This window comes from Cupressus sempervirens, chromosome 4 (assembly GCF_028749045.1).
Source record: "Cupressus sempervirens isolate cs-2001-9-10 chromosome 4, ASM2874904v1, whole genome shotgun sequence".
NCBI lineage: Eukaryota > Viridiplantae > Streptophyta > Pinopsida > Cupressales > Cupressaceae > Cupressus > Cupressus sempervirens.
The window spans coordinates 571,876,373-571,948,461 of record NC_143121.1 but is presented as its reverse complement, the minus strand read 5'-3'; the positions used below and the strand labels follow the sequence as shown (position 1 = coordinate 571,948,461).

General features: G+C 35.5%; 1 protein-coding gene across 1 annotated transcript; it reads right to left on the bottom strand.

The window, feature by feature from the left end:
* Window positions 1-47,501: 47,501 nt before the first annotated feature.
* LOC149562486 (putative nicotianamine synthase 4) lies at window positions 47,502-48,588 on the bottom strand. The gene has a single exon (XM_089825973.1). The coding sequence runs from the start codon at window positions 48,514-48,516 to the stop codon at window positions 47,680-47,682; it is 837 nt and encodes a 278-aa protein (XP_089682099.1). The 5' UTR covers window positions 48,517-48,588; the 3' UTR covers window positions 47,502-47,679.
* Window positions 48,589-72,089: the final 23,501 nt, after the last annotated feature.

Sequence of the window (72,089 nt, the reverse complement as noted above, 5' to 3'; positions counted from 1 at the left end):
CTTAATGTCAACAAATTTAGTAGTTGTGCTTGATTTAGTCTTACTTAGATCAGATTCTTTAGGGGACTCAACAACTGGATCTAGTTTTTTCCTGATTTCAACTTTCTTTGTTGACTTTTCTTAAATAAGATATCAAAGACCTAACTTGTCATATGAAGGCCTTTGGTGAGATATTTTTTCAACAATTTTTTCACTACTAGAATTTTTTTTTCTAATTTCTACTTATCTTATGTGAATTAACCTTTCAAAGTGGTATTGTATTTTTCTAATTCTACATGCTCAATCTTGATAGAATTATTACTTGACTTAACTAGGATCTAAGGTCTACATTTTTAGATTTCAAACCAAGTTTGTTCTTGTTGTCATCTTTCTTATGACTCAACTTAAGTTCAAAAATTTTCAACTCATGGTTTAAAATATTTTCTTTCTTCAAAACTCCTACTTCATCATTGTTACCAGTCTACACATTTGATTCCTTACTAGATTTTAGATCATCAATCTTGTCATTTAGTTTACTAATGTAAAATTTTGAATCCTCATACCTATCTTTCAAGTTGTCTCTTTCTTTTGTAAGAAGATCAATTTGTTCAAAAGCTTCTTCAAGATTTTTCTTTAAGTGTTCCATATCTATAGGGATCTTACTCAAGTTGTTAAGCCTCTTATAAGTAACTATGCTCTAATACTAATTGTTAGAAATCGATAATACTGAGAGGGGCAAGTGAATCAGTATTCTACAAAATTTTGCTCACAACTAAATATTGTTAATTACTTTATAACTTTCATATGAATGTAAACCAATAATGCTAAATAGTAAATATAACCATGCACAAAGAGAACTCATAGCACCAGTATTTTTTAACTAGGGAAACCTTAGCCAAGAAAAAACCCCGGTGGTGATGGTACCCACAAGATGATTCACTAAAAAAAGGAATCATGTTAAGGATATTGACCCTATTAGGAGTCTATGAAATACTTATAGTGTCTTGAGTCCTTTTAGAGGACTAGGTTTTTTTTTAAATCCTCAACCCTATTAGGAGTTTCTTCAATCTTGTTAGATGTTGGTGGATCAAATACAATGTATGCAAGAAGATCTCACTACCCTAACATGCAATATACATTCAAGTTTCTTCACAATAGTAGATATATATACAATATTGTCATACCATTGTATCATGTACTTTCTCTGATCATACATTATATTTCACATCACATAAGGCTCGCATATCATTTAAACTTTCTTCTTAATCATTTGCATCACATTCATGCTCCACATCATCTGTGCAAGATATGATCTTTACTTATATCTCACAAATTAATAATTCTCTGCTCACTCGGCCTTAATGCTTTCACACGTTTGACCAAATATAAAAAATGACTTAGGGTAAATATCTATGAATCTATTATGTTAGCCCATCATGACTTAGTAATTATTTTTTCACCAAAATAATTCCTTAATTCATACAATCCAATTCTCTGATATGCTCAGTTATGTTCTATTAAATACCTAAACTAGTATCTTGACTCTAACTTGTGCCATATCATCCGTACAGGTCTACACATTGCCATACATCATTATCATCATGATGTCATCTAACAATTCTTAACTACAAATGTCCTAACATGAACTTAGTCATCCATACATGTTGTATATGTCTTTATACAACTGCAATCTTGTTAACACTTAGACAATTTTCTAATTGTGATTGCATAAATGAAATATTGAATACATGTTTCCATAAATGACAATACTTTAGCCATCTAACTAGCCATATTTCTAATAATGTCCATTGTAACTTCCTTTCCATAACTCAACCTTTCCTCTAGGTGATATTGTTATGAGAAATTTCTCAAATCCTCTTCATCAATCAAATAGGTATGACATTTAGATTAGGCAACAATATGTCTTATTAGTAGATTTAACATCAATGACAAAACAAAAATTGTTCCAATTGTAAATTTTCAACAATCTCCCTCTTTGGCATTGATGAAAACATCTCAATATCTCACCCTCAATGTATCTAACTTTGTTACCATACAGTCCAAAATATTTCACTATCATGAGTGATTAGTATCCTTAGTTTTATTATAATTCCCTTTACATATTTTCTTCCTCCAAGGTAATAGATATCCCTCTTGGATACACATGTCCTTTAGTAATAAATCTCCTACTTTTATATATCTCTTTGTCTTTGACAACAATGCCAAAGAAACATAGCTTTCTTAGCTTTGATCACTTCATACATCAGATTTATGTAGATATTTGCATATCTGACTAATTTCTTTCATCTATCTATGACTAATCTTCTATGTTATACTCAACTATCAACCTTAGGCATTTCCCAAAGTAGATTTTTTTTGCATCAATGTGTAAGTTATTTTGGTTAGCACATTTGATGCAATGCACCTTTTCTCCTTAAGTTTCTTTGTCTAGGAGAATCATCCTTAATTTACCTCTATGATATTCATGACCATATTTAGGTACGGCTTTAGTAAATATGTCAACAATTTGTTCTTCGATGTTCACATATTCTAATTTCACTTCTTTATCTTGAACTAGTTCCCTTAAGGAGTGATACATGATAGAAATGTGCTTGGTCTTAGTATGCATCACTAGATTCTTTAAAATGTTAATAACACTTGTATAGTCACAATAGATAACTATTGGATCTGTAATTTCTTCTTTTATACCTTTGAGTAATTTCTTTATCCACTTAATGTTTCAACAATTCAATGTAGTTACTACATACTCGACTTAAATTGTAGATTGGGAAATACAATTTTGTTTCTTGCTTGTCCATGACACCAATCTCTTTCCTAGAAAGAATGCACCTCCACTAGTGCTTTTTCTATCATCAATATTTTTGGCTCAATTATAGTCAATGAATACCTTCAATTAAAATCTATCACTTCTCTTGTAATACAATTTATAGTAGATTATATAACTTTCAGATATCTGATTATCCTTTTCACTTCCATCATGTGATTTTCCTTAGGATTTTTTTGAAAATCTAGAAACTATCGCAACTGCTAATGCAATATCAGGTCTACTATGAATAAGATATTGTAATTTTCCAATCATAGATCTATATAATGTTTGGTTAACATCAATATATTCATCATTCTTTGATAACTTATGTCTTATAGACATAGGTGTGCTCAATGGTCTTGAATCTTCCATTCCAAAAGTCTTTAGTATCTCCTTGATGTATTTGGATTGAGCAATGAAAATACCAAACTTCATTTGACATACTTGTAATCCAACAAAGAAATTGATTTCACCAAACATAGACATTTCAAATTCCTTCTTCATTTCATTAGAAAATGATTTGCACAATGCTTCTCTTCCTCCAAATATAATGTCATCAACAAATATTTTAGATTGGAGTACGTAATTTTTCTTACCATTCTTCAAATATAGATTATTGTTATTATTTTTCCTTTCAAAACCAATCTTTACAAATATTTGTGTAGTCTTGTATACCATGCTCTTGGGGCTTGTTTCAATCCATAAAGAGCTTTGTTCGGTTTACATATCATATTCTTCTTGTTTGGATCTACAAATCCTTGAGGTTGTTAAACGTCAATGTCTTCCTCAAGTGTACCATTAAAAAATGTAGATTTTACATCCATTTGATATACCTTGAAATTCTTGCAAGCTAAATATGCAAGCATAATTCTAACTCCTTCAAGTCTTGCCACATGAGAAAATGTTTCTTCATAATCAACTCCTTCTTGAGAAAATACTTTGCCTACTAGTCTTGCTTTTTTTCTTGTTACTTCACCATTTTCATTGAGTTTGTTTCTAAAAACCCATTTTTTTCCAATAATTTATTTGTCTTTAAGTCTTGGCACTAGGGTCTGATTACTTTTCTTCTTAGTTTGATGAATTTCCTCATTCATTGTTTGAATCAAATCTTCATTGTATAAAGAATCTTTCACTAATTTGGGATCAAATTCACAAGGTAAGAATGTATCATCTTTGAGTCTTTTCATTTACATAACACTTGATTCAACATCACCAATGATTTGTTTAGGTTTGTGATGTCTTCTTAAAAAAATTGTTAGCACAGGTGGTTTCCTTCTCTATTCTCCTATGGTTTCATCTTGGAAAATAATCTCAAGCTCGTTTTCTCTTTCTTGTTCAGGTTCTAGTCTAGTTTTTGCATACTCAAATTTCTCTATCCAATCATCGAAATTGCCTGTCTATGACTCAATATCTTTAATCTATTGCTCAACACCTACTATCTACTACTCGATAGTTTTTTTTGCACTACATCATTTCCTATCTACTTGGAAACTGTAGCTTGATTTTCTTATTCATTTGAAGTGTTGGGAGCACCATCATCCATATAAATGAATGTACTATAATCTTCAGGATCTTTATTACATGAAATTTCACTTCTTTTTATAAACTCATCAACTTTCACTTTTTCACTTTCCATTACTTTGTTAGTGTTAGAGTTCAAACACTTGTAAGCTTTACTCTTGGTGGAATATCTTAGGAATATACCTTAATCACTCTTTGCATCAAGTTTTACATTCCTATTATCTTTAAGTATATAGCATTTACTTCAAAATATTTTGAGATATTTCACATTAGAAGTATATCCATACCATAGTTCAAAAGGTGTAGCATTTATACTTTTCTTGACTTGTACTCTATTTAAGGTATAGACAATAGTACTAACAATTTCTCTCCAATACTTCTTTGATACACTCTTCTCCATCATCAATATTCTTTCAAATTCCATTATTGATTTGTTTCACCTTTCAGCCATCCCATTCTAAGGAGGGGTCCTTGGTGCTAACATCTATCTTTTAATTCTTCTATCATTGTAGAATGTATTGAATTCATTTGAAATGAATTCACCGCCTCTATCAAATCTCAAGCACTTTAGATTCTTCCCTGTTTCTTTTTCAACTCTAGCTAAATAACACTTGAATAACTAAAAAGCATTAGATTTAGCTTAAGAAACATCATAGTCATCATCCTAGAGTAGTCATCAAAAAATTGATTGAAAACTTATCTCCATAATAGCTTTGAATATCAATAGGTCCACATAGGTTAGTATAAACCAATTCCAAAATATCACTAGAAGTGTATTTTTTTCTCTTGAAATTAGACTTGGTCATTTTCCCAATAGACATTGTTTACACATAACATTGTCAGACTTCTTCAGTTTAGGAAACCCTCTTACTTTCTTCATTTTACTGATATTTACCAAATTGATAGAATTCACATGACATAACCTCTTGTGCCATAACCAAACATCTTTTTGTTGTGTAAACAAAGATGTCTCATTAGATAAATCTAGATAGAACAAGTTACCTCCTGTTTGATCACCGCTTCCAATCATCTTACCATGAACATCATATATCTTGTCCTTCCTATTACGAAATTCAAATTTTTAACCTATTTTTTTCAAATTTAAAAAAATCAATAGATTACAATTAAGTCCTTCAACCTAGTAAGAATTGTCACATTTTATCTTGTCAGTTAGTTGAATAGTACCTTTACCTTTTACAACACTGGGGATATCATTACCAAATTTAACACATCCACCTTTGTATGGACCAATATCCTCAAATTTATCTTTATCACTAGTCATATCATTGGAGCATCCACTATCAATTATCCATCTGTCACTTTTGTTTGCATATGAGATTAATGCAATTTTCTCATCTTAATCAGAATCTTCTTTCATAGCAACATAGATAACTTCATCACCATTACTTTCATATTCATTGTCAGTTTCTTCTTCTACAATATAACAATATTTCTTACCTTTATCATCTTTTTTTTCTCTTGTAGCCTATATCATCTCTTCTTCCTTTGTACTTGCTTTCCTTCCTTTCATTATTATCCTCTTTGTTAGGACACCTAGAAGAAATATGCCCAATTTTGTTGCATGAGAAACAAATAATAGGTAGTCTTTATTTATTTATCTCTTCCTCTTCCAAATATTTTGCAATAAGGGCCTCAAGTTCATCAAGCTCATCATTAGAACTCTAGTTGTCACTCTTCACATATTTTCCTTTCATTTTGCTAAGAACTAGTTGTGACTTAAAAGAAGATTCAATAGTACTAGGTGTCTAGTTGTCAAAGTTAGACATCTCAAAAGTAGCATGTCTACCAATTACACCATCTAAGGTCAAAGTGTTACCTAGTTTGCATCTTATTTCTTGAATTGCAGACACTCTAATGGCATATATATGAAGTAGAAACCTTAATACCTTTCTTATTACTATTTCATCTTTGATTTCTCCATTTGCACCATGAATAACATTAAAAAATTCTTTAACTCTTGTGCAATATTGTAATATGTTCTCACCTTCTATCATTATCATGTCATCAAATTTACCCCTCAGGTTCTCTGATTTGACTTTCAAGACATTGTTATTACCTCCATATATGGTTCTCAATTTGTCTGACATCTTCTTTTCACTATCACATTCTTTTAAATCGTCAAAGACATTATCCAAAAAAATTATAGCAACACCACTGATATAGGATATATGTAACCTCATCAAGGTTTTCCATGCAAGAAACTTCTCCTTGTTCAACTTTGATACCTCTCTTTTGTGAGTAAAAATCTTTAGCTTTAAGCACCTTCAAAATTTTCTTTGTAGGCACTTAGCTTTAATACCAATTTTTATAAATGTTTAGAATAACTGAGATGGAGGGGGGGAGGTGAATCACTTACTCAAGGTCTAGCATAAGTACCGTTTGACCAATTAAACATAAAATATTCACCATTCTTCTTATCTTATTGTTGTTCAGTCTCTACTATACTAATAAAATTACTGTCCCAAACATAACATACTTTTCCCAATGTAAACTTTATCAACTGTAAAGCATATAAAGAATTTAACACAAGTGTGAAACTTGGATTTTTATGTGGAAACCAAATTTTAAAAAAATCACTAGCAAAATGTCACCACTTTTTCACTCTTTCAAACTGAGCTATGTTAGGAGCTAACCCTATTAAAGGTGTTAAATGTGACTTGGTAAGAGGACTTAATTAGCTTGTTAGGAGTGGCCTTGTCAGGGGACTTTGATCATTCCACTTAGAATGTCACCTTGTTAAAGGATTTACATAGACTATTAATTCCTACAAATTACTATGAGGTCAACCTCTATTAAAAGGATTTCAATACCAACTATTTGCAATGATTAGAGATAAAATTGTAGGATTTTGATCTGTATGATTACAACTTACTTTGCAAGTTTAGACCACTATTTGGTTCAAGTTTTGATTCACTGATAAGCTCCCCATTTTCATCTCTATTCTTGATTTTTTTGGCAACCATTCAAGAAATAACATCTTCTCCTTTAAACAAAACTTAAGCCAACTGCTCATATTCACTTGTCAATATCAACAACATATGTCCAAGCTATCTCCTTTTGCTTCACTTTCACTCTCACACATTTGTGGTCACCCTTGTGTTTCTTTGATCCACTTTTCTCTGTGTTCCTCTCTCTAAGTTTGGCTCTATACCTCTTTAAATAAGTAGTTCTTGCTTTGTCATTTTCTATGATCACCGTAGATCTTAGGGTTTATGATCGGGTTGATCGAGTTCATTATATGTGTTCATCTTCCTTCTTTTCTAGAATTTTCTCATCAATTGAATTAGATCATAGGTTTCATACCTAATCCTCGCCTTGAATTTAATGATCCAAATCATCAATCTTATCTTCAAAATGGTTTATGTCTCCCAAGAAATCAATTGAGTTAGCTAGAAATCAAAATTTCCTCAAATTCATTTTCAACACTATTATGTGGCAATCACTAAGTTCTGGCACTTTCTCATCACATAATCACTTGGTCCTTGTAAAAATTCTAGCTCGGCATCAACTATCTTTCTCGGTTAATATTGATGCTCGATAAATACTAGATTTGGGTATGTGCAAGATTATGGTCAACCAAACTATGGCCTTAAGTGGCAGTAAAAAACCAACAAATCAAGCTTATGTTAACTTGACACATAACTTTAAAGTAGTTATGGGATTTATATAAAAAGTTGTAAGAAAATAATATGTAGGAAATTGAATGTATTTCCTAAACTACTAGGCCTTGTCTGGAGAAAAAATTATTTGATTGGTCAAAATTTTGGATTAAATGTAGTACTACAAAAAATTTAGGGCAAAAATAAAAAGTAGGTGTATGTTTCAACACCTTAATCATATCAAATGATAATATTTTTAAATATAATTAGAGACATAAAAAGTAGACTTTTGCTCAGATGTGATGCATATTTTTGGGTATTTTTATTCTAGATAAATAATTAAATATGAATTTTCTACTATGACTTTTTAGAGTAAAAAATATTGTGTTTGACCACCTTAACTAATTGAAAATTTTACAATTTTTTTATTTTTCTTATACTACGAAAAGCATAGACTGTGACACAACTTTTGGATTAAAAAAATGTTATACCATTTGAAAGTTATAGCTATTTTTCAATCAGTAGTTTACAGACATCTTCAGTTGAAATTAATTAGTAAATACTTATCAAACTCATAATTTGGTAGCAATTATATTGATGGAATCTTGAATGTTCTCAAAAAATGCTTTTTGTTTCATTGAATTTGGATGATTTTTTTTTCTATCAGATGGCCACTCAAAGTCTGAATGTTAGGGAAACATGTCTCAAACACATTTTTTGAGTTGACCAAAGAGGTTAGATGAATATGAAGCCTAATAGGGTACTTGTTCCAAAATTAGGTACCCAAAATGTGGTGGAAAGACACAAAATTTCAAAAATTGAGGTGGGAACTAAATGTACATTGTAAACAAAAAAGCTAACAAACATATTTAAATATGTTTTCACATTTAAGATATCATGATATATATGATATTAAATATGATTAGATAGTATATTAGGATCATACTACTATATATTATTTTGTAGTATTATGTATTATCTATAATATTAAAAATATTATCTCTATTATTAGTATAAAGTTAAATATATATTATTACATATACTACTATAATATATATTTGAACATAGTATTAGAGATTATTACATAGCATTATATAGTTTATTAAATTACAATATGTCCTTAGGGTCCTAGGGACACATCTCACGATGCAATATGTCAAATGGGGTTGTAGATCTACGATCCTATTTGACCCATATGATCAATTACCATATACATCCCTAGGGGTCCTAGGAATCTTAGGGACACATATCATAATACAATGGGTCGAATGGGGTTGTACGTTAGCCTACAACCCCATTTGACCCATATTATCAATTACCATATGTCCCTAGGGGTCCTAGGACCCCTAGGGACTCATGCTATGATGCAATGTATCAAATGGAATCATACATTTTCCTACAACCCCATTTGACCCATATGATCAATTGCCATGGACACATGTCGCAATGCAATGGGTTGAATGGGGTTTTCATTTCATCTATGGCCCCATTCAACCCATACAATCAATTAGCATATGTCCCTAGGGGTCCTAGGACCCCTAATGACACATGTCATGATATAATATGTTGAATGGGGTCATAGGTTCACCTATGACTCCATTCGGCCCATATATTTGATTACCAAATGTCCCTAGTGGGCGTAGGACCCCTAGGGACACATGTCATAGTGAAATGGGTTGAATGGGGTTATAGGTTCACCTACAACCCCATTTGACCCATATGATCAATTATAATATGTCCGTAGGGGTCCTAGGACCCCTAAGAGTTAGAAAAAAGAGTCCACCAAGATAACTAAGAGGGGGGTGAATTAGTTATCCAAAAATTAACATATTTATCTTCATTAAACATACTTAACCATTCAACCAAAGTAAATAGGAACCATAATAAAATGCACATAGACAATTACACCAGATATGTTCACTAGGGACACAACCCAAGAACAAGATGGACACAACAGAAAAGGGAAATTATATTAACTAAGAAAATAAGCTAGTACAAATAATACAAAGAAAATAAACTTCAGAACATGCCCTAAGGGCTTACAATAGCATAAATCTAGAGAATATTTCTCCTTTTAGCACCTCCTCTCAAACTCCACTCCGAACTGCCTTTTACAATGCCAGAAATCTCCTTAAATAGACCTCGAAGAGTTAAGGACTAGGATTACATTATAGAAAGTGCTAATAGGCATTCATCAACGAAATAGAAGGTTCCGAAAGCTGCGTTAGAAGTCGGTGCAAATCTAGAAGAATCCAAAAACGGTAACCGAACTTCTGGGAGGCATAACTTTTGAACCGTAGCTCCGATTGACGAACCGTTTACATTTTTGAAAAGCTCTCGAAGAGCTCTATATCCCTATGCACCAGCTTTGCTCATCCCCCATTTTTTTGACCCTTTTTGAGGTCATTTAATGCCCCAAACCTGACTTTGAAGCATTCTTAGGAGGTCTCCAAAACTTGAAAAACTGCAATAACTTTCAAATCGTGGGGCCTATTGACTTGATTCTTCTTTTGGAATGCTCTAAATCATGATTACATTCATCTGGCCAATTCACACCTTCTAGTTTATCGAAATGATGGCCCAAATACATGCTCCTATTTTTTTGGGATTTTCAAACGCACTGATAGTTGAACTATGAGAGTTGGAACCTTTATTTGAGCCAAATGGGTATCCAAAAATGTTAAGACATGAAACAGAAACTAAGTCTAAGTACATTTTTTTGGGTGACACGGGATTGCCCTTATACCTCTGGATGCTCCTGCATCAGACACCCAGGGTAGATTGAAAAGTGACCCTGTCACTTTATGGATGGTAGAGGAAATCCCAAATGGGAAACCTCAACTGCTGAAATCCAAGTTGAGTCCTCGATCGGCCGTCCTTTCCATTTGACCAAATACTCTTCATACTACTTGTTTCTGGTACTCCTACCCACATGATGATCTAGAATGTCTTCTATCTCCTCCTTGTTAGAAGCAAGAATTGGACATGGCTCTAAAACCAGCTCCTCATCTGCACCATCATCATGATACTCTGTTAAATCTGCAATGTTGAAAATGGGAGAAATGTGAATACCATCTGGCAGCTCCACCTCATATGCATTTCCTGAGTTATGTTTCTTCAAAACTTTGCAGGGGCCAAATTTCTTCCTTTTCATCTTGTTGTAAGTACCAACTGGAAATCTTTCTTTTCGTAAGTGCACCATGACTAGATCCCCTACTTGGAATTCCTTATGTCTTCTCCTTTGATCAACCCTAGCTTTATACTCTCGATTCATCTTGATAATGTGTGCTTGAACCTCCTCATGTAGACGCTTGATGTGTTCAGCAAATTCCTCAGCTTCAGCACTTGTCCTCTCCCCTTGTTCTATCTTCCTCAATTCTGGTGCAGTCCTTGGGCTATTCCCATATACAATTTGAAATGGTGATTTTCCAGTACTCCTATTTACAAAGTTATTATAAGAAAACTCTGCCTGTGGTAGAATCAAATCCCATCCCTTGGGCTTATCTCTAACTAAACATCTCAAGAAATTGCCCAGACTTCTATTTACCACTTCTGTTTGGCCATCAGTCTGTGGGTGATGCGTGGAACTGAATTTCAATTCTGTTCTCAACTTCTTCCACAATGTCCTCCAGAAATACCCCACAAATTTAGTATCTCTGTCAGAAATTATACTCCTTGGAAGACCATGTAGTCTTACCACCTCTTTGAAAAACAAGTCTGCAATATGGACAACATCATGAGTTTTGTGGCATGGAATGAAATGTGCCATTTTGGAGAACCTATCAACCACCACAAATACTGAGTCATTACCCCTTTGTGTTCTTGGCAATCCAAGAACAAAATCCATACTTATGTCCTCCCATGGCCTTGATGGAATAGGCAATGGTTGATATAGGCCAGTATTTTGACTAAACCCCTTGGCAACTTGACAAACCTGGCAACTCTGTACAAACTTCTTCACATCCTGTGTAATTTGAGGCCAAAAATAATGTTCTTTAAGAATGGAAATGGTCTTATCCCGACCAAAATGTCCTGCCATCCCTCCATTGTGTTTCTTATTAATCAGATTTTCCCTCATGGAACTCCTTGGAATGCACAATTGACTACCTTTGAACAACATGCCATCCTGAATCAAATAGTCTAACCACTTGGTTCTATCTACAGCAACAGGTTCTTTACAAGCTTTCCATGCTTCAGCAAAATCAGGATCCTCGAGGTACAAATTCTTGAGTTCATCAAACCCAACTACTTCAACCTGCATTATTGTAAGCAACAACTGTCTCCTACTTAGTGCATCTGCAACCCTGTTAGATTTTCCACTTCTATGCTTCAACACAAATGTATAACTCTGCAAGAATTCTACCCACTTCATATGCCTCTGATTCAATTTACCTTGGCTATTTAGGTACTGTAATGTCTGATGATCAGTATACAAAAAAAATTCCTTTGGCAATAAATAATGCCTCCATTTATTTAAGGCCTGAACTATTGCATAGAACTCTTGATCATAAACAAAATACTTCTTCTTTGCATCATTCAATTTTTCACTAAAATATGCAATAGGCTTACCTTCTTGGCTTAATATAGCCCCAATAGCACTACCACTAGCATCACAATCCACCTAGAATACTTTTCTAAAATCTGGAAGTGCCAATACAGGCTGTTCAGTCACCTTCTTCTTCAGCAATTCAAAACTTCTCGCAGCTGCTGCAGTCTATTTTAACTCTTTTCTATCCCCTCTTATTGTATCAGTTAGGGGTGCACATATGCCACTGAAATTCTTAATAAACTTCCTGTAAAAACTAACCAGATCATGAAATGATCTTACCTCAGTAGCAGACCTTGGAGTAGGCCATTCCAAGATGGCTTTTACCTTCTTTGGATCCATTTTGAGACCTTCAGGTGATATAACAAATCCCAAATAGACTAACTCCCTTTTTGCAAAGACACACTTCTTTAGATTAATTAACAGTTTCTCTTCCCTTAGCCTTTCAAGGACACTACGAATATGCAGTAAATGTTCTTCCAAAGTCTTGCTGAAAATTAAAATATCATCCAAATAGACAATAACAAATTTTCCCAAGAACTTCTTAAGTACCTCATTCATGAGCCGCATGAAGGTGCTTGGGGCGTTTGTCAATCCAAAGGGCATGACTAACCACTCATAAAGACCCTCCTTGGTCTTGAAGGCTATTTTCCACTCATCTCCTTCTCGAATCCATATCTGATGATAGCCACTCTTCAAATCTATCTTTGTGAAGTACTGAGCTCCACTCAAGCAGTCCATAAGATCATCCATCCTTGGTAAAGGAAACCGGTACTTGATGGTTATCCTATTTATAGCTCGAGAATCTGTACACATCCTCCACTCTCCATCCTCCTTTGGTGCAAGTACTGCAGGTACTGCACATGGACTCAGGCTCTCTCAAATCAAGCCCTTCCTCAGCAACTCCTAAACCAGTCTATTTAGATCCTCTATTTCAGTAGGAGTCATCCTGTGAGCAGCCTTGTTAGGCAAACTAGCTCCTGGAATCAGATCTATCTGATGACTGATTTGCCTTACTGGTGGCAATCCATCTGGAACATTATCAGAGATAATATCTCCAAATTCCCCTAGTAAATCTAAAACTTCAAATGGTACTTCACTACTACCTTCTTTATCTTTCCTAGGAATCAAAGCATAGCACATATGTTGATGTTTCATGCCATCTAAAAACTTCCTTCCATCAACAAGACAAATCCTAGCACTGCTACATACCTTTTCACCTTCCTTTTTCATGGGCTTCAATTTGTGGCGAACTCCGTCCTTTGTCAGAGAGTATGCGTTTGCATGTCCATCATGTATTGCATGTCTATCAAACTGCCATGGTCTACCCAACAATAGATGGCAAACATCCATCAAAATAACATCACAGAGAACTTCATCATGGTAACTCCCAATTTTGAATTTTACTAAACATTGTTCACTTACCAGGACCTTATGATCATCTTTTACCCAAGAAATCTGATAGGGTTGGGGATGTTTCTCCCTCTTGAGCTTTAGCTTAGAGACCATCTCTTCTGATACCAGGTTATCAGTGCTACCACCATCAATGATCACGTCACAACATTTATCCTCACACTTGCATCTGGTATGAAACAAACTCCTTCATTGTCCTGGTTCATTCTCACCACTTAGTAGGACTCTTTCATTTACCAAGGTCTCTCCTCTTTCTACATCCTCTGAATGTGATGATTGTGCATCCTCATCCACATGAGCAACCCTAGCTTGGCCCTTAGCTCTCCTATCTGTCCTTCCTTGTCATTGAGGGCATTCAAAGGCACGATGACCTTCTTCATTGCAATGGAAACAGGTACCACGGAAGCCTCCTCTTCCTTGTCCATGTCCTCTACCTCTTCCTCTTTGATTTCCAAAGTCTTGATCATGGGAGCGATTGAAACCCTCATTCCTCTGGTTTCTGCTAGTACCCACATCTTCATTTTTATTTTGGGTTTCATTGCGGCCTCCAGATGATCTACCACTTCCCCTTCCTCCTTGACTGCACCCTCTTTGTCTTCCTTCAAACCTTTTATTCAGCTTCTCTTCAACTCGTAGGGAAAATTGGTATGCCTCTTCAACGCTGGTCATTCTTACCAGACTTAATTCCTCCTGGATGCTAGGTCGCAACCCACTGATATAACGAGCAACCTTCTCCTTATTTGCTTCTGCATGCCCCGCTCTAATCAAGAGTCAATAAAACTCCTCTGTATATTCTTGGACTGATCTTCCTGCTTTTTTTAACCCATGCATCTTCTTAAACAGATCAAGCTCATAGTCTACAGGAATGAATTGCTTCTTCAATTTGTCCACCATGCGATCCCATCTTGTGATCTTCTCCTTTCCTCTTCTAAGTCTTTCCAATTGAACCTCTTGCCACCAGATTTTGGCATGGCCTTTTAGTTTGGCCTTTGCGAACTTAACCCTATCTGGGTCCCTTATATCCTCATACTCAAAGTATTCTTCTAGTTCATTGATCCAATCGATCAACTCATCTGGTTTTAGATTTCCTGAAAATATACCCACTTCAATTATAGGTCTTTTACCAAACTTAGTAATGGCCCTAAAAAGCCTTTCCTCTACAAGATTTAGAACTTCCCCGTCAACTTCCTCTTCTGGTCCCATTACTTCCTCTTCATTGTCATCCTCACTATTGTCACCTGCGGCAACATTTGCTCCTCTATGAAGCTCCTCTTGCAATGCTTGTACCTGCCTCTGAAGGGCTCTAACCTCCTCAGGATCAATAGCTCTGGCCCTTCTGCCACACGCTCTTTGTGGAGGCATCTTCTAACTCGAACCCACAACCACACAGTCCTGGTGCAAACTACCTCACAGTCGGCGCTCTGTCTACACACTCAAGAAAACCCGCTCTGATACCACTTGATGGGGACACAACCCAAGAACAGGATGGACACAAAAAAAAAGGGAAATTATATTAACTAAGAAAATAAGCTTGTACAAATAGTACAGAGAAAATAAACTTCAGAACAGGCCCTAAGGGCTTACAATAGCATAAATCTGGAGAATATTTCTCCTTTTAGCACCTCCTCTCAAACTCCACTTCGAACTGCCTTTTACAATGCCATAAATCTCCTTAAATAGACCCCAGAGGGTTAATGACTAGGAGTACATTCTAGAAAGTTCTAATAGGCATCCACCGACAAAATAGAAGGTTTCGGAAGCTGCGTTAGAAGTCGGTGCAAATCTAGAAGAATCTAGAAACGGTAACCGAACTTTTGGGAGGCATAACTTTTGAACCGTAGCTCCGATTGATGAATCATTTACATTTTCAAAAAGCTCTCGAAGCGCTCTATAGCCCTATGGATAGCTTCACTCATCCCCCATTTTTTGACCCTTTTTGAGGTCATTTAATGCCCCAAACCTGACTTTGAAGCATTCTTAGGAGGTCTCCAAAACCCAAAAAACTGTAATAACTTACAAACCGTGGGGCCTATTGACCTGATTCTTTTTTTGGAATGCTCTAAATCATGATTACATTCATCTAGCCAATTCACACCTTCTAGTTTATCGAAATGATGGCCCAAATACATGCTCCTATTTTTTTAGGATTTTCAAATGCACTGATAGTTGAACTATGAGAGTTGGAACCTTTATTTGAGCCAAATGGGTATCCAAAAATGTAAAGACATGAAACAAAAACTAAGTCTAAGTACATTTTTTTGGGTGACACAGGATTGCCCTTATACCTCTAGATGCTCCTACATCAGTTGAATGGGGTTTTCATTTCATCTATGGCCCCATTCAACCCATACAATCAATTAGCATATGTCCCTAGGGGTTCCTAGGACCCCTAATGACACATGTCATGATATAATATGTTGAATGGGGTCATAGGTTCACCTATGACTCCATTCAGCCCATATATTTGATTACCAAATGTCCCTAGTGGGTGTAGGACCCCTAGGGACACATGTCATAGTGAAATGGGTTGAATGGGGTTATAGGTTCACCTACAACCCCATTTGACCCATATGATCAATTATAATATGTTCGTAGGGGTCCTAGGACCCCTAAGAGTTAGAAACAAGAGTCCACCAAGATAACTAAGAGGGGGGTGAATCAGTTATCCAACAGTTAACATATTTATCTTCATTAAACATACTTAACCATTCAACCAAAGTAAATAGGAACCATAATAAAATGCACATAAACAATTACACCAGATATGTTCACTAGGGAAACCCTTGAAAAGAGGGAAAACCCCGATGGGAATGATGTCCAAAAGATGATGTACTAATATAAATATTCCTTGTTAGAGGATGGACCCTGTTAGGAGTTTATTGGAATATTTAGTATAATGAGTCCCTGTTAGGAGTTGTGGTATAATGCATGCAAGAAGATCACATTGCCCAAACATGCAATTTCAAGTACAAGAAGAGCTCATTGCTCAAACAAGTAATTTACTGTTATCTTTTTCTTTCCTCTATCCTATCAACTAGACCAATCAATTTCAGGCCTTTTATGCTAGGTTACAAACCTCAAATCCAAATATCAAACTGTGAATTACTTAGCAAGACCTGGACAATGAAGTTTCCTTCACTTCTATACAGATCTACTCAACTTTGCATTCTACACTCTCTGATGCTTATCATCGATCATAAAGTCATACCATCACATACCATGATAAGGAAAAATGTTCTTCCTTATACTGAATCCATAAAACAATTCCCTAAGTCAGTTGTTAGTCCTTCTCAATTAATTATTATTGGACCACACTAAGAATACATTACACTTAGCGATAACCTTAATCTTTTGCCTTGCAACTTGAATAACTTTCCATATACATAATATTATGATGAGAAAGCTTAGCCACATCATCCTCAACATGTATTCTTCATGTCCTCAACCTTAATCCTCAAGCTATCAACTCTACTAAGAGATATAACAAGTTTACCAGAGCATGCCTTTGTAAACTCTATTTTAGAACATACATCACCAAAACTTATCCTTTCTACTTCCAATGTTAACTACATATACTAGATACTCAAAAGTAGCTTTGATAAACTTGGGTGGTTATATTGCTCAACTAGTCATCTGTACCAACTTGATCTTTCTGTTATTCTTCTATTAGATACCATAGAAAACTTGCTATGTTGACATCAATGACAAACTCAGTCATGAATATAACATATCATCATAGTAGTCCTCCCCTATAGGGATATCATTAGCATTCAAGATTTCAACAATCTTCCCAATCTTCCAACAATCTCACCCTTTGGCATTGATGGAAACATGGATGAAAAACATCTAGTTCCAAAAACACCAAAATAAGATTGTTCATCTTTGAATCCTCTTCATCAATCATTCTCACCCATTGATATAACTCAATGTGCTCTATCTCAAATTGTTATTCTACATATTGTGCTTATTCTAAACATCTTCCGTAGTATATTGTATTTCATGCCAAACTTCTCCCCTCTAGCATAATGTTTTTCATGTCAAGCTTCTCCCCCAGTGACATCAATGTCAAAGGTTTCTGCAATCAACATCTCTACATCAAACTCAACAACAACATACTAGCTTGAGTGTTAAAAGAAACTATTCAAAACAACATCAAAAAGAGTCCTAGATGACTTTGTCTAACACAAATACTCCCACATATAGGAAGCATCAGCATTTAATCCAGACAAATAATGGTGCTCTATTACCCTAGACTAATGCACACTTGCATCTTCTTACTCTAATGTAGGAAGAGGCATAACCCCAAGCATACCTCATAAATACTCTAAAGTCTCTTTGGGAAGAGGCTTAGTGAATATATCTACAATCTACTATTTAGTGCTCACATACTCCAATCTGATTTCTTTTTCTATAACTTTTTCTCTCAACATATGATCTACTTAATAGAAATGTGCTTAGTCCTTGAATGCAATACTAGATTCTTAGACATATTTACCATGCTTGTGTTGTCACACTATATAACAACAGGTTCATTGATTTCTATCCTTATATCCTTTAGCATCTACTTCATCCAATTGACTTGATTGCAGTTAATTGTAACAGATTTCCACAATCCATGCTATTCTTATTTATGCTTCTAGTGAGATTGTGTGTAATTTTATTAGCATCTACTATATAAGTTTGTGTGTAAGTTTGATTGCAATTATTTGCTGTTGCAACATACTTTTCTTCTATTGTACTTTGAGATGCACAATCCTGCTTCTTGCTTAACCAAGAAACCAATCTTCCTCCAAGAAAGAAAGCTCCTCCACTAGTGCTCTTTCTATCATCCATATTTCTTGCCTGATCTACATTAGTATAAGCACTCAAAGTAAATTTATTAGATCTGTCATACCATAATCCAAACTCATATGTTCCCTTTAGATATCTAAATATCCTTTTCATTGTTGCATAATTTGCTTCTCTGGGATTAGCCTGGAATCTTGCAACAATTCCAACTGTATTTTCTATATCCGACCTTGTGTGAGTTAGATATTACAAACCTTCAATCATAGTTCTATACTTCTTGTACTCAACAATAGGTGTCTCATCCTTTGTAGTTGAATGTGTGTCCAGTTACCATAGGTTTTCCAATGGGTTTGCATGTTTCCAAACCAAACCTTTTTAGTAAATCCTTCAAGTCCTTAGTTTGAGAAATAAAGATTCCTTCTTTATTTTGTATAATATACAATCCTAGGAAATATTTCATCTCTCCTATTATACTCATTTCAAATTCTTTCTTCATCTCTTCAGCAAACTTCTTACTTTCTTCATCATTTCCTCCAAATATAATGTCATCACCAAATATTACCAAAATCATCAAACAATCATCAGTTTCTTTGTAATACAGATTACCATCTACCATACCTTTGTTATATCCAAGATTTGTCAAAGGCTTGTCCAACCTTGCATACTAGGTTCTAGGTGCTTGCTTCAATCCATATAATGCTTTCCTTAGTTTACATACTATATCCTTGTCATCTATCAAAGGACATCCTTCAGGCTACTCAATGTATATATCTTCTTCAAGTTCTCCATTCAGAAATGTTGACTTGACATCCATCTAATATACTTTGAATTTATTTTGTGCTGCATAGGCTAAGAATAATCTTATTGCTTCTATTCTAGCCACTGGAGCATAAGTCTCTTAATATTCTATTCCTTCTTGCTATGAGTAACATTTACATACCAATCTTGCTTTGTTTCTTACAACTTCTCCTTGCTCATTCATCTTGTTCCTGAATACCCATTTAGTTCCTATCACATTCTTGTCTACTAGTCTGAGGACCAATTGCCATGTCTCATTCTTTTCTATCTGATCCAATTCCTCTTTCATAGCTTGTTTCCAATAGTCATTTTTGCATTCTTCATCTGCATTTTTAGGCTCAACTTGAGATATCAAGCATAGTTTTTCATTTATTCTGCTTCTTGTCATCACACTTTTGTCTTTTCTTTCGATGATCTATTTGGATGGGTGATTCTTTATCATGTTCCTTCCTTAAGTAGGAGTTTCTATCTTAACTCTTGGCTCTATTGAAAGTTTTGAGCTTTGTTCCTACCTTGGCTCTCCTTCATTTTGAAAATCATTGTTAGTCTCAAGAAATACCTCATCATTCCTTGGTTTAGTAACAACATCATCATTTAAATTGTAATCAACTATTCTCTCTTGTATTGTGAATTTCTCATCAATTCTCACATTTGCACTTTCCATAATAGTCTTAGTTCTCTAATTATAAAATCTATAAGCCTTTCTTTTCAATGAATAACCAAGAAACATACCTTCACCACTTCTAGCATCAAACTTACGAATGTAATCATCTCTCTTTATGTAACACTCGACTATAGGTGAGTGACCAAATCATAGTTCATAAGGTGTCTTGTTTGTGTCCTTCCTAACTTGCACTCTGTTCATAGTGTAGATTTTTGTATTCACAACTTCTCTCCAAAATGTCTTGGATGCATCATTCTCTACTAACATAGGTCTTGCAACTTTTGTAACTAACTTGTTTCTTCTCTCTACAACTAATAGTTGTCTTTTAATTCCATTTTCCTCACAAAACATGTTAAACTCATTTGAAGTAAATTCTTCTCCTCTCTCTGATCTTAAACATTTAATCTTTACACCAGATTCATTTTCAACTCTATTCTTAAATATCTTGAGCTTGTCAAATGTCTCAGATTTCTCTTTAAGAAATGCAACCCACATCATTCTAGAAAAATCATCAACTAGAATCATAAAATACCTTTTACCATAGAATCCTTTAGTCTTTGTAGGACCATAAAGATCTGTGTGTACAATCTCCAACTTTTTTGTAGTAGTAAACTTCTTGCTAGGAAAAGAAGTTCTGTTATGCTTTGCCAAAACACATTCCTTGCAAATTGTGTTAGTAGGTTTTACAATCTTTGGCAAATCTCTAACTACAAACATTCTACTAGTCCTTACAATACTTTCAAATTTTATATGAAAAAATCTCTTATGCATAACCAACTATCATCTACCTTTGCAATCAAACATGTCATTTCAATAGGATTCAACTAAAATACATTACCTCTAGATCTAGTTCTTGTTCCAATCAACTTTCCATCTTTTTCTTTGATCATTCATGTCTTTTTTGTAAACTAAAAATGATAAACTTTGTCTACTAGTTGTCCAACACTCAAAATATTGTACTTTAAACCATCAACAAAGCATACATCCTCATTATTAGTTTTACCATCAAGAGTTATAGATCTAATACCTTTTACTTGGCATGTTTCATTGTTTCCAACTCTTGCAATTCCTCCATCCTGACTCTTGAAGTCAACAAACTTGTTCATATCACTAGTCATATGATGTGAACAACCACTGTCAATTATCCAATTAGATTTCTTCTTAGCTCGTGATACCAAAGCTACCTTCTCTAGACTTTTTCTTTAATTGCCACAAATCCAATTTCATCATCACTAGAACTTGATGCTTGTTCATCGGAATCATTATCTTCATTTGCATAAAAACATTCTCTATCTTTTTTAGGCTTATTATGTCCCTTATACTTTTTCTCCCTTTTAGGAAACTTACTTGAAAAATGACCAAACTCTTTACATGTCCAATAAACAAAAAATTTCATGCCTTTAGGTTCTCTCTTTGTAAGTAGATCAATACCTTCCTCTATCTTTATGTCATTTTCTATTCTGGATTCATCTTTGCTTGAACTTTTGTTCTTCTATATATAATAGAAGGATTCTAGATCTAAAAACTCAATACTCTACTCTTTACACAAATCTGATAGCTCACCAAGAATTCCCATCACTCGGGTGTCAAAGTTTCTTCTATTAGATGTAGGACTATCTTCTCTAAATATATTCTCCATGGATCTCTCGAAACTATTAAATTTTTTCTTCAAGGACCTAAAACTCTAATACCAATTTTTAGAAACAAGAGTCCACCAAGGTAACTGAGAGGGGGGAGGGTGAATTGATTATCCAACAATTATAACATTTGTCTTCATTAAACAAACTTAAACATTCAACCAAATTAAAAAACAACTATAATAAAATTGTTGGAATACCTTATTGGAAAGAATGATTTTGAGAGGGGTGGGGGTGTGAATCAGAAGTACTAGCTTCCCATCTTTATTTCTTAAATCCTTAATAACATATCTTTGAAATGAACATGCATGCATATAAACATTAAGCAATCATGATAAACAAATATGCATCACCACATAACACTTGATATTTTGGTAACTCAGAAACCCTCTAGAAATAAGAAGGTAAAACTAGGGTGGGGATGATACCCACAAAATCACTGTAGTAATAATGTTTGACCACTTCTGATGGTTTGCCCTATTAAAGGCTTTACACTGTATCAATAGTGACCTGGTTAAAGGATTTACAAACACTTTACATGAAGTGTTACGCTGTCAAAGGATTTAGTCACCTAGTTAAAGGATCTACAAAATAGTTGTTAAGCTAACCTATCATCTAGGATTTCCTTTCTAATACAATGGGTAAAGAGTATTAGGTATAATAAACCTAATAGCTTACAATCTTTGATTGTTGAATACAATCACTTGATCTGCTTTCTTCTAACCTTGATCCTCTGAGATCTGATACTCGTTTGTGTCCCCTACTTTGTTATGATTAACTGAATATTCTCCTACTGATCTCTTCCTCTAAGTCTTTATATACTTCACTTTGTAAATAGTTTTCCTTCCACACATTCGTCCCTGTCTATACAATGAGACTTAGTCTTCCTTATAAAGACATTTAAAGACTTAGGGTTAGACATGGATCTACGATCCATATTTAATCTCTGATTTTTGCTTATTCCTTGCACTTTTATCATTGGTTGCATGCCTTCTCCATTTTTCTTATTGGCTGCATGAAGATTGCATAGGAAATATAAATGATTTGATCTTATCACTTAAATCCTTCAATACTCATCATATGTCAGCCATAAAAATGATTTACATCTGAGTTTGTGAGGTTACAAACTCATATGTTGATTCTAAGTTACTCGGCACTTACTACTTCCTGATGCTTGACACCTTCTATAACTTGGTTCCTATATATGCTCGGCATCCTTTATGTTACTCGGCTCTTGTATATTGCTAGGCATCCTTTCTGTAACTCGGCACTTGTATATTGCTCAGTATCCTTTATGTAACTCGGCACTTGTCTATTGCTCGACATCCTTTATGTAACTCGGCACTTATATATTGCTCGGCATCCTTTATGTAACTCGGCACTTGTATATTGCTCGACATCCTTTATGTAACTCGACACTTGATGGATTTCCTAACTCGGCACACACTGTGGCTCGACATACATAGTGTACTCGACTTTAATGTAGAAATTGGTTAAGTGTGTTGGCACTCAAGTGTCAAAACCATTTTTAGACTAATAAAAATGCACATAGAAAATTACACCAGATATGTTGACTAGGGAAACCCTTGATCAGAGGGAAAACCTCTATGGGAATGATGCCCATAGGATGATGTACTAATATAAATATTCCTTGTTAGAGGATGGACCCTGTTAGAAGTCTATTACAAAATTTACTATAATGAGTCCCTATTAGGAGACTTTGAATCCTTATTAGGAGATTCCAACCCTATTAAGAGTTGTGCAAACCCTATGAGGAGTTGTGGTATAATGTATGCAAGAAGAGCCCACTTCCAAAAAATGTAATTTCAACTATAAGAAGAGCTCACTGCTCAAACAAGTAATTTACTATTATCTTCTTCTTTCCTCTTCTCTTTCCATTTTCTTGTCAATTGGACCAATCACTTTCAGAACTTGTAGACTAGGTCATGAACCCTAGATCCAAATACCAAACATCAGATCACTCAATAAGACCTCGACAATGAAGTTTCCTTCACTTCCACACTACTCTACTCAACTTCACCTTCCACACACTTTGCTACTTATCATCAATCATAAAGTCATACCATCACATACCATGATAAAGGAAAATGTCCTTCCTTTATACCAAGTCCATAAAATAATTCCCTGAGTCAGCTATTAGTCCTTCTCAATTAATTATTATAGGACCACATTAAGAACATGTTACACTTAGAGATAACCTTAATCTTCTGCCTTGCAACTTGAATAACTTTCCATACATTCAGTATTATGATAAACAATCTTAGCCACATCATCTTCAATATGTCTTCTTCATTTCCTCAACTTTGATCCTAATGATTTCAACTCTACTAAGAGATATAACAAGTTTATACTAGATACTTAGACGTATCTCCATAACCTCGAGTGATTATAATGCTCAATTAGCCATCTATACCAACTTGATCCTTCCATTTTTCTTCTATCAAATACCACAAAAAACTTGCTTGTCATGAATGTAACATATCATCATAGTAGTACCCCCATAGGGATATCATCAGCATTCAAGCTTCCAACAATCTTCCCAATCTTCCAACATTATGGACTCATGTCATGATGTAATGGGTTGACTGGGGCCATAGGTTTGCCTACAACCCCATTTGACCCATATAATTGATTACCATATGTCTAAGGGGGTCCCAAGACCCCTAGGGGCAATGTCATGATGCAATGTATCGAATGGGGTCGTAGGTTTGCCTACAACCCCCATTTGACCCATATGATCAATTACCATATGTCTCTAGGAGTCCTAGGAACCCTAGGGACACATGTTGCAATGCAATGTGTTGAATGGGGTTTTAGGTTTACCGATGACCTCATTTGACCCATACGATCGATTACTATATGTACCTAGGGATCCTAGGACCCCTAGGGACACATGGCATGATGCAATGTATCGAATGGGGTCATAGGTTTTCCTATGACCCCAATCAAACCATATGATCAATTACCATATGTCCCTAGGGGTTCTAAGACCCCTAGGGAGACATGTCATGATGTAATATGTTGAATGGGATCGTAGATTCACCTATGACCCCATCTGACCCATATGAACGATTACCATATGTCCCTAGGGGTCCTATAACCCCTAGGGACACATGTTGCAATGAAATGTGTCGAATGTGGTCGTGGGTTTCCCTATGACCCCATTTGACCCATATGATCAATTTCAATATGTCCCTAAGGGTCATAGGGCCCCTAGGGATACATATCGTGATTCATATGGTCATAGGTTTGCTTACAACCCCATTTGACCCATATGATTGATTACCATATGTATGTTGCAATGCAATGTGTCGAATGGGGTCATAGTTTCACCTACAACCCCATTTGACCTATATGATTGATTACCATATGTCCCTAGGGTTCCTAAGACTCCCAGGGACACATGTTGTGACATAATGTGTCAAATTGGGTTGTAGGTTCACCTACAACCCCATTTGACTCATATGATCGATTACCATATGTTTTTAGGGGTCTTAGGACCCCTGTGGATAATTGTCATGATGTAATGTGTTGAATAGGGTTGTAGGTTTTCCTATGACCCCATTCAACACATATGATTGATTACCATATGTTGCTAGGGGTCCTAGGATGGCTAGGGGCATATTTCATGATGCAGTGTGTCAAATAGGGTCGTAGGTTCACCTACGACTCGATGCAACCCATATGATTGAATAACATATGTCACTAGGGATCGTAGGACCCCTAGGGACACATGTCATAATGCAATGGGTCTAATGGGGTCATAGGTTCATCTACAACCCTATTCGAACCATATGTCCCTAGGGGTCTAAGGACCCCTAGGATCACATGTCATGATGCAATGTGTCGAATGGGGCTATAGGTTAGCCTATGACCCCATTGGACCCATATTATCAATTACCATTTGTCCCGAGGGGTCATAGGACCCCTAGAGACACATGTCATGATGTAATTTTTTGAATGGACCTACAACCCCATTCAACCCATATAATTGTTTTCCATTTGTCCCTATGGGTCCTAGGACCCCTAGGGACACATGTCATAATGCAACATGTCGAATGGGGTTGTAGATTAGCCTACGAACCCATTCGACCCATTTGATTGATTACACTAATAATAATACATTACTATATTATATAATAATAATATATCACTATGTTATATAATAATAATTAATTTTATATAATAATATATACTAATATATATATATATTTTGATGGGTAAGAGGCCAAAGCCAAGATTAATTATCATGTATTATTATTAATTATTATTTTATTAAGCATAGGTAGATTCGAACCCAAGACCTCTTTGATAAGAGGCTCACAATTTACCGTTGTGTTGTAGGCTCTTCCCTAATATATACTAATATATAATAGTAGTTAATTTCCCTCACTTTCACATTTGATTTCCCTCCAAAATGTGGGCAATGATTTGAGTTCCCAATCAAATACCCAATAATATTGGATACCTGATATAAAACTAGATAACTGATATGGGATCAAGTACTCGAATCTTTTCTAGAAGACTTTTACCAAAATATTCTATATTACTACAGATCCAACAATAAAATTTTGTTTTTTGGCATTTTCATGGGTTTGTAGAAACAAATTATTTTAAGACCCATTGTTTGAAAAGGTTGCTACAAGATTTGATTAGGTGTTGAATATTGTTGTCTGGATGGGGAGGAGTAGTTGTGAAAAGGATAAATGCAAAAGGAAGGTATTGAATGAAGACATTACAACATATAGGGAAAGAGACATGGTAAACCACCAAAGGAAGAGACAATGTATGTTAAATATGAATCAAGTTGATGATGTATTGATCAAAGGTGAAATCATAGAGTCAGAAAAATGAATATGTTCAGTTGGGGAATGATAATGTACCAATTGATAATGATAATGTCAAGATTGAAAATTTGTAGAATAAAAGTTTACCAATTCATAATGTAAATGCCATGATTGACAATGTCAACAATGAAATGCACAAGAACGTTACATATCTCCTAATTATAACTGAAATAAAGGTCCTAGAACACCAAAATGGATAACTGAAATTGAAGAAATGATTATTAGTAATATGGAAGGAGAAAAATTACAAAGAACCATTTAGTTATGGGCTTCAACACTATATAAGATACTTTTCGACAATAGGACAGTGGTGGAGCAATGTCAATTTTTTATGCATTTATTAAAGATGCAAAAGATGAGACATATGCTTTCCAAATTGATGCCTTAGTTCATTGGTGCATCACTATTTAACTTTGAAACCACTAATCTTGACATCTAATCATCAACATCATTAGCTTTGGATGGGCTATTGAATGACACCCTTATTCTAGTCACGAAGAGTTAACAACATTCAACAGCCACCCTATACCAAAGAGTCTCCAAGCTGCTCTAAGTGCATTTGGAGGTCAATCTTTTGAGGATCATAACTTAGAGATCATAGGGGATATTGGTGAAATGTCAAATGTGACAAGATAGTCATGTTGAGGTCTACAATAACCTATCTCATTTCATAGAGATCACATTTTGTTTGGATTCAACATAGTGATCTCGCTCAATGCCAAAACTTGTAGTGTGCCTCAGTTCATTGGTGCATCACTACAACTTTGAAATCATTTATCTTGGCATCAAATCATCAGTTTCATTAGCTTTGGATGGGTAGGTGAACCCTATTCATACCCATTTTTTGGCTGCAAAGAGCCTCCAATGTTTGCAGCCACCTCGTACCGAAGAGTCTCCAAGGTGCTCTAAGTGTATTTGGAGATCGATCTTCTGAGGGTCGTAACTCAAAGCTTGTGGGGGCCATCAGTGAAACATTAAATGCTGCAAGATGACCACATTGAGGTCTATAATAACCTATCTCATTTCAAAGAGATCACATCTCGTTTGGATTTGGCACATCGATCTTTCTCAATGCCAAAACTTATAGTGTACCTTAGTTCATTGGTGCATCACTATGTAAATTTGAAACCGTTGATCTTGTGATTAAATCATCAATTCCATTAGCTCTAAATGGGTGGGTGAACCCTTGTGACACCCTTTTTTTGGCACATAGAGCCTCCAACATTCACATCTACCCCGTATAGAAGAGTCTCCAAGGTTCTCTAAGTGCGTTTGGAGGCCAATCTTTAGAGGTTCATAACTTAGAGCTCATGGGGTCTATCACTAAAATTCTAAATGCTAAAGGATAGTCATGTTGATTTCTACAATAACCTATCTCATTTCAGAGAAATTACATTCTATTTGGATTTGACATAGCAATCTTGCTTGATGCCAAAACTTGTAGTGTGCCTCAATTAATTGGTGCATCACTGCGTAACTTTAAAACCAATTATCTTGGCATCAAATCATTAGCACCATTAGCTATGGATGGGCAGGTGGCCCCTAGTGACAATCTTGTTCCAAATATGGAGATCCTCCAACATTTGCAGCCACCTTGTACTAAAGAGTCTCCAAGGTGCTCTAAGTGTGTTTGGAGGTCGATCTTTTGAGGGATGTAACTCAAAGCTTCTAGGGGCTATCAAGAAAATGTCAAATGCTAAAAGACAGTCACGTAAAGGTCTATAAAAATCCATTTTATTTTACAGAGATCACATTCCATTCAAATTAAACACAATGATCTCGCTCGATGCCAAAACTTGCAGTGTGCCTAAGTTCTTTGGTGCATCATTGCGTAACTTTGAAACTGTTGTTCTTGGCATTGAATTGTTAGCGCCATTAGCTCTAGATAGAAGGGTGAACCCTAGAGACACCCTTGTTCTAGCCATGTAGAACCTCAAAAATTCATGGCCACCTCATATTGAAGAGTCTCCAAGGTGCTCTAAGTATGTTTGGAGGTTGATCTTCCGAGGGTCATAACTTGGAGTTTGTGGGGGATACTAGTGAAATATAAAATGCTATAGGAGTTTCATGTAGAGTTCTATAATAACCAATCTCATTTCAAAGAGATCACATTTCATTTGGATTCGGTATAGTGATCTCGCTCGATGCCACAACTTGCAGTGTGCCTCAGTTCATTGGTGCATCACTACGTAACTTTGAAATTGTTGATCTTGGTATCAAATAGTTAGCATCATTAGCTCCGGATGGGTAAGTGAACTATAGTGACACCCTAGTTTTGGCCTCAGAGAGCCTCCAATGTTTATGGACACCATGTACTAAAGAGTCTCCAAGGTGCTGTAAGTGCATTTAGAGGTTGATCTTCCAAGGGTCGTAACTCTAAGCTCATGAGAGATATTGATGAAAAGTTTAATGGTATAGGATGGTCATTCCAAGGTCCATAATAACCTATCTCAATTGTGAGAGATCATCTTATGTTTGGATTTAGCACAATAATCTCACGAGCGATGCCAAAACTTGTAGTGTGTCTCAATTCATTGGTGCATCACTATGTAAATTTGAAACCACTGATCCTAGAATTGAGTCATCAGTGCCATTAGCTCTAGATGGGTTGGTGAACCCTAGTGATACCCTTGTTCCAACTGTAGAGATCATCCAACATTTGCGGCTACCCTATACCAAAGAGTCTCCAAGGTTCTCTAAGTGCATTTGGAGTTCAATCTTCTAAGGGTCATAAATTGGAGCTCTTGGGGGCTATTAGTGAAATACTGAATGCATGTGTCAAGGTCTAAAATAACCTATCTCATTTTGGAGAGATTACATTTCTTTTGGATTTGGCATAATGATCTCGCTCGATTCCAAAACTTGCAGTGTGACTCAATACATTGGTGCATCATTGCATAACTTTGAAATTGCTGATCTTGGCATTGAATCATCAATGCCACTAGCTCTGGATAGGTGGGTGAACCATAGAAACACCCTTGTTTTGGCTATAGAGAGCCTCCAATGTGTGCAGCCACCCTATACCGAAGAGTTTCCAAGGTGCTCTAAGTGCATTTGGAGGTCGATCTTGCGAGGGTCGTAACTTAGAGATCGTGGGGGCTATCAGTGAAATGTAAAATGCTACAAGATAGCCATGTCAAGGTCTACAATAATCTAGTGACACCCCTATTTTGACCATAGATCCCCAATAACATTTGCGACCAATACATACTGAAATGTCTCGTAAAACCAAATATGGGCTCTAAGACCAAACTGGCCATGGATTTGGTTAATTATAGACATCTTAAGGGATTCTAGAGATCATTTCAACTTAAACATTGCATCAAAATTTGATAATAAAGTTTGTTAAAATTTCCTTCACAAATTATTACATTTGAATTGAATAGAACAAACATGAACAATACACATTATCCTTGATAAATTGAACAATACTATACTAAATTAATATGTATATCCTTGTGCACATAAATGACAAAAATATATATCAAAATACATGTATCCATAGAAAAATTACGCAAATATATATCAAAATACATAGATCCATATACAAAATGTGGTTGATCGTGCCATTGAAATGTGTATAATATCAATGTTTCTATATACAATGTGGCATATGCCATCTCAAAAATGTCTCATGATGATTCCTATGACAACTATACTATCCTATGCTACTGGTGGATCATCAAAATGCAGCCTCTTTGCTCAACTAGGTGGATCAGATGCCTCCTAAATAAACAAAAAAGGAAAAACCAAAGTTAGACTACTAAATTTATATGATTCTATGTATCTAAAATTAAATTACTCAAATACATAATGATCATTTTTTAATGGAGATTTATAGTATTAAAATTTCATCATAAATACATCTCTTGTCGACCTCTTGCGGTAGTCAAGAGTCCTCTTATATGTCAAGATTTGTGGAACCTAGTTGGTTATGGCCTATATATGTTCGAGTATGTTTATCAAATGGATCTACAACTTAAACTATAACATTACAATTCATTGCGTACTAAATTTATAAGATATAATCAAGAATTCAAATTAAAACTTAACTCTATCGACTCCTCCTCTAGATATAATCGTTGCGTGAGCAAAGATACAAAACTTTGACATCCAACCTTCTATGCACTAGGTATTTCTTATGAGATACAAAATCCTAGTTGTTAATATCATGGAAATCAGTTTTTAATTGGTTTATGAAATAAGGAAAATAACAAATAAATGATACTTATACATACGATGGGGCTCTCATTGCGAATGGAAATGACAAAGGGTTTGCGATGCCAAATATGCCTGGACTCATCACCAGTATGCACACCCTATCCCTAGGAGCTCCTCCTCCTACACCCATGTTGGGCCTCATGCTCTAGTAGTTCACCTTGAGGCCCAACACAAATTTGGCATACATTTTTCTAATGAAATAGAATGGCACCTATAAATTGTTGTGTGGAGGTTTGTTAAAAACTATCCACCAATGATCCCAAAAGTTTACATGCATAGCCTCATTTGTGCACCATTTAATTGATAATTTGGGCTTTTTGCGGTCTACTATTTTACCCATTTTTGGGTCTGCAAAAAGGTTAACCATATCATCTTTAATTATGTGTAGGGCTACAACCTCATCATAGTCCAACCCATCATCAAACATGGCATGTATTTTCTGACGCTAGTGAAGAGTAGCATTTTTTTCATCAATATGTTTTTGAATATCATCCACTATGGGGTTTAACATGGATAACATGGGAGCCAATGCAAGTATAATGTTATATGTGGTGTGTAAACCCCTTAATTTGGTGAGATTTTCTTGTATCAAATCTTCAATTCGAGGAGGGTTTTGAGGAGGTAGGGGATCGTTTGGTGGATGATTTTGAGGGGGTACTAGATCATTTGGTGGAAGGTTTCAAGGAACATTATTTCATGGCTTAGTGTCATCATTCGGGTCAACCATACCTATTAAATTGGAAAACAACATTTCTATTAAAAAAAACCTAATTTTCAACAATTTCTATTTTAAAATACCTAAGTTTAAATAAAATTCATTTAAAATTATAAAATTATAAAATTAAAATAGTTAACTATATCATATACACGTTCTTGGATCTAGTACCCAAAATAGAGCCAAACAAAACACTATGGCTGCAAATGCCTAATTTACTCTCAGGTTTTTAAAAAAATTCCTAGTCACAGGTTCTAGATATCCGATCTCATATCGGATACCTGATAAGATTTGTACCAACCTTTTTGCCTTAGTAGATCGGGATGGGTGGAAAAAAGTCAGAGTGGATTTTGAAACGTTTTTAGATGTTTTAAAACTCCAATTTTTTTCACATTGCCACTTTTTGGCACACCATGATCCTACATATACCCATTTTCTCACACAACTGTGGCTCAATTGACACTAGCAGCACTCAATAGTCCTTAACTTTTTACTCTATTTCTTGGCTTAGCTTTACATTCTTGATATAAATAATCACTTTGTCTTATTAAAGTCTAACTAATCAAATGCCCATTATAACTTCCCTTCCATAACTCAACCTTTACATAACTAATCAAATGTTCATTGTAACTTCCCTTCCATAACTCAATTGTTGTTTTGTCATTGATGTATCTATATGTGTGTGTGTGTGTGTGTGTGGTTAATTATATTATTAATAGTATGTTTTTGATTTGGAAAACAGGTTTTACAGGGATCCTGAAACCCAAATTTTTACAGCATTAAACAACTTAAAGCATAATAGATAGAAAAAACAAAAACTACCTCAAAAGGCTAGAAACAAAAAGGGACGAAGCCTGGGAAACAAAGGCCAGGAACAAAGCCTATCGGGAAAACTAGTGTCCCTTCTTCTCCATTGCCTGCAAGATTTCTCCAGCGTCACTTTCCTTCTGGATGACCTCTTCCTCCTGGATCGTGGGGGGGAAATGCATCTGGTCCGCCTACTTTCCTGGATACCAATCTCTTTCTGAGGATCCTCCCGGTTGGTTCTGTGCTTTGTACTCTGCTCCACATTCCCCACAAGACCGGCATTGGTCAGATAGTCCCCCAAATTAACAATGTTTTCATTCAAAGTATGGAGGGTATCCACAATCTGTTTAGTCACAACCTAGTGGACAGAATCCAGCCTTTGGACCTTCTGCTCGAGCTGGGTGATTCTATCCTCCTGATTGTCACTGGGGTCCTGGCTTCTGTCTTTTTCCTAGCTGCCCACCTGGTCTTTACTGCCTCTGGCCTCATGATCCTTGACTTCTCCCCTATTGTTGGTCTGGTTGGACATGTCCTTCAAAGTCTCAATTTCCTAAAAAAGCCACTTAATGGAGTAGAAATTGTCAATCACGCTGTTCTTTGCATTGTTGAGAAAGTTGAAACCCATTTCACGGACATTGTTAGAGAGAACTAGAAGAGTCGGGTCAAGGAGCTCATCATAGTGGGTGCTACTATCGAGATCCCCCAAAACCTGGATTTTAGCAGGTTCTCTAACAATGCCCATACTGACACTATCCATATTGAAATTTTGTTAGGCTCTTCTCTTATTTTTCCTGATGGCCTCCCCTCCCTTTTCAACCATAATTTCTATCATCTATTCTGGGGGCAAAATGGGGACCTCCAGGGGGGAGGTGGGCGCAGTAGGGCTGGGGGGTAAATCAGCGTTATCGCTAAGATGATCATGGGTTGGGGTTTGGTCCAATTTTCTTTTCTTGGGGTTATCTTGGGTTACCAAGGGGGTTGCCTCCTTCTTGTCATTATCTTTTTCCTTTTCGTCTTCCAACTCACTTTCCTTCTCTGCCACCGAATCTGCCTCCTCCGACTCTGTATCCAACTCATCACTAGACTCCTTAGGATGAGGGGTAGGGGGGTTAGGGTGAGGGTACCTGGGGCTCTTCCTACTAGGGAAGCGGGGAGAGGGTTTGTTTTTTGGGGTTTCAGATGTGACAGATTTCACAACGTGCACTTCCCTTGAGTCTGAGCTAGCAGTGTCCTCCAAGGAGCCACCCGAAGCCCCAATGGACTTGACTCTTGTCTGGGTTTTCAAAAACTCAAAAATGAGGAGTAGAAGACCTTCATGAAGGCGGGATTCTTGACAGGACATTTCTTGTAACTCTCTATATTCTTAGTCATAGAAGTATAAATATAGAAAGGAAAGGAGATTTTCACTTTATGTCTAAAATGATTAAGCAGTACAAAATGATGGGTTCTGACTCTATCAAACCTAGGCTCCAAAGTGGCATACTCTATGATGATCCTCAGAACAAGCCCCCAGAACTTCTTGATGGACTCTATGTCGTAGAAGGTGTCAATCTTTACCAGTTTTCTTTTCTCCTTGTCGTTCTTGACGAAAGCGTTGACAGCATTGGCGAACATCTTCTTATCCCTGAAGAAGCTAATGCCTTCCTAGGAGAAGCCTGTCACCTCCGCTATGAGACCCTCTGTGATTTGGTGGGAGACACCATCAATTATGACCTTTTCGTTGTGCCAGGTTTCAACCATAATCTTGGTAACCCCTGCATCGAAACCATGGAGCCTCTCCATGAAGCTGGTTATGCCGCCCTTCTGGAGTTTTTTCCAAACCTTCCCTTTTTATTTCCAGCTCTCTGTTTCTCCCCATGGCTCTCTTCTAATCCTTTCTCCCACCATTGCGATTTTATGCCACTCTAACCCTAAACCCTGAACAGAATTACAGAGGTCAAAGATGGACAAATCGCTAAGGATGAGAGCTTTAATGCACGTGTTTTTGGGTTTAACTCTGGCTTTCTTCTGCTCATGTAATTTGTACACGTTATTATGAAACGGTGGGGGTTCCGCATAACTCCAATTGATTCCCTTTTTAAAACATGATTTAGCATGTCTCATCATCATAAAAAGATTTTGAGTTAGTACCTTGAATTTTCTCCTTTCGGATGAGCTCAATAGCCGCCACCGAAAAATGATTATTGTTTCCCCACATCATCACTGAATTGAATGTGACCGCTGCGTTTGCAAACCAATCAGCAACCACGTTAGCTTCACGGTAGACATGGCTAACGTGGTAATTTTTAAATTTGCTCAAGTCCATTTTTTAGGTCCTCAATTATGCTTTCAATGGTCCATGATGGTTTGGTTACTCCTAAAATACAATTAATTATATTTAGGGAATCACCTTCAAGCCACAATTGTTCGATCCCTAAGTCCAGGGCCAGCTTAACATTGAGTCTGGCCGCACTGGCTTCAGCCAAATGGTTGGTTTGGTGACCAATAGGGGAGGAGATAGCAGCAATGCCCCCTCCCAAGTTGTTTCTTATAATTCCACCGCATCCGGTGGGACCAAGGTTCCCCTTAGCCGCTCCATCGAAATTGGCTTTATGCCAATTTTCAGGGGGGAAGGACCAAGAAGCGTGCTGTCTTCTTCTGATCCTGTCTTCTTTCCTGGTCTTAATTTTCCCTCTGACCTTTATGTTTCCATCTCTAGTTGTGGAATAGTTCTCTTTCATGAGGCCATCAATTTTCTCTGCTATAATACCCTTAGGAGCTTCTCTATCTATGAATATCCTATTGTTGCGCTCCTTCCAGATTCCCCAGCAAAAGTGTGGGATAATCCAAGAACTCAAAATTTGGGATTCCAGGCCTTTGTGGTTGCTTCTCCACTAAATGAAGAAATCCTAGATACTGGCTGGCGGGCACCAGTAGGAGTTCATATTGGAAGTCAGAAGACTCCACACTCTAGAGGAAAAGGGGCAGTGAATGAAGATGTGATTAACCATTTCCAGGTCATTCTTACAGAGGTAGCATCTATTGGGAATAATTTGGCCTCTTTTGGCTAAATTATCTAGGGTAAGGATCTTGTCTTGCAAGAGGAGCCAAAAGAAAATGTTGATTTTGGGCGTTAATCCAGGGGTCCAGGCCTTGGCCCAAATAGGTTTCTCCCCTGTTCCCACAAGGGAAAGATAGCCTGAGGCAACAGTATAATGGCCTCTAGAAGAGTCTCCCTAGACTAAGGCGTCACCTATCTGGTTGATGTTAATAGTGTTCAAAGAGGCCATCAAAGGCTCGAGATCCTACGAAAGCTCCACCAGATTGTGCCATTCATTCCCATTTCTGTAGTTCCTAACCAACATACCATATCTGCCTATTTCCTTATCAGCCCACCTGCCAAATGAAGGATGGTTATTGAGAGGTTCCTGAAAAAGCCAGCTGTCCTGCCAAAAAAGGATTTTGTCTCCCATTCCAGCTTTCCAATTGGCCCTAGATTTAGCAAGGGGAAGGGCCTTCAAAATACCTTTCCAAATGTTAGAACCCACCAGCAGCTCGGCCCCCTGGAAAATGGAGGAGAGAGATAGGCCTCCCAAGTACTTCTCCGCCAAAATGTCCCTCCAAACCCCTGTGCCTTGGAAGATGCACCAAGGGAGTTTAGCTAAGGGGAATTGATTGAGGTGAGAAATTTTCCTGATTCCAAGACCTCCCTAGCTTTTGGGCAAGCAAACCTGGTCCCAGGCTACCAGGTGGTATCTCTTGTGGTCATCAATTCCAGTCCAGAGAAAGTCCCTCTGAATCCTCTCCATTCTGTCTGCAAACTTAACTAGAATCCCAAAGAGACTGAGGGCATAGGTGGGGATGTTCTGGAGAATCGAGTTAACAAGGGTGCATTTACCTGCCTGACTGAGGGTGGCCCCTTTCCAGCTAGCAAGTTTCTTGTTGAAGTTTTCGATGATGCTTGTCCAAAAGGAGTCTGAGGGTTTGGAGCCTAGAGGAAGCCCAAGATAAGTCGCCGGTAGGGACCCAATGCGACAACCTAGAATTCGAGCAATTTTCCTCTACTTCTCCAAAGGAGTGTTGAGGAAGAAGACAGAGCTCTTATCTAAGTTAATAGCTTGGCCAGTACCCCTGGTGTAGGAATTAAGAATGCTTTTGAAGGTCCTAGCCTCCCGAACTGAAGCTTCGCCCCCCAAAATCGTGTCATCCACAAATTGTTGATGAGTGAAAGTGGATGGACCCGAAGAAGGCCTCAAACCCACTAAACATGTGTCCCTGATCTTCTTCTGAATGAGTCTGCCAAGGCATTCCACCATGATAACAAACAGGACCGAAGAGATGGGGTCTCCTTGCCTTAGACCCCTAGAGGGGGAGAAGAAAGGAGAGGGGTGGCCATTGACCAGAACCGACAAAGAGGGAGAAGACACAAGCTGAGAGATGAGCTTGCAAACCTGATCATCAAGGCCAAAGGCATGAAGAACAGCAAAGAGGAACTTCCAATCAACCCTGTCGTAAGCTTTTGACAGGTCCAGCTTAAGAAGGAATCCTTCCTTTTTGCCTGCCTCAAGAGAGTAGATAACCTCATGAACGAAAATAATTGAATCAAGGATCTGCCTGCTAGAGACAAAGCCGGTTTGCTGAGGAGAGATAATCAGAGGGAGAACTCTAAGGAGCCTGGAAGTGAGAACCTTGGCAATGATCTTATAGAAGGAATTGCAGAGGCTAATGGGCCTGAAATTATCTAGAGAATTAGCACCCAGAATTTTAGGGATAAGGACCAGAAAGGTAGCATTAAGTTCTTTAAGCAAATTCCTGGCTCCAAAGAACTCCTGGACTGCTTTAACCACATCCTTTTTCACAACATTCTAAAAGATCTGAAAGAAGAAAGTAGGGAAACCATTTGGGCTAGGAGCTTTATCCCTCGGGAGAGAGAAGAGGGCCTGATGGATTTCCTCCAAGGAGGGGATTGCCTTCAGCATGGAGTTGTGGTAATCTTGAAGAATTGGGGGAATGGTCGCCAGGATTTCCTCTTGTTTAGACCTAGAGAGGGAAGGATCAACAGAGAGGAGAGATGAGAAGTAGCAGACAATGTCCTTCTCAATTTCATCCTCTTTGGTAATCTAAACCTGGCCCTTTACAATGTTGGATATTCTATTATTAGCCCGGTGCTTAAGGGTGGTTAGGTGAAAAAATCTGGTATTGCGGTCTCCTTCCTTTAACCAACTGACTCTTGATCTCTATTTCTAGAAAAGCTCTTCCTTAGATATGATGTTATGCAGATCCGAAAGGATGGCCTTTTCTTGCTGGCTATTATGTGCATTGTATCCTGAATGTTGGATTTCATCCTGAATAGAAGAGAGCTGATCAGATACCTCATCTTTCTCTTGGAAGATGTGGCCAAAGTCAGTTCTGTTCCATGATTTGATGTTTCTTTTCACATTTTTCAGCTTCTTGGAAACTCTGTACATTGCAGTGCCTTCAACCTCAATGCTCCACCAATGGGAAATATTACCTTCCAGCGCAGGGTGTGAGAGCCACATTTTCTCAAAGCGGAAAGGGAAGGTCTTGTTGCTAGAAATGGGGGAGGCAGAAAGAGGAATCGGGGAATGATTAGAGCCCACTCTGGGGAGGAGGGATAATCTACAGGAGTGGGAGAGGAGCCATTCGAGGGAGATGAGGGTTGTATCAAGATGAATCTAGATACTATCACCCCCAATTCTTCTGTTAGACCAAGTGAAGCTGCCACCTTGAAGGTCCAAATCCAGGAAAGCAAGATTCTGAATGAACGAAGCAAGGTCGTGTTTGCTATCCTGATCCGGGGCATGACCCCCCCTTTTGTCTGCATCAAATAGAGGCAAGTTGAAGTCCCCCATTATAATCCCTTTATTCAAGTTACAATTAGATAAGATGCCAAGGAGCTTGGTCCAGAAGCAATTCCTTTCTTTCTTGGTATTGGGGGCATACAGGTTAAGGATTAGCCAAGATTCATTGCTTTGGATGTGAAAAACCTTACAAAGAAGAGCATTAGTAGAGCTGTAAAGAGTAGTTAACTTGAAAGCTCTGGTGTTATACAAGGTTAGGACACCACCTGAAGCTCCATCCGAATCAGAAGCTTCGCAGCATAAAGTTTTACTGAAAGATATCCTTCTTACCAGGTCCCTTTTCATCTTAGTTTCCTGTAACATCAGAAAGTTAGGTCTTTGGTCTCTAATCATATTTCTAATGAGTTCCTATTTGTGAGCCCCATTAAGGCCCCTTATGTTCCATGAGATAACTTTCATTTCTTACTTCTTGAGAAATCTTTGATGGACCTCTGGCTTCCATCTGCTAGGTTCCTTCTAGTTTCTTCTTGCAGAATCTGATTTAAGTTCTTTCTTCTTACTCCCTTGCGGGGTGACCCAATATCAACTTTAACCCTACTTCTAGTTGAAGTAGGAGATGGGGGGGAGGGGGAGTTTTCTTCTGGTTCTTCTTTTTCTTCTTGACCATGCACCAATCATCAAGGCTATTTGTCACACTGTTATCTAACCTATCTTCCCAAAGGGCGAGCTGTGATGGATCAGTGTTCTTAATGAGGAGATGAAGCTTGGCCTCAATTCCTATAGGGGCTGAAGAATCTCCCCCCTTGCCAGTGATGACTGTTAGAGTAATTATTTGTTTGCACTTATTAATTAAATCACTTTGATTTAATTAATTAAGTTGCCTATTACTCTATTTTGCTTAAGCTATCTTGTAGGTGCATTATTAATTAATTATTAATTAATAATGTGCAACCTAGCTTTCTAGTTTAGGGTTTCTATCTCACCTTTATAAGGATGAGCATTGTACTTTCTTCATTATCTCTTATGCATTTTTCATTTGAGAGAAACTTTTCTTCTATCTCCATTTTTTAGCAAACCCTTGCCTCTTCTTGTCTTTTTCTTCTGTGACAGGTTTTTGCATGCAGGGATTCGAAGGCTTTGTGGATTTGATTGGCTTATTTGCTCAAATCCTGCATGGTATCAAAGCCAGATCTGATGTAGCTTGTTCAGTGTTTCAAGAAAAAGGGAGAACAAGGGTTTGGCGGATCAGATCTGGTGTTTTTTCAAGCTTTTTCTAAGAAAACAGGGGGGTCACTTATTTTCAGAGTAGTTTGAGGCCAAACAGACCTCACGGATGGATTCAGAAGATGTCAAAACCCCCGTTTTGATATAAAATTTGTTCGATTTGAACAACGTTGATCTGGGAGGCAAATTTTTTTGCCGTACAGGGTTGTACGGCCTCTGCACGCAATCCGAGACGCGAAAAATTGCAAAAAAAAATTAAAAAGTGGCACTTTTTGCCGCGGCGGTTTGAAAAAACCACCTGCGATCACCGAGACCGCTAGCGGTTAGCGGTAACCGCCTGCGGTAAACCGACCGCCCCCGGCGACCGCTGCCGCTCTGCAGCCTCCGCCGCCGGTGGCGCCGCCCACCCACCACCGCGGCCACCAGCGGCTCCGCCGCCTTCCTCAGCTCCACCTCCACCCAGTGGCGGCATTTTTTTAATGAAGTTTTTTTGTTTTTTTAATTATTTTTTTATTAAAAAAAATAATTTTTCATGCATTTCAGAGGGCCTGATGGTTTTTTCTCCGTAACTTGAGCATACGAATGTATTTTTTTGATCCAAAAAATGCGCCGGAAAGCTGGTTCCGAGACGGAGATATTAGTGCAGGCTTTTTTGAGTTTTGATGCAGTTTGGTTGCCTGTTTTGGCAGTCAAATCTGGATGTTCTGTTTTGCACTCCAGGAGGCGTATCTTGAGCATCCGATCTCCGATTTTGGACTTCTTTATATCGCTGGAAAGCTCTTTTTTTTCTCTTTCCAGTGATGCTAGTTGTTGTTCCAGATTCTGTTCCAGGCACATCCTATTCAGTCTTTTGTGTTTTAGCATTCTGGTGGATATCTTGTTTGTTTCAGGTCCGGGGATCGATTTTGTTGCTTCAGTTGCTTCGTTTTGGGCTCTACCTTCTATTGTTTCAGCCTTATGTTTTTTCTGATCATTGTTGATATTCATTGTAAGCATCTTTATGCAACGCACTGAGATAAAGTGCCACTCTTGTGTTTCGGGATCCTTTTCATCATTGTGATTCGTTGTACTCGCACTATTTTATAAAGTGCCATGGGGGGGATAGTTGTTTGCCGCTTATAGGCCCTCTCTCTCTTTTGCCTCATGCAGTGTCGATGACACGTGCCTTTATTGGTGTCTGTACCTCACTCTCGATGTGTCTGGTTCCTGTGTTGTAGGAGATTTTTTGGCCCACCTTTTCAGCGGCCTATCACCTCACCTGCCTTAAGGGGAGGTTATTTATATTGTTGTTCTATGCTTCTTTGGTTGATGGTTCGTTGGTGTGAGCTACGTATTTAGTACCTGATCCTACATACTAGGCGATTGCAGTGGCTGGCTACCTATGCATTTCGGTGAGATGGATCATCTACCATATAGACACTCTCGGTTCGTGCCTTCTATTTCCATGGAGGTTCTACATATCAACATTTTGACAGAGTTTTGCGGTTCTTCATGCTTCAGTGATTCTCTTCTGATCTCTTAGTTCCTTCTTCTGGAACATTCTTTGCTATCTCTTTTTGGAGTAGGGTTTTTCCCATGTGGTTTTCTCTATTTCTCCTCTTTATAGAGATTATGTTGTGATTGGGTACCTGATCAGGCCTTGTTGCCGAGACCCAATTTTCCTGCTTTCATAGCTGTGCTAGGTTAGCTTACCTCCTGAGCTTCGCTTAAGGGGGGGTGTTAGAGTAATTATTTGTTTGCACTTATTAATTAAATCACTTTGATTTAATTAATTAAGTTGCCTATTACTCTATTTTGCTTAAGCTATCTTGTAGGTGCATTATTAATTAATTATTAATTAATAATGTGCAACCTAGCTTTTTAGTTTAGGGTTTCTATCTCACCTTTATAAGGATGAGCATTGTACTTTCTTCATTATCTCTTATGCATTTTTCATTTGAGAGCAACTTTTCTTCTATCTCCATTTTTTAGCAAACCCTTGCCTCTTCTTGTCTTTTTCTTCTGTGACAGGTTTTTGCATGCAGGGATTTGAAGGCTTTGTGGATTTGATTGGCTTATTTGCTCAAATCCCCGGAGAATCTAGAGTGTTCTCAAGGGGAAGACACTTAGCTTGGGTATCCTCTTCCCAAACCAGGGATTCCCGTTCCAGGTGATTCAACACTGTAGCTCCCAAAAGAGGGACTTCCTCTGCTACGGGAGAAAACTGTACTATAGTTTCCAGAGGGAGATTCTGCTCCACAATGGGACCCGTGGCTAAGGAGGGGGAACTTACCTACACCTTAGGGTCCTCCAACAGGTCTGAGATTGTCTTTTCCAAGACAAGGCCTTGTTCAAGGGGGGGGGGGGGGGGGGGGGGAATGGCATTCTCCTTGGGGGGATCCTTCTAAATAGTGTCCTTCACTGCTGCGTCTTTTAGGCTAACAGCCTTTCTCCCCTGCGCAATAGGAATTTTGCACCTCCATAGCATCTTCATCTTTCCCTTACCAGAAGGGCGTGTAGCAAGTTTCATGGTATGATCAGGGATGACTAGTTTCGCGATCTTCTTCTTTGCCTCTTTGGGGCATTGGTGGGCCTTATGACCATCCTTCAAACAGAGGAAGCACGCAAAGGGGATCGTTTCATAGATGATTTTTTTGGTTGTGCACTCCAAGTTTGGAATGAAGTTCAACGAACTCAGGCATGTCTGTTCCATCTCTCACCCCAATGCATATGCATGCAAAATTGAGGTGACGCTTGGAAGTAGTAATCAGATCCGTTGAGAGAAGTTCCCCAAAGGTCCTAGCTATACCCCCAAAGACGTCCTCATTCCAGTATTCAAGTGGCTATTCTAGCAGTCTTACCAACAAAGGAGCTTGGGCGAAAAAAGAATCATTCAAGCTCATGCCAGATGACCATTTCTGGAGTACAAGGGAAGAACGACCCATGGTCCATTGCCCTTCACTCAGAATGCTAGCGAGGTCTTCTGAGCAAATGAAATCGAAAGACATAAAGCCTTTCACCATAGCCATGACCGAGACCTGGCCCTTGAGAGCCCATTTATCTTTTATGAGCTGCCTAACTTCATCAATGCTCGGTCTAGGCCCCAAAAACTTCCCAACCAAAGTAGAAGCCATAGTCTGAATATTGTGATCCACAATCTCATCCGGGATGGCTATCGCACAAGATCCAATCACCGAATTCTGAATAGTTTTAACAGGCGGGAAAGAGGACTTACCAGAGGGTTTAACCCCGAAGAGTGAGGACCATTTTGTAGGTCCTTGCACGTTTGTTTTGGAAACCAAAGGAGACTTGGTTGCTTCCTTGATTAGGACAGCTGGACCCCCAACCTTGCTTTCCGACCTGTCCCCAGTGCCAGGAGCAGCCAGACAGCCTCCATCTTGTTGTCCCTGCTCCAGTCCATTGACCCAAAACAGACCATCCAAGGAATTCTTTCTCTTGCATGAATTCGAATTTTGAAAACACCCGCTCTCTCTGCTCCCATCGCTATCCGCTCCCATCTTGGTAGCCCACTATCATGTATTATTAATAGTATGTTATTATTATTATCTAATGATGATTAACCATAGAGACATGTCTCTTCATGAGACCTATCTTCTCCTCTCATATTTATAGGTTTTCAAATATGCCTTTAGAACACACCAATTACAATGGTAATGTTATTACATTTGTAGAAAACGATACCTATTAATTAACAGTTTTGAGTTGTTAGATTAGAAGAATTAAAATTATTTAAGAGACTAGTGTAATAATTACCAAAGATTTATTCTATTTCATTTCTAGCATTTCTGTTGATTTTCTATAATTTTGTTAATGCTACTTTTGTTAAGAGTGTTATTGTGAAAAAAGTTGTGTGTATGTTCCCTTCTATTAACCATGTTTCACGTGATTTTTGTTTCTGGTATTTAGCTAAAATATTTTCCTTCTTTGCAAGGAGTTCATTTTCTCTTAAATATTTATCATTATCCATTCCATTTTTAATAACTTCTTTGTTAAGCTTTTTAAAACTCCTCTTCATTATCCACTTTTTCTTTAAACATGTTAAAATGCTTTTTATTCCATTTTATTATTTTTTCTTTTATCAATTTTAATTTTGCTACAAAACATAATACTTTAACCCTTCAAATTTATCCTTATACCACCATTGCTTTATTTTTTAAAGAAATTTACAGTCTAAGAACCACATTTTCTCACATTTAAAAGGATTCATTGTTGGTTTGTGTTTTTCTCCTATTTCTAACCCAATAGGAAAGTGGTTTGAACCTACATTTGGAAGAATGATAGAATTGAAAGAGTAATTGAATGTGTTGAGATCTCCTTTATAAATGAATCTATCTAGTCTTTCCACTATGTGGCATAACTATGTTTTTTTATTGTTCCATGTAAATATCTCGTTATTGGTAGGAATATCTATTAAACTATTCTTTGAAAGCCATTCTCTAAGATCAGTCATCACAAGCAGAATTGCTTGATATCCTCCATAGTTTTCTTCTAATTCTATGAGAGCATTGAAATCTCCTCCTAAAAAGAAGTTATCTATTGGGTTGGCCTCGATGAAATTCAATTGTCTTCCTTATTGCTCCTAATAGGGCCAAAATATTTTAATAGGGATTAAAATTCTCCTAACATGGACTCACATGTATTGATTGTATGTAATTGGCTCCTAAAAGGGTCATATCCTCTTATGAGGAACTTTTATATTAGGATATCATTTTGTGGGTACTATCCCCATCAAGGTTTTTCCTCTGATCAAGGGTTTCCCTAATTAACAAATCATTGTGTGTGTTATCCATCTTGGCATTGTTTAATTTATTGGTTCTTGAAGTTGGAATTGATAAGCTAAGTTTAAATTGGATTAAGCATACAACTGATTCACCCCTCGACCCCCTCGCTAATTGTATTGGTGGAATTTACTTTCTAACAATTACAACCAAATATAATTTTTTTTTTGATAGTTTAACTCTAAAATCAAAATTTCTCGTTTGAAATATATTTTGAATTACACTTTATGATCGATCATAATATGAATAATTTTATTAAGCAGTTCCTTCAACACAAAATGTCTCTCAATTTTAAGCAAACTAATATATAATGTCATCACAAATTTAACAATTTATAATAAATTTGAAATTTGAATTTGTAATTTTTATCATTGACATTTTGAATTGAACTTCTTGATTCATCATCAAGATGATAAATTTATAGGTGTATAACTTTTATTATTGCCGGTGAGATCAAACTTCGTAGTCCATCACTAAAATGAGACAAGAAGAATTTAAATTGAATTATTAAATAAGAGAAACAATATGTATAGCTAGGTTGAAACATCACATTGATTTACATATGGAATGTGACAAGAAACTTGGAAGCTATGAATTTAATTTTCAATTCTAATGGATTACACTATCATCTTTTTAAAGTTCCTAAAACCTTCAACTTTGTACAATTTAACAATTTATAACACATTCCTAGATTAATTGTTTATGATTTTTATCATCAATATTTTGGATCAAACTTCATGATCCAACATGGAATGAGATAGCTTGAACAAAACTTAAAATTATTAAATAGGAGAAAACCAAACTCCACTTGACACATATCTACAAGTCAATTAAAACAGCTTTGGCTAATGGATTGAATTGTCTTCTTTTTAAGTTCCTAAGACCATCAACTTCTTGCAATTTAAGAATGAAAGTAAATGTGATCCATCATAACATTTTTATTATGACAATTTAATGATAGCATCATCATTATAATCATCAAGATCTTACACTATTATTATTTGTAAAAAGTAAAAAATTCACAACTTCAATTATTTAGTATTAGGATGAATTTCACAATTTATAATAGATTTCTATATTTAATATTGTGCAATTTGTATCATTAATTTCTTGATCTTCTGGAATTGAGGAAACAACAAATTTCATTTTTCAATTCTAAAAAACATACTACCTTCTCTTTAAAGCTCTTAAAGCCTTTTTACTTTTTCAATTTATAAATTTTAGTAATATAAATTGAGGATCGCATATTATGATGATCCATCCTTGACATTATTGAACTGTAATCACCAAGATTCAACACTACCATTACACTCATATTGTATAAATTGGTATGACTATAAATTTAATAATTTATAACATATTTTTAGATTTGATTATTTATAATTTATATCATTACCTTTTAGAATCAAACTTCATGTTCCATCCTTAAAATGAACTTGAATTTAAATTAAAAGTATTAAATAAGAAGAAAAAACTCCACATGACAAAGAAATCCAACTTACTTGATTTGCCCATCAGAACACATATGGAACGCATTTCAACTTTCAATTCTAATGGATCAAACTATCTTCTCAATTTTAAAGGTAAATGTAATCCATAATCACATTATATTGATAATTTAACGATAACATTGTTGTTGTAACAACCAAGATGCAACACTCCTATTATTTTAAAAAATCAAAGATTTACAAAACCACAATTCTTGGCTATCATTATTAAATTTAATTTCTACATTTGATGATGTACATTTTTTATCATTGAAGTTCTTGATTTGCTCATAGAATTTGAGAAACAATGTTGGCATAACCACCAAGTTCTTAAACTACTACGATTTATAAAAACTCAAAGCTTTATACAATTACAATTCTTTAGCATATTTTTAAATTTTATAGTCTCCAATTTGTATAATCAAACTAATACATTTCAATTTTCAATTATAATTCAACATACTACCTTCTTTTTAAAGCTCTTAAAACTTTCAAATTTTTTTCACTTTGTAAATTTAACTAATTTAAAGAAATCATCCCATGATGATTTATCCTTGACATTATTGTTAACACCAAGATTTAACACTACCATTACAATAAAATTGTATAAATTAGTGTCAATATAATTTAACAATTTATAATAGAATTTTAGATTTAATTATTAATAGTTATTATTATTAACATGTGCAATCAAACTTTATGATACGACATTAGAACACAATAGCTTAAATTACAAATAAATTCATTATATAAAACACAAACTCCAGCTAGATTTGCATTTGGATTTTGATGGAAACACAGATGCATGCAATGCATTTCAACTTTCAGTTCTAATAGATCAGACTACCTTCTCATCAGAAATCCTTAAACCCTCACAACTCCATATCACATAATAATGACTTCCATTAGATCAAGGCATTGACTATTCTCCCAACAAAGTGCACCTTAAAGTCAAAAAAATTCAAAAAAATATTCTTCAGATCTGCAAAAACACACTTGACTTTTTTTTTTCAGATTTGGTGTTGTTTTATGCTTTTTACCATTGAAATCAACATAAATGCATACTGAAACTTTCCTAAAAATTCACTATATTATCCTAATTTTCTGAAAATAAGTCACAGGTACAATTTGTATAACCTCCCTTTAGTTCAATACATCAATTACCTTAACAATTAATAATTTACCTTGTTGTAATCACAGCAAGAATCAAGTCTGCCATTAGATCAGCAATCATTATCACAACAAGATTCAAGACGGCCATTAGATCAAAACAGTAAATACCTTAACAATCAATAATTTACCTTGTTAAAATAACAAGAAGATTCAAGACTACAATTAGATCAGAACATCAACTACCTTTAAAATCAGTAATTTACCTTGTTATATTTACAAAAAGACTCAAGTCTCTCATTAAATCGAACTGTAATTACCTTGACAATCAATAATTTACCTTGTAATCACAACAAGATTCAAGACCACCATTAGATTAGAATAGTAAACATCTTAACAATCAATAATTTTTCTTCTTGTAATCACAACAAGATTCAAGATTGTTATTAGATCAGAACTGTAATTACCTTAATAATCAATAATTTACCTTGTAATCACAACAATAATCAATCAATTCTATCATAAGATCAGAATAGTAAATACTTTAACAATCAATAATTTACCTTGTTCTAATCACAACAAGATTTATGACTGCCATTAGATCAGAACTTTAAATACCTTAACAATCAATAATTTACTCTGTTGTAATCAGAATAAGAATCAACAGTGCCATTAGATCATAGATCAGAACCGTAAATACCTTTAACAATCAACAATTTACTTTCTTATAGTCATAATAAGATTCTAAGACTGTCATTAGATCACATCTATAAGTTCACATTAACAATCAATAATTTACCTTGTAATCACAACAAATTCTTCGAGACCGCCATTAGATTAGAACAGTAATTACCGTAACAGACAATCAGAGAGGTTTAGCATTCAACCAATTTACGCGCCAGAATGACAGAATTGACGACCTCATCAGCAGGATGCACGACGGACAAGACACGAAAGCCACAGAGATCCTCCTCTTCAACGAGGGGGTAAAGAAAAGCCCTAGCTCCATGAGCGCTCCTCACAAGCAGCACGGCCCCGGGCGCCATGTTCTCCTGCAAATACTTCACCACGCGAACCTTCTCCCCTCTCTCCATTCCCACGAGGGCCGCCAAAACCACCACATCGTACTCCGCGAGCTTCGAACCCTTGACCTTTTCGATGTCGCAGCTATAAAACCCCATCCTTTCGGACAAATCAGGGTTCGAAGCCACCAGCCTCCGAGCCATAGCATTCGCAGCGCCATCGAAGTCATAATTATCAAATCGCGCGGATTTCATGTGATGCAGCGCAAGAACAATGGATGTCAAGGGCAGCGGCCCTGAGCCGACAAAGGCGACATTTTTGGCCACAGTAATGTGCTTCCGCAGGGTTTCGAACTCGAGACGTGCGAGCTTCAGGTAGTTCGAGTAGTACGGGAAAACAGCCAGGCGGTCCAAAGGGGACGAAAACCGGCCGAGCTTTGCAGAGAAGTGGAATTCCAGGTGCTTTTCGGCTTCCCCGCAGAGGCGGATCAGCCGGTTTCGGCTCTCCGCCTGGTTTGCCGTCAAGTGACGGACATCCACGGAGCTCGGCTGAGTGCAAAGATTGACGAGCTGCGAGAAAAGGGCGTCGACATTTTTGGAGGGTTTCAGGGATTCCAAAGCTGAGATTTTCTCGTACAGATGGAGGATTTCTCCCACCAAATTTTCGTCGTTGCTCAGACGGATTGCCATTTTTCCTTTTATGTACTTTGATCGGAATTCCACGCGCTAGACACACGCCCTCCATGGGCCTGCACGGGGATTTTATGGACTTCGCGTGTGTCATTCCACGTAAGAAGGTGAGTTTTTTTGACAAATTCTTTTCCTGTCGATTCATGGATTTGGATTTTTTCCAGATGGTTGTTAGGCCGGAAAATGACGAGTTCGATTATTGCGTGCAGACAATGAAATCAGTCTTTTCTTGCGGCCATGAAAGTCCTAAAGATTCGGCTGATAATTGGGGTGCTGCTTGAAAAGGAGCACACTATGACAGATACTTTGTAGCTTAGGCTTTAATGCAAAGTGATACGTGCCTTTCATGCATTTAAAGCTATCAATCAATAGAAAGTTGCAATTGCAAGCATTTAAGGTGGTATATTTTCGGTTTTGCTTAAGTGACAACTTATAATATACTGAAAAAGCTATGCATCAAAGTTGTACATATTTTTTCCTCAAGATTATAAAAAAAAATTGACAAGCTTAAGTTATATGATTATCAATTTCATTATTAGGGTAAGGGTTGAAGTCTAATGGACTAACCTATCAATAATATAAGTTGCAATTGTAAGTATCTAAGGTGTTTTGGGAAATGAGTGAGTTGTTGCTCATTTTTCTATTATTGACACTTTTATTGCTACCTTTCTCCCCAAATATTGCTCATAAAAATCTCCAAAAAATTATCACACATGTAATAATAGCCCATCACACTTGTACAAGTAGTTGATCATTTTTAGTTTTATTGGTTGTTGATTGATCCATTTGTGCAAAAAGTACAATTTTTTGGGTGAGCAGCTATTGGGGGTCTTAGTGGCGAGCTTCGAGGCGAACATTTTAAAATGACACTTTTAGACCACCTTGCACTCTATGAGTTCTATAGAGACCTCTATAAAAGCAAAAAACCTGAAAGGTTAGCTTTAAGCTCTTCACTCACCTATAGAGGTTTAGTGGAAAAATTGGCAAATTTCGACATACAGTTTAGGAATTATAGGTGTGTGAAGTTAGCCTAGATGGTTTCTGGGTCGTTTCCCCTATATCTTCATTTTGAATTATTTTAGTTAAACAAAATTGGTAGTATTAGGACAAACTTGAGTCATATTATTATCTACTTCCTTTTATGGTAAGGGTTAAAGTCAAATAGCTTAAAAGTATCAATAGTATAAGTTGCAATTGTAAGTATTTAAGGTCATGTATTTTCTTGATCTTCAATTGTTTAAGGAACTTTTTGTTGGTTGTTTTAGGACAAAGCTTAAGTTTAATAATTATGAACTTCTTGTTTAGGGTAAGGATTAAAGCATACAGGAATTATGTTGTAGTTAAATTTATGTATTCATAAATCGTAAGCAATATTTTAGATTTCAATTTTATTTCAGTTGTCTTCATAAATGATGTAATTGCCTATTGTTTTGATCTCTAAGATGCAAATATAAATACACTTGTATCCATTATGCATGTAAGGGTCACAAAGTGGTTATTTCAAAGTATCATTTAAAGCATACTCCCTAGTGCCCCATTGTGTGATTGCTTTGACAATCAAAAAGTCTAGATAATTGATCTGATACTTTTGCACAAATGTCCCAATAGTCATGCGATATTGATACCAATAAACCTACACAATTGATCTAATTACTAGCTCTCTCTTTTGTCCTAAAAATGGGTAGTTATTGGCTCATAGATGATTTTCTAGTGGAATTTTGATTTGTAAAATATAGTTGGAGTAATTGAGACATGGGTAGTAATTGGTGCTCTTTCCCAGTCTATTCAAGATATAATCTCAATGTTCTCTCTTATTTATTTCACCTTTGGGAGATTTAAATCTTCACGTATGTCTTCATCAAGAAACATTGTATGATTCACCCTTATCAATAATGTTCAAAGAATTGAGTTGCAAGTCATTGATAAAGAAAATAATTTGAGATTTTAAGTAATGTACAATCTCCATTAGATCATTTTTCTAATGAGTAAAAATTCACATCTTTAACTCTTAATAAATTAATCTCAGGGATAGTTCAGTGATTTTCTTTGTGGTGACTATCATCTATTCATTGTGAGAAGCAAACTATACTTTTAGATTCCAACTTATATTATATTGATTAATGTCGGTATTATCTAGACAAGTGTTGGAAATTTCACTTTGGTTAAATTGTAAGTAATCCTTTCATAAATGAAAAATGGCATCATAGTAGACAATAAGATGAGTCTTTTGAAAATTTATTTTTTCCTAGGAGAGGCTTATGAATAATGAGTTATGAGTAGTATTTAAATCTCTTTTTCCATTTCCTTTCAATGGGGTCATTAACTTTCCTAGATGCATATGATGATGACTCGATATATTCCCCAATGGAGACTCATCTTTTAAAAGATGATCAACCTCTATTCATTAATAGAAACACTATTTGGGATAAAAATCTTGATCATAAATTTGACTATGAAAAAGATGGCATGATGATTGATACGTTTTCTTTTCAACATAATGAGCCTTTTGTCTCTTCTTCTCCTAATTTTCCTCTTAGTGAGAAAGATGACATTATAAATAATTTCATCAATGTGACCTTGCCTTCATTTGATGTTACTAGTAGAGATGAAACATTAATGGACATTCAAATCCCTATTCTAAGGATTCCTTAGAAAAAGTGGATAATGATAATCTCTTTAATTATCTATCTTCTAGTCATGACTCTATGAAAAGGTGACAATTTTATCAAGTTAACATGGTGTATAAACATATTATCACTCTCATGGGTTATCCTTCATTACATGAACCTCTCCTTACCCTTAAGGGTCATCCTCAAATAAATCTTAAAGAGGAATCTAGTGATTCTTTGTATTATCATATGGTGTCTCACACATATCGTACAAGGAATAATCCTCAACCTATCACTTCTCTTCCACCTTCTCAACCTATTCTTCCCCCTCCAACTTGTCTTTCTCAAAATCTTAGATTGAAGTATGATTTGGTATTGTAGGTACGTAATACCCCTTTCGAGATTTCTCTTTTTGAACTTCTTCAAACATCTCCTATGTATCATGAAGCTTTGAAAAATGCTCTAGAAACTCTTCCAACTCCACCTCCTAATCAAGGTAACATTAATGCATTTTTACAATGCATGAATACTACATATGTCTCACATCAAATCGTGTTTATTCAAATTGAATTACCTCCTAAAGAGATTCAAGATCGCTATGATGCTCTTATGGTAGTTATTTTATCCATGGTAACCTTATTCATCGACCCTTAGTTAATAATGAATCTAGGCTTAATGTTTGAAAAATCATGCAGTCACACACATGTATTTTTAGACTCCCTCTAAGTATCAATCTTTGAAGCTCCTGCATTTCCTTGAAGAAGTGTCAAACTCCCTTGTGATGTAGTAAAATACTTATCTCACATAGTCTCAATCAGAAGAAATTTTTTTCCTCCAAAAAATCATAGATCAAGTCCTACACTAATTCCTTGGCAGTATACCTAATGCACCATTCTTCTCTTCTTGTAAGAGAATTCCTAGAGACCAAAGAATGGAAAAAGATTATATCAAGGCACATGATTCTTATTATTCATACATATAAGAAAGAGACTATAGTAAAAAATAAGTGTAATACTCAAAGATAATAAACACTTATCTATACATCAACATTCTTGATATAAATGCTCCAATGAAGGTCCATATGCATCAAATCAAAAAATACCTCCAATGGGGAATGAAACATTGGTTAAGGTAATTATTCACCCTCCTCAACGTAAATTCTCACTCCTATATCATTGAACAATTTTAGATCTCTTTAAATATGACAAACTTCTTTCTTTCCTTTGTTTTTGTAATATATATTAGAACCTTAGTCTATTTTCACTCTCAACCATGAAGCTCTCACTACCTCTTATTCAAAACTTCACACACATCCCCTTTAGACACCAAACTTCTAAAGAACTAAAAAATGGTTTGCATCTTTTTTGTGGATGGTCAAAACTCCATTCAAACTAGCGCCTATACATCACATTCTTCCCAAATTCTATAGAAGTATATGAATCATTGACTTCATCTATTGGTTTATGATTATAGCCACATTTTTGCAAATTGTTATTCCCTCTTTTTTTATGATCACTTCTCACTATCTTAGTGATGCCTTTATTGTTGGAAATATTATGATAGACTAAGTTACTAAGAGGGGAGGGGTGAATTAGTAACCAATAAAACTTAATCTTAGCAATTAATCCTTCATGTGTATTCTTATCTAATTGCATGCATGATAAAATGAAAATATTAAGGCATACATAACACTTTTGACACATAATTTGATGACCCAGAAACATTCCAAATAAAAAGAAAAACTGGGGTGGGGATGATACCCACAAGCTTTAGTACTATAGTATAGAGTTGACCTATTAAGGCTTACAATGATCACTTTTGATGATCTACCTTGTTAGGAGCAATAAGGACTACTAGGTCCACCTTGCAAAAGGATTTACAAACATACAATGAAGTATGCACTTGATAAAGAGATTTACATAAGACTGTTAGATCTACCTTGTTAAAGGATTTAACTGATCCACTTGTTAGGATGAAATAGTAGCTGATCCTTGATCTGCAACTTGATTTGCTAAATGAGATTCCTTTGAGTGTAGAAATCACCTTGCTATGATAATAAATCTTTGTTGCTCCTTATACTACTTGTGGCTTTGTACTTTTCTCTTCTGGTCTTCTTTGCTTGCTATATCATCCTTTTTTGTTTATTCATTCACATTGGATGTGATACAATATATTACATATATAGCAATCCAATTGATGAATTACAAAGTCGACTACAATACAAGTTTACACAAAATACATAAAGTTAGCCCAAACTGCAGGAACTCAGGTTCTGAAGACTAGCTTAGTGAGGTTCTGATACTCGACATTCACTATCAATGCTCATCATCATCATGCACTCAGTAGACTTAGAAGCTTGGTCCATATTGATCACTTTCAAAGTAGTCTAAACTTGGTCTACACTGGTGACGCGGTGAATACTATGAAACTCAACATATAAACTGAATCACTTGATTCATACTACATGGCTCAATAAATGCTATCACTATGAGCTCAGTATAAACTAAATCACCTAGTTAACATTGAGTGGCTCGGTCAACACTGGATTCTCATTGTTGTAATTGCAAACTCGGTAAGCACTACATAACTCAGTTTGCATTGATAAACTCGACATACACTAAGATGCTCGATTTATACTACTGATCATCACCATAGTAGTAACTGCTCGACACAAACTGAAAACTGTCTCTTGGACTTAGTAGCAACTTTAGAACTCAATAGATACTTACAATTTGAATTAACTTGTATGTCACTAATAACAAACATGACTGTAATGTTAACATTTATAATGAATATCCCAATCAAACCAATAAATCTATAGTGTTTTCTAGAATTTTTTGTTTCAACTTCTCATAATTGTTCCAAGTAAAATATGAGGTTGTTGTCTCTCTTTGATATTATCAAATTCTTCTTCTTTGATGGTTGGTGATAAATCTCCCTAATTAGTTTGATCATGGTATTATAATGCTCATAATTACTCTTTGTACATCTGTCCATAAAACTATTATACAATTTATTTTAATCATCTTATCCTTCCTACTTGAATGTATTTTATCTTTCTCTTATATATCTCAACTGAAGGCTAGGATCCTTAATTTCCATTGAAATCTACTAGTAAGGACCATAAACTCTTAATCTAACTTTGAGATTAATATATGTTGACTTAGAAAACTTAATACTTAGAATATTCACTGTCCAATGAGGAGTAATAAACTTCTTCATTCCATGTGTAGCAATTCTGATAATAGTCACATTGCCCATTGAATAGTAATAAACTTCTTCATTCCATGTGTAGCAGTTATGATCATAGTCAAGATAGCTAAAGTAGATTGTTTTCTCTCTTTCATATGTTAATGAATAGTAATTTTGTCATTGTCCCAATATTGGCTACCACTCTATGCCGACACTATTTCTACGTCTTCAAATTAGTCAAACTTAATATAGTTCCATTATAATTTTATTTTATTTTATTTTTTGTTGAAGTTGGTCTTTTTTGAATAAGTATTTCCTCATCTCTTCCTAAATTAATTTTTTAATTTCCTTTATAACATGTATTATTCCTTCATGTTACTTATTCATTAGAACCATCCCCATCTCATATGTTGTTTATATTGTAAATGTGTGAATAGCATGGGAAGACTTCCAGTCATTTCGTCTCTATTGATATTCACGCATAGGCCAATTTCTCTTCTTACATTGCTATGTATTCTTATCATAGATTTCCTATATACATTTATAAATTGTTCATTTGGGACAAGTCGATGCCTTATCATCATGTATGTGCAGAACTAGAATGGATTAATATCTACTATAGATTTGTAATGTTCAAAGAATCCAAGCTGATACAAATCAAATATGGTGAATCTCTCATTGAGTATGCCCCTACTACTAAAGTTATAAAAATTTGTTAATATATATTTATAATTTTCTTCACTCATTTATGTTTTGAAAATTCACTACTTTCAAACTTGAATTGGGTTTTTTCCATCCATCAATATACTCTAGACATAACTCATTGCATTTGTCAGTTTGTGTGTATTGATTGTAGAGACCTAAATATGATCACATAAATTTTTAATCAAATTTAATCATCTTGTAAAGAATATTTTAGTTAAATATTAAATATTAAATTATTTTAGCAGTATCCCCTAATTAATTAATTATAGCCCAATTAATAAATTAACAGATAACCAATAGTCTAATTTATTAATAAAATCCCCCTTCCTCTATTAAATTAAATAAATATAAAACCCATTTAATTTAATCTCCAAAACCCCTCTAAACCTTCAACCTAGTAGTTACCCAAACTCAACTCGTGCACCAAATATTTCTCTTTTAATAAAATAATTCATTTAATTAATTAAATTCCATGCACCAAAAATTCCTCTTTCAATTAAGTCTCATGCACTAAATATTCCTCTTTTAATTAAATAATTCATTTATTTAATTAAATCTCACATGCACCAAAAATTCCCCTTTTAATTAAATAATTCATTTATTTAATTAAGCTCATCCACCAACCTTTTTTCTAACAAATCCATCCACACCCACATCATCCAGTCAACTAAGCCACCTCACACATTTTAACTAAAACACATCGCCTCCTCTTCCATGTCTAAATTCCCTTCTAGGTCACTTGCATAAATTAAGGCATGATTCATTCCCTCTAACTCAAGCCCAAGTCCACTCTCATGTCACATCTCAAGCCTCATCCATCATTAATACACAAGTCTATCTTCACCTATCTCAGTCAACTCAAGCCTATTTGAAACCTCACTCAATTAACTATCCATCAAGAATTCTTATCTCCTCCTCACCCAATTGTTTATAAATTGAACCCTTTTCTTTTCACAAATCATCTGCCTTCTAAGTAGAATTATTATACCATTTTGAGAGCTAATTACTTTCAAAGCACTATTTGGCAATACTCAAATTTTCATGCATCTATCAAATCCATCCATTATTGAAGCATCAAGCATACAATTGAGCACACATCCATAATCACGACCACATCAACACATCAAAGAGGCTACACAGAGACACAGGTTTACATGTTCTATTATGTGGTTTCCTTATTATTTTATCATATATGTTTGTTAATTGATTTAGTTTGTTAAATGTCTGGCTTTGGCTTTATATCTTTTGTATCCTGATTCTAATGCATACATTGACCACTCCTAGGCTTCATTGTTGATTTTAATAATATATATTCTCTATATGATATTCCAAGTTCTAACAATATGTGTTCCCTATATGATATTCCAACGATGCTTCCTTTTATGGGTAGGTGAATGAGAAAGACTTGTTTCATTCTCCTTTCTGTTATTCATTATATTCCTTAATTCCAATATTTTACCTGTTTATTGCAGTGTTGTGTAGGATTGGTATTATAAGGTTCTAAATATTAGTATCCCATGACAAGCTCATGTTGATGTTTAGAATCTTTCAATCAAGAGTGGAGCATGTTTGAATGAGTAACTTGTATTGTTCATTATTCTTATTAGTTAATTGTATATAAACTAGTATACATCACTCCATATCTTCCTTAATCTAAATTTGCATTAGTTGAATGTGTTTTCTGCTATTAGCTCTACCTTGGAATTACGCTATATCCTTAGGCTATTGTTTTTGGTATCTGAACTCCCTTCATTTCATATGTCTATGTTTGTAGCCTCTCAATAATATCGTTGGTGTCAATCTTACATAGGGTTGATGTGATGAGAAATCTTTGTGTTCTTTGGATTCAATCTTATCACCCATTTGTTGATCCTTTACCTAGTTCAATTTTTTCCTTATCGTTTCCTTCTATTTTGAGTTGTTGATTTGGGACTCTTGATCAGTCATATGTCTACACACCACTTTGATTGGAGTCTCTACTATGACTGATGATGGCTTGTAGAGTATGCTATACATTGTTCCAAAACTCAATAATCTCCTTTTCTTACATATATTGTTTTCCTCTTATATATTTATTTTATTACATATGTAGTCTAGCTCTCGTACCATGTTAAGGTATTAAAGATCATTTTCCGCAAATGTAATAACATTGCCATTTTTATCGGTGTGTTCCAATTGTATGTTTGAATGTTAAATAAATATTCTTAGAAGAGACATGTCTCTTTAATGATTTATAAATTAATCATTAATTAAACAATATTAATATAACATATCTATATATATATTATATATAATAGTATATAATATATATAAGTAGGTATATATTAGTGCTTGTCTTATTTATGATTAACCAATGACCATAGAGGGATTATCTCTAGGTTAATTCAAACTAAGAGAAGTTAGAACCTTAATAATTGGTAAATTGTGTGAAAGTTAAGAATAAGAAAGAAATTGTTCATCTAGTGATTGTTGATTTACCCCCCTGATTGTTTGTAGCCTCTTGATAATATCGTTGGTGTCATTCTTACATTGGGTTGATGTGATGATAGATCTTTGTGTTCTTCTAATTCGATCTTATCACCCAATTTGTTGATCCTTTGTCTAGTTCAATTTGTTCTTTATCAATTCCTTCTATTTTGAGTTGTTGATTTGGGACTCTTGTTCAGTCGTCTATGTGCACCACTCTAATCAGAGTCCCTACTATGACCAATGATGGCTTGTAGAGTATGCTATACATTATTCCAAAACTCGATAATCTCCTTTTCCTGCATATATTGTTTTCCTCTTATATATTTATTTTATTACATATGTAGTCTAGCTCTCATACCATGCTAAGGTATTAAAGATCATTTTCTACAAATGTAATAACATTTCCATTTGTATTAGTGTGTTCCAATTGCATATTTGAATGTTATATAAATATTCATAGAAGAGACATGTCTCTTTGATGATTTATACATTAATATTTAATTAAACAATATTAATATAAAATATCTCTATATATATTATATATAATAGTATATAATGTACATAAGTAGGTATATATTAGTGCTTGTCTTATTTATGATTAACTAATGACTATAGAGGGATTATCTTTAGGTTAATTCAATCTAAGAGAAGCTACAACTATAATAATTGGTAAATTGTGTGAAAGTTAAGAATAAGAAAGAAATTGATTGTTGATTTACCCCCACCCCGTCTTAGTAATCAATCCTATATCTACATATACTTCTTGTGTAATTGTATTAATGAGATCTACTAAGCCAAAAGTCTGGTAAAAAAAAATTTCTTAGAATTTTAAAAAGCTCTTATATGAAGGAAGGTGAATTAGTGACCTTTAAGATCTAAAGGTAGATGCTCTTGTTGAATTTTTTATGAAACAAGTAAGAGGAGAAAGACTATAGCTACTTCAAGCTCTCAGTGTCAAGGAAAAGCTTAGATTAAAAGGGTCAAATGGAGATAGAATGGGATATATATATGCAAAGATCTAAAACTCTTGGTAAAATGAAGTAATTAAGTGTTGAAGCTACAGAAAGATTGGAAATGTTAGAAAATAATAAAATAATATAAATAAATAGTTAGATTTCTCTATAGAGAAATCATATAATTCAAATATTTCTTCTCTTATATTATGAGTAAAGAACATTTGTTGATTGATTTAGGATGCTTGTACCATAAGACTCCTCATAAGGCTTGATGTTCTACATATGAGATATATAGTGGAGGAAAAATCTACATTGGTGATTACTCTTTTTATCTTATTGTAAGAAGACGAAAGAATTAGTCATGTTTTACTAATGAGAGAACAAAATATCTTTAATTGTTTTGCATGTTTGAGCTTTATAAAGAAATTAATTTTTCATTTTTATGTTGAATGATATGGGATTGCATGTAATATTTGAAAACTATTGTTGTTAATATCATGAGAATTTCTGGAGTTTGATTGTGTCGTAAAGTTTGATTGTGTCGTAGTTTGATGCTTAAAAATTACGACACAATCAAACTCCAGAAATTCTCATGATATTACTAATGGATTGTGGAAATCAAATGACATTAACTATTGTTGTTCATTAGTAAGAGGAACCCTTAAGGAATTATTTATGTTATATCTCCAAATGTAAATGAATCTAAAAATAATTGTAGGTTGTCATACTATAGATTGGGATAGACTAGTGAGAATGGTTTTATTTTTTTTTAAAGTAAAGTTAGACAGTGTTTTCTATTGTGTTAAGATTTTTGAATTTTGTAAATATTATGTGTTTGGAAAATAAAACCAAAAATGATTTCCATTAGATAAGAATAAATCTAAGAGTGAATTGGAAGTTATTCATTTAGATTTTTTTTGATTTTTTTTTATAGGTAATCAATCAAAGCCTAGATTATTTATTATTCATTTATTATTATTGTTAAGACTAATTATTATTATGTGTTAATCTTGAGTAGATTTGAACCCAAAACCTCCTTGATGAGAGACTCACAAGTTACCATTGTGATGTAGACTCTTGCCTACTCATTTAGATGATCTAATTAATTGGAAGATGAAGATCTAGATTTTTTTGTCTCATTTAATGATAATATTTTTAGATATTATCGGTTATATTTAATAGGCTTAAATATAAATTTTGCACCAAGTTTAATTTAAGGCATAAATTGAAAATTTAAAAATATTGCAAAATTAACATTTAAATAATGATAATGGAGTGGAACATTGTTCAAAGGCATTTGACAAATTTTAATAGCATGCAATTATTGTTAGAAAATACACAGTTACATACAATCCTCAATAGAATGGAGTGGAAAAAAAGATTAAATCAAACAATAATGAAAAGAGTTAAAATTCTATGTTTAAGTAGTTCACAACTTGATAAATGTTTTTGGGAAGAAGTGCAAACATTTAAAAGAACCTTTTATTTTGCATTCAAGAGTATGTGTCTATGAGGATTACGTTTACATACTTAAATGAAAAATAACTAATTTGGAACCATAATTTGACGAGTGCATTTTCAATGGATGTCAATAATGTAATATAGCTTAAGTTATGGACTTGTCCACTTAAGAAAATCATACTTTCTAGAAATGTAATATTTAGATAACTTAGTGTTATTTTTAATCTTTGAATAACCAAAAATAAAAACATTAGGAAAAGAGAGTGCATTCTGAAACCATGAAAGAAAGTACACCTTAAGAATAATAAAGACATGTACACATGAGGGTGACAATGAGGAAGTAATAAATGAGGGTCCAAAGATAGTTACTAATCGAATTGATGAACATGAATAGGTTTAGAAAGATCAAGCATAACAAAAGAACTACACTTATGTTATTAGAATGTCCACAAGATAAGGGAATCCAATTTATAGGTATAGTCATGTTAGAGTGGGGTTGTCGTTGCATCAAAAAATTGATCTATCAATGCCCAATACAACCACTCAACTTATAATATATAGGAAGTAGTTAAGCCCCTATCATGAATCCCAAGGGGAGCACTGAACAAATTTCCAACAATCTTCCCCCTAGTGTTACTCAAGGGTCTGAGGATTCAAACATGTGACCAACCTCTGATACCACTTGTTAGAATATATAGTCTACTAATATAACTGAGAGGGGGGTGAATCATTTATCCAACTAATATCACAATTAACAATCTTAAACACTCTTAAGCATATGAGAAATATAAATTGAAACCACAACAAGATACTCATACACAATTACACCATATATGTTAACTAGGGAAACCCTTGATCAGAGGGAAAACCCCAGTGGGGATGGTACCCTCAAGATGATGTAGTAATATAAATATTCCTCATTAGAGGATGGACCATGTTGGGAGTCTATGAATACATTTAGTACATATGAGTCCATGTTAGGAGATTCCAACCCTATTAGGAGTTGTGGAAGATAGTTGGACCCACTACCCAAGTAGCTTCAAGGGTATGACCAATGAATCCATTGTCCAAATGATATATGTATTATTCCTTGTAGAATAATAGAATGGTACTGTATTATTCCTCCTCTTTCTCTATCCTATCAACCAGACTTTTGCTCCTAATCTTGTAACCATATCACAAATCTCACATCTAATAATCTCTTGGATCGCTTACACGCATTTAGTAAGCACTCTACTCACAATACTTCAATACATACATCATAAAAATAAGGAAAATATATTTCCTTTATACCATATCTTCATAATAATTCCTTGAGGCTTTCCCAATTAATTATAATAAGATAATTAATTAATTACAATTACAATAGCACTATCAGCTCACAGTCTATACAAAAGTTTACACATGTGATACTAAGGCGTGTACACTTGCTGACATCATCAGCTGACTGTCCTCCATCACTACTTGACTATGCATCTCTTCATTACATCTTAGATGTAAGATAGCCAATAAACATCAAGAACTGCTTCCCCAATACTTTGTCTTTGAATTACTCTCTATAAATCAAGTAAAAATTTTGTGCGTCTTCATCTTAGACTCTGCGCACTTGACCACATCACCATGACACTATGTCAAACATATCCATAACTATGCATCACTAGACAATCAAACCATTGTCTGTACCATTAGCTATCCACATGCTATAAAGAATCTCAAATACAACTAACACAAACAAGTGCATACTCCTTCTTAGACATCAATTATTTACTTCGCATTAAATAATTCACAATACATTAGGTGCATATTCACACTTCCTTCATGAATATTTCTAAATCTCTCTAGAAAGAGATATCTCTATCCCATACCTAGGAAATGTGTTTTTCATGCATATTCTCCCCCATTGACATCAATGTCAAAGACCTCAATCTTAAAGTTACAACATACCAATTGTTACAACTACTTCGTCAACTCTTCAATTAGCTCAATTGTCCAAATACAATGTCCAATACCAAATACCAAATGCCAGGAGTCCTCAATGACTTAGTACATACCAAATACTCCCCCATATGAGAAGCATCGACATTCAATCCAAGCTAACACTAGTGCTATGTACCACTAGACTGATGCATTCTTGATATCATCTACTTAGAAGTAGGTAGGGGCATAACCCTAGGCATAGCTCTTAAGTACTCAAATGTATCTTTAGGCAAAGGTTTCATAAAGATATCTACAATCTGATCTTTAGTACTCACATACTCCAATTTGATCTCCTTTTCTATTATTTTCTCTCTAAGCACATTATATTTAATAGATATATGCTTAGTCTTAGAATACAATGCATGATTCTTAGACATACTCACTATACTTGTGTAATTATAGTAAATGAAACAGGTTCTTCAAACTCAATTTTGATATCCTTTAGTTTCTACTTCATCTACATAACTTGATTACAATTATTTGTTGTTGTAACATACTCTACCTCAACAATACTACGTGAAATACAATCTTGCTTCTTGCTTAACCAAGAAACCAATTTTACCCTAAGAAAGAATGCTCCACCACTAGTGCTCTTTCTATCATCCATACTGCTTGCCCCAAGTGCATCAGTAAATGCACATAGAGTGAAATTACTTGATCTATCATATCAAATTCCATAATCAGATGTCCCTTTCAAATATTTGAATATTCTCTTTACTTCTACAAAATGATACTCCTTAGGATCAGCTTAAATCTAGCTACAATCCCAATTGCATTTGTTATATCTAGTCTAGTGTGAGTCAAATACTGCAAACCTTCAATCATGGATCTGTACTTCTTCTACTCTACTGCAAGTGTCTCAGCTTTGTTGGATAACTTGTGACTAGTTATCATAGGTGTACCAATAGGTTTACAACTTTCCAAACCAAATATTTTCAATAGGTCTTTCAAGTACTTAGTTTGTGAGATGAAAATACCATCACTATTCTATACAATCTGCAATCCTAGGAAAGACTTCATTTCTCCTATCATGCTCATTTCAAATTCATTCTTCATCTCTTCTGCAAGCTTATTACTTGCTTCATCATTACCTCCAAAAATGATGTCATCAACAAATATTACAATAATTAGTAAACCATTTTCAATTTCCTTCAAATATAAGTTATTGTCTGTCGTACCTTTAGCAAATCCAAGCTTTTCCAAATAACTATCCAATCTTGCATACCAGGTTCTAGGTTCTTTCATTAGACTATATAAATCTTTCTTTAATATACATACCATGTCTTTATTTTCTGATAAAGGAAAACCTTCAGGCTACTCAATATATACCTCTTCTTCAAGTTCTCCATTTAGAAAGGTTGATTTAACATACATCTGATAAACCTTGAACTTCTTATTTGCTTCATAAGCCAAGAACATCCTTAACACTTCTATTCTAGCTATAGGTGCATATGTCTCCTAATAGTCTATTCCTTCTTGCTATGAATATACCTTGCATACAAGTCTAGCTTTGTTCCTCACAACTTTTCCTTACTCATTTTCATCTTGTTTCTGAATACCCATTTGGTTCCTATCACATTCTTGTCTTTAGGTATAGGAACTAACTCCCATGTATCATTCTTCACTATTTGATCCAATTCTTCCTTCATTTCTTTAATCCAATGATCATCTTTAATTGCTTCATCTGCGCTCTTAGGTTCAACTTGAGATATCAAACATATCTCCTCATTTCATATGTTCCTTGTCATCATACCTTTGTCTTTACTTTCAATTATCTACTCAGGAGGGTGATTCTTTGTCAAATTCCTATTAGGGGTAGAAGTTGAAATCTCAACTCTTATCTCTTCTCTAGGTTCAGATCTTTGTTCTCCTCTTTGCTCAATAGTTAACACATCATTCTGCAAATCATTGTTAGTCTCAAAGAAAACTTCAACATTCTATCTAACAATTCTAGAATTATCTTTTTCTTCATCTAAATTATAATCTACCATATTTTCTTTAGTTCCAAACTTTTCATCAATCCTTACGTTTGTGCATTCAACTATTGTCTTAGTTCTTTGTTGAAACATTTGTACACCTTACTTTTCAATGAATAGCTAAGAAACATACCTTCATGGCTTATTGGATTAAACTTACCAATGTCATCATCTCTCTTAATGTAACATTTGCTCCCAAATATTTTGAAATGCTTAACTAATGGTGAATGACCAAACCATAGTTCATAAGATGTCTTGTCCATACCTTTTTTGATTTATACTTTGTTTAGAGTATATATTGCTATATTGATTGCTTCTCTCCAAAATTTCTTAGAAACATCATTCTCAAACAACATCGCTCTTGTTACTTTAGCTACTAATGTATTTCTTCTTTCACCAATCCCATTTTTCATAGGTGTTCTAGGTGCAAATAGTTGCCTTTTGATTCCATTCTCTTCACAAAGTACGTTAAACACTCTAGAGGTGAATTCTCCTCCTCTATCAGATCTCAAACACTTTATCTTAACACTAGATTCATTTTCAACTCTATTCTTAAATATCTTAAACTTCTCAAAAGCTTCAAATTTCTCTTTAAGAAATGCTACCCATATCATTCTAGTGAAATCAACAAAAAAAATCATAAAATACCTTTTACCATAGAATCCTTTTATTCTGGAAGTGTTGGCATAAAGTTATTTGCCATTAGTGACAACACTCCTCTCACAATTCAAAATCGAGTAATACAGTTCAAATCGAGCACTGGCAACATAGTTCAAACCGAGCATCAAAGACACAGTGTCAACCGAGTAAAGTTGCACTTAGTGTTAACCAAGTGAGGAAGCACTCAGTGTTGACCGAGTGAGGAAGCACTTAGTGTTAACCAAGTGAGGAAGCACTCAGTGTTGACCAAGTGAGGAAGCACTCAGTGTTGACTGAGTGAGGAAATACTCAGTGACACCGAGCTCAGGAGGTTATCAAAGAAGTCAGTGTTCTACCGAGTGACACTATATCTATCGAGTCACCAATGGTTACCGAGTTCCAGGCAATGTTGTATGACTAGTATGAACCGAGCCCCTACCTCTACTAAGTGCATGACAATGCCGAGTAATGTAGTGGATGTCGTATATCAGAAGGTCATCAAGTCTGTCTAAAGAACCCGAGTTTATTTTACCATTTGGCCGATTCAGTTATATTTTGTTCACTTGTGTTTGGCCGACCTTGCATGAATAATAATTGGAATGGTATATATATATAATTGACACATTCAAAAAGGATATAGAGAATATTGCACAAAAAGGGTGACATAGATATTTCAAGAAGACATACAAGATATCTGGATGATAGTGCGAATTCATCAGCAGAAAAGAATACTCAGCAAGATCCATCAGGAGCAGAAATGATTTCATCAATCACAAAAGGTGATCTACAATAAAGAACTCAGTCAAGTTGTAAGTTGATCTGTTGGTTCATCCTAACAGGTGAATCATTTTTGTAAATCCTTTAACAGGGTAGACTTAATCGTCTTTATACAAATCTTCTAACAAAGTGCATACTTATAAAGTATGTTTGTAAATCCTCTAACAAGGTGGATCTAGCAATCCTCTGTGCTCCTAACAGGGCAGATCACTAGAAGTGATCATTGTAAGCCTTAACCGGCCAACTTCATACTACAATAATGAAGCTTTGTGGGTATCATCCCCACCCCAGTTTTACTTTTCATTTTGGAAGGTTTCCGGGTCACCAAATCTCTGTGCATATATGGTTTTAATGTTTAACAGTTTTTATGCAACAGGATAGATGAGTAAATGTTGTGTATGGTTGACTTAAAAAATTTATTGTTACTAATCCACCCCTCCCCTCTCAGTAACCTATTATATCTTGAATATTTCCAACAATTGGTATCAGAGCTTTTTGGTTCTCAGGACAAAGTTTGACAGCTTGAGCAAAGATCTAAGTTATGGAGATATTCAGATTGGAGAAAGTGATTGAAAATGAAAAGCTAGATCTAGAAGTGGCCATGGTTCAACTCAAAGAAGAAAAGGAGCATCTTTCTCAATCCCTAAAAAGAAGAAAGGAACTTGCAAGACAAATGAATGACCATCACTATGTTGAAGAAAAGATTGAAGATTTGTTACCATCAAGTAGTTCAGAAGAAGCTGACAAGGCAATCAAAGAACTTCTAGAAAAGAATTGATCTCTGCAAGAAGAGGTAAGAAAGCTCAAAAGAGAACAAGAAGTCCAATCCATTAGGTTATGTGAAGTTTTGGAACAAAGAAACAAAGCAAATGAAGAATTAGAGGTAAGGAATAATCTATCCCTTCAGCATGAAGATCTTATAGGACAACTATCTAATGCAAATGAAGAAATCATGATTCTAAGATCTGAGAATGAAAGTTTGAGAAATGATTTAATCACTAAAAGACAAATCAATGTAAGTTTGCATAGTGATCTGAGAGCTGAGAGACAAATCAATGAAATCTTGGAAAATGACCTAATCTCTGAAAGGCAAGTCAATGAAAGAATGATGAAATCCCAAGCAGATATGAATCAATTGAATTTGCAAAATGAGTAGAATCTTCATAAACAAAAAGGTAAAGCTGGTCTTGGATACAATGAAGAAGGTGAATCTTCAAAACAATGTACCAAAAAGAATCAGAAACCCACTTGTAATCACTGTGGAAAATTAGGTCATACATCAAACAAATGCTAGAGCAATGGAAAAGAAAAATTCAATGGTAAATGTTTCAATTGCAATTAGCATGGTCACAAACCAAATGAGTGCAAAGAAAAACCAAAATTTGAAGGCAACTATCACAAATGCAATAAACATGGCCACAAGGCATTCTAATGCAGATCCAAATCATTCAATCCAGCTGAACAACTTGTGAAAGCCATATTTGGATGGGACTACAACACCTAGTGCAGATGTCACTATTGTGGAGAATATGGACATACTGGCATAAATTGTGCAAGACATCACTTAAGGAAGAAGGACACTACTGTAAGGTGCTATATATGTACAGAACTTGGTCATATAGCCAGAAATTGTATGAATATAGAAAGAATTGAAGATGAAAAGAAAATCAAAGCAGACAACATCTGGAAGTAAATGAAGCAACAATGGATTCCTAAATCTACTGAACAAGATAAGTCAAGCAATGGCAATGTCACTCAAGAAATGAGTGACTCCATCATTTCCAATTAATATTCATAAAAGAAAGTATGGAACTGCATCCTTCAAGAATCATCCTAAGTAGTTCCAAAGGGAGAAGAATGATCTGATCAGTATGCAGATACACTTTGATCCCAAATCGGTTCAAGACTCAACCGAGTTCAGTCGGGTGCAACAAAGTTTCACTCACCGAGTTGTATCTACCGAGCGAGGTCGGTTCATGACCTTACCAAGTTAGGTTGGTACATCAATATTTTGTTTTGATCGCCGAGTTGATAGTATCTACCGAGCAAGTGGATGACAACCTGTCATTTCATCTACCATCGTACCAAGCATTTATGACGAATGTTTCATCAAAAAGGGAAAATTTGATCTCATTCTTCACTACAAACTTTGAGCTAAGTTATCTTCTGCGATTCCAGAGCAAGCTTAAAGAAATTTCGAGCGACTTTTTTTAAAAAGAGCGAAGAATCTATTCAAAATTTCTCTTCACCTACCGAGTAGCAATGGCATCTGGAAGTAGCAGCTCCAAGACAAAAAGAGGCTCAGAAATGCTTGTTAAAGGTGTGGAATGGAAGGCACCAAACTTCAAATTGGTACCAGGAATTGCAGAATCACTCGACGCTAACGGTGCTCAGTCTCAAATTCCTTCGAAGGTACTCCTTATAAATGACATTCGCTCTCATTTCAAATGTTCCATTCAAGAGCTTGGAAACCTAGAAATTGATAATGCCTTAGGTGAAATGAGCGTAGATGGGAATTTGAAACTCGAGCATAAGCATCTTGAAACAAAAGGGTTAACCCACATTTCACATTTGCCAAGAAATTTTCAAATTAAATGGGTTAGGTATGTACTCAGTGGGGTTCACAACGGGCAATTGTGGTTAGAGCAACCAGTGCTTATCACAAAGAAAATGATTAACAAAATTACTAGCCTTCCCATATTGAGCAAAGCCAAGACTACCAAAACCCTAGGTCGGGAAGAATTGCAAAGGCTAACCCAGGCAGAATGGGATGGTAGAGGACTTAAGCTCAGTAAAGTAACTGATGTTGAATTAAGATTCGGTATTCACATCATTGCTCATAAAATTTACAGTTCCAGTCGACCAAACAATGTACCTTGCGAAGTAGTAGATTTAGCATATAAGATAGAAAGAAGAATGTTGAGTTTGATCTGTCTGAATTGCTCTTGTCTCAATTTAATAAAAATATGGAAAGCATAAGGACTTCAAAGAACAATTCCTGCAAATTCGGTTCACTTTTGATCTGTCTACTTTTCTATGTTCAAAAATCTTTTCCATCAAAAGGATCAGTAGTATGGAAAAAGGATATTCCCGTTCTCTATCAAATAAATGAGTTTATTGCAGAGTTAGGTGAAAATTTTGATAGTGTTTTGGATAATTACTTTGAAGATTTTAAGGAAAGAATGAACAATAGGTTCCGGATTCCACGATAACTGGTTGAGGAATATAAAGAAGATGTATGCTTTCTGGAAGATTGTGACAAGGTATACATAGAGGCAGTCAGGCCCCGAGTTGCATGGGTGAAACCTCTTCCTTATGAGGTTAATATTGATGAAACCAAAGACAACATAGAAGCACTGGTGAATGAACCAGTAGATCCAAAGCAACCAGTCTTTGCAACTTTTGATGAAGCTAAAGCCAAAATTGAGCTTTCAATCAAAATCCCTTAGGTCATTAGCAAAGGAAAGAGGAAGATTGCAAAGTTAAAAACAGAACTTGGTCCTCTGATGATTATTGAAGGGAGAGGAGAAAATGATGAAGAAAAAGAGGAAACTGAGTCAGAAAAAGAAGAGGAGCCTCAACGAAAGAAAGGTAAGGTGATTATCACCAAACCTAAAATGCAAGCCACTGCAATCTTCTCCAGAAGAACAAGACAGGGTAAGAAGGAACCTGTATTTGTCAAGCCTCCACTCACATTTGAGGCAAGGTTGAAGCAATTAGAAGAAGGTACTAGCTTCGCAAACTTCAAAGCATTGAAGTTTGAGACAAGAACAGAACAGGAGAAAATGCAGATTGAAGAATTGGTTTTGAATACAATGGGAAGATGGAAATACTCTCCTGAAGAGATTGCCTCTCAGATCCCTAAAGAACTACTGGAGAGGTTGCAACCTGTAGACACCTAAATTTGATTACACTATTTTAGTAATCCTATTTAGTTATCTAAAAAGGCATTATTAATTAAATTTCTATTTAATTAATCCTTTGTCATCCCCTAGTTGATTAATTTAATTAATCATCTATAGTCCTAATTGATAAATCAAATAATCTATTATTTATCAATTAAATCCTATTCTTCTATCTAATTCCAAAAATCCCCATTTATTAAATAAATATATTTGATAAATGAAATCCTCAAATTCAAAAACCCCTAACCTATCTCTAATCCTCCATTTAGCCTAATCCACCCCATCCACCCATGCTAACCAAGCTTAGCCACTAACTCACCCACCCTCATCAATGCCATCCACTTGCACATCTCTAACATCCCTAATCTAATCTTAAACCCAATCCTAATCCACCCCCTAATGTTGTCACATTCCCTAAACAAGTTTAAGACTTTCCTAATCCAAATCAATTCTCCCCTCAAAAATTCAAACCACTAAGTCATGAGTGCTCTTACAAAACATAAAGACTCTTACAAGCCCACTCATGACTCTTACACCCATCTTCCACACTCTTCCCTCTTCCACACTCATTCCTCTTACATCCCTCTTACATACTCAACCCCACTCATCATGCCCTTAACCAACCCTTAACCCTACCCTCTCACACTCATCCTCCTTGTGACAAGTGTCACCTTCCCATTGGTGCTAAACAAGCACAATCCATGTGCTCCCCTTTGAGTGCATCTTAGCCCTCCTTAAGCCTTCATCCATCCTTGCATCTAAGCCCTCCATCCCTCTACCCCTTAGCCTATAAATTGAATCCCATCCCAAGCCATTTCATCAACAATCTTTGAGCTAAAGTTACCATGCTATTTTGAGAACCAAAGCCATCAACCATACCCTTATAATGCCAAATTGAGAGCTCACAAAGCTACCAATTTGCCATTACCCATATCCATTGAAGCAGCTTTTGAGCATCTTGAGCATACATCCACAGCAAAAGGACACATCTACAGAATCAAGAAAGCATGGAGTGTTTTCTCTCGTGAGGTTTGCACTTCTTATTTTCTTTCTTAGTCTAAGCATATATGTGAATTTAGTTTTTGGTTTGTGAATGTTTACTTTATTTGTTAATATTCTTTGCATACTGATTCTGGTTCTACACAACCAAGATGGGAAATTGCAACCAAAACTGTCAAAGATATCTTTGAACAAACCCTGAAAAATCTCCTGCCGAGTCTCACTGATGCAGAAGTAAAGAAATCACTGAAAGATCATGAAGGTAATATGATGATTAGATTTCACACTTGTTTGATACTTAACAAAGACATTGAGCATGTTTTCAATGATGCAACAAACATGTGGAAACATATCTATCATCTACATAAACCCAGTGAGGATATTGTTGAAATCAAGGACAATGATAGCAGTGATGATGATATTGAAGATGTTCCAAGGGATCTGTACTCAATGATGATGAATGTTGAGGAAGAATTCAAGGAAAATGAAATGGAGGAAGAAGACAAGGAAGATGAAATAGAGGAAGAAGAAGCTAATCAAGCTAAGGAGGAAGATGATCCTGTAAAAATTGCAGCCAAAGTTATTTCATCTCTTCCTTACTCTCCACCTAAAGCAGCTACATCAACTATGGAGATAGCCTCTACTAGTGAGATTGTGTGCACAATAGCTTCATCAATTGCTCAATCTTCACCTGTCTCCTCTCAGCTCCGGGCACCATCTATGCAAGCGTCTACCACTTCATTAACCGAGCTGCAGCCATCTTCATTGACCGAGGCATCATCAGCTACAACAGTAAGTTCATTAGGCATATCAACTTCTACTGCAGAATGTTCAGTAAGTATATCCACTAGTACTTCAATTTTGACAACTTCATCGGCTCCAATTTTTGCATCTGTTAGTTCTCCCATACCAACCTGTACATCAATCTTGGGAAGAACATCAATTTTTGATACTGTTAGCACTTCTCTTAGTTTTCCTCTAGCTAGTCCTATTCCAATTTTGTCAGCCAGTCCAGCCTCATCAACTATTGTTTCAGACTCAAAGGGAAAAGGTGAAGTCATTGCAGGAAAAGCAAAAAGATACATAATTTCCAGCAAGGCAGTGGATGAGGAAATAGAATTGGATAAGGACATTATCATTCCTAAGATAGATCTAGATAATGCATTAGTTAATGAAATGAGAATGGTCAGTCAGCTATTAGACCAGAAGGCAAGGAAAAAACAACCGAGGCATGAGAGAGACCAAGAATATAGTATCATTGAAAGTGCTAAGAATATTCTAACAGAGGCTATAGGTGTTGAAGTAGATTCTACTCAACACATTTTGAATTAGTTAGAAGAGGTTGTATATAAATTCAATGAGGATACCTCCGGCCAAGAAAATTTGATTGAAAAAATAGAGAAGAAATTTGACAATAAGGTGCTTGAGCACATTGCTCAGCATATTGCATTAAAACAGGTAGAAATGTCTACAATTTTGAGTAATTTTGAACATTCTTTTAATAATGTAACTTCACTTTTTGGCAAACTTTGTGATGTTACCGAGTATACTAAGGAAATCAAAGAAAAGTTGAATAAAATTGATGAGGATATGAAGGTCAGTGCACAAATGTTGCAGCTTGACCACAGTTCAAGTTCATCCCATCATCTTAGAATAAGATTTTTGTCAGAGAAATAGGCAGAATTGTTGAGAGAGGAAGCAAGGATCAGGTGTACTCTGATTGACATCCAAAATATGATCCTTCCTATCATGGACACAATGCAAAAGCACATTGCGCATTCCAAAACATTGATTCATGACAAAAACTTCTCAATTGTAGATCATATGATTGAACTTTCTACAGAAGTTCAAATAGCACTCTCCACCAGCAAACTTTTGCAAGAAAATTGGGATAAGACATTGGCTCTT

Coding starts and splice junctions, on each gene's coding strand:
- LOC149562486 (XM_089825973.1), bottom strand. CDS start 48,516: ATGGCAATCCGTCTGAGCAACGACGAAAATTTGGTGGGAGAAATCCTC.